The 72,089-nt window shown below is 37.3% G+C and overlaps 1 long non-coding RNA gene across 1 annotated transcript; it reads left to right on the plus strand.

The window, feature by feature from the left end:
• Nucleotides 1–3,109: 3,109 nt before the first annotated feature.
• Nucleotides 3,110–42,919, plus strand: LOC119620428 (uncharacterized). Its single transcript, XR_005236956.1, has 2 exons — nucleotides 3,110–3,192; nucleotides 42,430–42,919. It is a non-coding gene; the product is annotated as an uncharacterized lncRNA (long non-coding RNA).
• Nucleotides 42,920–72,089: the final 29,170 nt, after the last annotated feature.

The raw sequence follows: 72,089 nt of genomic DNA on the forward strand, positions 1-72,089 counted from the left end.
GAAAAGTTCCCTAATCCCCATCACAAGGCATGTGATGGGGTGTGGCTCACTTCTTCGGTGCCCCACTGCTAATATCCCTACGGGGAGCGTGCAAACAGGCAGCTCATAGGGGGAGCTGACCCCACAGCGGTATCTAGGGTTGAGTGCTCACAGCTCCCAAAGCCCCAGCGTGCGTGTGCTACAGTGCACTCTTTCAGTTTTGCTGTCTGCAGGTGGCATGTGTTAATCAGCTCTATTAGACCCTCTGCCTTATTAAAGGACAGAGGACTTTCTGTATCCCAGGTTCTTGCCTTAGTGTACTGGAAAAATCGGATCACATGTGGACCTAGAGAAGGAGTGCATGGTTTTATTGAATGACAGAAGAAGCTCTCAGCAGATGGATGGGAGGCCAGAAAGGGAATGGAGTGGGAAGGTGGTCTTCCCCTAGGGTGGGGCCACCCAGTGGCTGGGCTATCCTCCAACCACCCCTGGCCAAACTCCACGTCGTGTCACTGTAGATGGCCTGCCAGAGTCTGCTCATGTCTGTCGGTGCGTTCTTCTGCTGATGTGTTCCTCTCAACGTCCAGTCACTTGTGTCTGTGCCCATTAAGGTCCTGGGGTTTTTATAGGCACAGGATGGAGGCATGGCAGGCCAGGGCTGTCTTGGAAAATGCAACATGTAGGTACAAAAACAGGAGTGCCTGTCCTCACCTAGGACTGTGGGCACAGGCCCGAGGATGGGGTCCGTCACCAGGAACCCTGCCCTTCTCCCAGCACTTCCTAGTCCCTCTCCCGTATCATTTCCCTCTTGTGAAGAGGTACATCTAACTGCCGTTAAAATGTGGATGGCAGTTGGTCTTAGCTGCTTCCTGCTGACAGAGGCATTGTTTTGGATAAAATGGCATTCAGATTCCTCCCAGAGGTTAATCTCAGGGTTCCTCACAAAGGGGAGCCATCATCTGAGGCTCTGATTGCCCGACCATTTGAAGTTTGATGGCTTCTACGCATGAGAGAAGAAAAAATTTTTATAAGGTTAAGTATGCATGGTTTAAACATGGGTATTATACAAGGAAATAATTTAATGCCAAAGATTACAGAGATAAGAAGTGAAATACACTAACAAGAACATTATTGTTGCAAAACCCAGAGCTGTTTCACCCTAGTGAAAGAAATTAAACCTTGTGGCCGGGCACAGTGGCTCATGCCTATAATCCCAGCATTTTGGGAGGCTGAGGCGGGTGGATCATGAGGTCAGGGGATTGAGACCATCCTGGCTAACACAGTGAAACCCCATCTCTACTAAAAATACAAAAAATTAGCCAGTCATGGTGGCCGGAGCCTGTAGTCCCAGCTACTCGGGAGGCTGAGGCAGGAGAATGGCGTGAAACTGGGAGGCGGAGCTTGCAGCGAGCGGAGATCACACCACTGCACTCCAGCATGGGTGACAGAGAAAGACTCCGTCTCAATAATAATAATAATAATAATAATAATAATAATAATAATAATAAAATAAAAAATAAATAAATTAAACCTTGTATGGGAGCAGTTAAACTTTGGAAGAAAGATAACTGTTCTTGCCACATCTGTAGCAGTTAACAGGTGTACACTGGGAATTCTAGGATTTGTGGCCTTGCACAGTGGTCATTCAAGCTTTTGCCTCTTTCTTGTGCTTCCCTTTCTCTATTGTAAAAGATTGAGGTGGCCACTTTCAGGAGGTCTTCTAATGTGCTATCTGGTTCCAGGTCCCGGTTTTGTAGCTTCCTCCTTATGTCAGGAGCTGCCTGAGTAATACATTTATCCTATAGGATTAGTTTTCCTTGGACTGAATCAGGAGATAGAGAGGTGTGCATTACCAAAGCCTCTTTTAGCCTCTCCAGGAAGGCAGTGTGATTTTCATCAAATCCCTGGTCAATCATAGACAACTTAGTATAATTGAGAGCTTGGTCTTAGTCCTATGTAAGCCTTCCATTATGCACACTTCAAAGTGTCTCCTCTTCCAGTCACCTGTTAACTGCTACATCACTGGGTTCCCATTTAGGGTCATTCACTGGTACTGCTTCTCTTCCAGTTGGATACTATTTGCTCCCTTCTCTGATGCTATATGTGGTGCAAAGCTGATCACCAAATCTCTCTGCTGCTTGCAGAGTGGCCTGTTTCTCAGTGTCTGTTAGGTTCTAATTCAAAAGTAACATAACGTCTCTCCAGGACAGTTCAAATACTTGGGTGAAATTCTGGAAAGCCTCTATATAGCTATCAGGGTCATCCAAAAACTTGCCAACATCCCCCTTAATTTGCTTTAACTCCTGTAGGAAGAAGGGGACCTGTACCTTACTGGGTCCAAATTCACTGAGCATTTGTTGAAGGGGCAAGAGTGCGACTGGGGCTTATTCAGGGTGAGGATTTTTAGGAGGGGATGAGTGAGACACTGAAGCTGAATAGGGAGATTGAGGTGGACCCAGAAGAGCAGGGCTTGAGGGAGCTCCTTCCTCTGCTAGGAATGCCTCCAGAACTCTTTAATTCCCCAGGCTTACCCCTTGCAGTCTTTCCTGAGATGGCAAACAGGAGGGCTGGATCAATTCCACACTATCAGCAAAGGTCTGGATTGCCTTGCAAAGTATAGAAAGCCTGCACCTTTGGGGCCTCAGACCATCTGTCCTCACATCTACAGAAAAGTTCCAACTGCTGGATAATATTGAAATGAATGGTTCCTTCCTGAGGCCAATTCTGTCCTTGCTGTAAACCATAATTTGGTCAAACCTTTGTTCAGAGGGCTATGAATCATTTTTCCTACAGATTCCAAGGGTCAAAGCAGTCCCAGTAGTTCAGGATACACTCGAGAGGAATATTAGTGAGGGCTGGTGAGGAGGGCCAGTTGCCCATTCTGAAAGACAGGGAATAGAGGTGCCCCTCATTCCCTTCCTTCTTTTAGTGAAAACACAGGGTGTGAGAGAAAGCAAAGTAGGCGTTGTCCCTTCCCTTCCACCTCTTATCCCTGAGTCCTGGTGACCTTGACAGGTGCCGGTCATAGGTACCCATGACGTATGTGCCCACAAAGCAGGGAAAACCTAGATAATAGGAATTAACCACCATCACCTATGCCTCCATTTTTTCCTGCTGCTGACAACTTTTGGTTCCCTGGGCCTGTTTATGCCATGGGGTTTTTCTTTCCTGGGTCACAGCCTGAAGCTTCGAATCGAGTTTGGGACTGAAAAGGTATTTCAGAGGCTGTTTGTATCTGTTTAGAGTGTTTCAAATGAGCCTGGCCAAATGTGCAGTTATCAGCCAGAAGGGCTGTTCCTCCAACTTCCCTATGAGAAACAGAGTGCTGGGAGGGGTCAGTCCTCTCACACAAAAGGGAAAATGAGAAAAACAGTATAATGGGCAAAAAGGAAGGTCCTGGGAGAAGAATCCCTTGTTCAGTGCAAGTGGGCCACTTTACTCCTGCATCCTTCCCCAGTTCAGACCAGGTTGAATTCCTCCGCCAGGGTAGAAATGCTCTGTTGGCACAGTGGGCGAGAAGTGCCCTGTGGGTTCCTGGTCACCACCATGGTTTTCTCCTGCCCCCCAATCCCTTGTGGCTGTGCTCAGGCACCCGAGCTCGGAGGGGAGAGGGTAAGGGGAGCTGCCTTGAGCTGCGTGGGTCTGCAGCTGTTGGGGTGGAAGTGAAGATGGCACCTCTAGGAACAATTGGTCTGATTTGCACCTTTGATGGCTGAGCCAAACACTCATTTTACTTAGTAACATGGCGGCAGCCTGTAGCAAAACTTTAACATTATAAAAGAAGAGATAAGAGTTATTTCAAACCATGAGAGAGAGAAAATAGACGAAGTCTAGGTGTTTTGACCAGCTCCATTAGGGCAGTTTAAAACTCCATGAAGGTAAATAGAGCCTACCACTTGCACGAAAGAGAAAGAGATGGTAGGGTTTTGGAAAACAGACACATCTGACAGTTTTGCATTATGTAACAAGAATTGGAGAAAAGTATTTAGACATTTTATGGACTCACTAGTAAGTCTGTAGGGAATCTGAATCCCAAAGGAGTGTCAAAGAGTTTTAAACATGTGATCCTACTTGTTTGTGCTAAAGATGATGAGAAAAGTCAATCTGCAAGGTACTTGAAAAACAAAGATAACTAAGACTCTGAGTGGGAAAGCATCAGCATAATTTATTAAATACACATTCACCACTTTGGAAGACTGAAGTAGGAGGATCACTTCAGCCCAGGAGTTCAATACCAGCCTGGTCCCCATGGTGAAACCCTGCCTCTACAAAAAAATATACAAAAAAATTAGCCATGTGTGGTGGCAGGTGCTTATAGTCTCAGCTTCTTAGGGCAACAGAAGAGACCCTGTCTAAAAAGAAAGAAAAAAAAAACACACATTAACTTCTTATTTGCCTCATGCTTAATGTTATTTGCTTCATGCTTAATCAATAAAAATCTATAAAGCATGAGACATAGAATCTGGAACATGGTAGATATGTAAAAATGCTCATTGCCAGCCTATTCACCCAGGTGAGAGGCAGAAGATACCTCTCTCTTCTGTTTTCTTTATCTCCCTCTGTTCCTGTTTTCTGTGTATTTATGTGTACATAATAACATCCTTTCCAGAACTAGCACCACACTCACCTCTGCAAAGCCTTCCCTTGATCTTCAAGCCACCTTGTACTATTTAATACCGCAAGCATTTACATGGTTTGTACCTGATTGTATAGTTTGTACCAAGTAATTCTTCATGTCTAGGTATCTTATTGTGTCCAGAATTGGTTCCTTCCGGTGGGTTCTTGGTCTTGTTGACTTCAAGATTGAAGGTGCGGACTCTCATGGTGAGTGTTACAGTTCTTAAAGATGGTGTGTCCAGAGTTTGTTCTTTCAGATGTTCAGATGTGCCCGGAATTTCTTCCTTCTGGTGGGTTCATAGTCTTGCTGACTTCAGGAGTGAAGCCACAGACCTTCGCAGTGACTGTTAGGGCTCTTAAAGGTGGTGCATCCAGAATTGTTCATTCCTCCCAGTGGGTTTGTGGCCTCGCTGACTTTAGGAGTCAAGCGGCAGACCTTCACAGTGAGTGTTACAGCTCATAAAGGTGACACGGCTGGAGTTGTTTGTTCTTCCCAGTAGGTTCATGGTCTCACTGACTTCAGGAGTGAAGCCACAGACCTTTGTGGTCAATGTTACAGCTCATAGAGATAGTGAAGACCCAAAGAGTGAGCAGCAGCAAGATTTACTGCGAAGGGCAAAACAACAAAGCTTCCACAGTGTTGAACGGGACCCAAACGGGTTGCCTCTGCTGGCTTGGGTGACCAGTTTTTATTCCCTCATTTGGACCCACCCACGTCCTGCTGCTTGGTCCATTTTACAGAGCGCTGATTGGTCCATTTTACAGAGTGCTGACTGGTGCATTTACAAACCTTTAGCTAGACACAGAGCACTGATTGGTGTGTTTTTACAAAGTGCTAATTGGTGCATTTACAAAGCTTTAGTTAGACAGAAAAGTTCTCTAAGTCCCCACCGGACCCAGAAGCCCAGCCAGCTTCACCTTTCATTATCACCAAATGAACTTCTAAGTCTTTTGAATACAGAAACTATAGATTCATTGCATTCTATAATACCTACATTTAAACGGTTTATGTACTCATAAAGACACACATGCATACACACACAATGCTTACTCAAAGAATAGCATACTACCTGATTATACTGCCTCTGTAACTAAAGGACAGAGGTGATGGACTGAAGACAAGTTGTAGATGTGATCTCTGCTTTACTAGAGTAAATGTGGTAGTTTATTTACATAAAATACACATCAATAAACTGGGAAAATTACTTCCTGAAGATAGAAAAAGAGGAAATGGGTTCTAGCTATAAGAAAGAAGATTTTTTCAGTTTCCTGAGGGTAAAGTGCAGCTGATCTTTGAATAACATAGGTTTGAACTGCATGGGTCCACTTTTACATGGATTTTTTTTTTTCAACCAAAGTGGATCAAAAATGTATGTACTGGATCTATGTATGGGAAACCCACCTATAGGGAGGGCTGACTTTATATGTACATGGGTTCTACAGGACTGACTTTGGGACTTGAATATGTGTTGGTTTTGGCATATGTGGAGGTCCTGGACCAATCCCCAAGTATACAGAGAGATGACTATAATTATTATGTGATCTGAAATGACTACATCTTATATGAGTAGTTTGATGATTTACTCCATCAGTGTGGTCAATTTGATATACTAATCAAAATGATTACAAGCTAAAAATTTTGATGCAAAAATATTATATACTTTTATCAATGTCTTGAATGGAGATTTGTCAATACTTCAGTGGAGACACTCTCCTCTGTTGATTTCCATTGGTACTAGATTCTCAAATGACTCATTTGTAAGTCAGAAAAATTGAACGGCTTTAAAAGTTCTACCACAGTTTTAAGAATCTACAAAATTTTGTTTCTAGGCACACTATTTGATGTCCATCTCAAAATCAGACAGCATAAGGAACACTAACATGATGTAATTTTCTACATGTGCAAAAACATGTTAGATGAGAAAACATCTTTAAATGTGTTAAAATTTCTTTTTGAGATGCATCTTGTTTTTGAACAAAATTTCAGTATATGATTATAAAGTTCTAAATGCAGTATTTTAATCAAGTATAGGAGTAAATCATGGACTTCAGGGTAAAATGTTATTTCATCCAGTGCAAATAGAAAATAAACAACTCCCAACAGAGAAAACAAATACTGTAAATGTGAGGTAAAAACCAAGTCTCAATGCATTCAAAGAAAATAAGGAAAATTCATATTTCCCTTCTGCAGTCCCTCTTGACTGATGGTCCTTCACTCTTCTATGTTGAAAATCACCTCAAGAACCAAAAGAAATTGTGGTATCTTTTGAGATGAAGTATCACACATCCATTAAAATAATAACTATAATGACTATCAAAACATAAAATATCAATAAAAAATACAAAATCAAACACGTTAATAAATATGTAAATTTGTAAGTGAATTTTGTATTAGTTTAACAAAATTGTTTATGAAAAAATGTATATTTAAATAAAAGAACAATGAAAGTAAAAATTTATGTTAGAATGACATGCCTCTGGCTTTAGTTTTTACTTACATTTTTAAAAATACTTAAATATTGTCTCCTAATTGAAGTTGACATCTAAAAATATTAACTTTAAAATAAAACTGGTTTTCTAGAAATATGTCTCATTCAAGTCTACATTTAATATAATTTTTTTTCTTTTCAGAAAATTAAGTCAGTACCATCTTTAGACTTTTGACATATCTATTCTCTAAGATTTACAAAAGATGGTAGCTTTTTAATCACCCCAAAGAAGCTAGCTTTTAATTGCTAGTCCAATAGACTTCTCAGTTTTTGTTCATAAGTTTCCCTGTAAACATTGATATTACTGAACACACTAGAGTTTATTAAAGATTTATCTTCTCGGCCGGGCAAGGTGGCTCACGCCTGTAATCTCAACACTTTGGGCGGCCGAGGCGGGCGGATCACAAGGTCAGAAGTTGGAGACCAGCTTGACCAATATGGTGAACCTTGTCTCTACTAAAAATCCAAAAATTAGCCAGGCGTGGTGGCACATGCCTGTAATCCCAGCTACTAAGGAGGCTAAGGCAGGAGAATTGCTTGAACTGCTTGAACCCGGGAGGCAGAGGTTGCAGTGAGATGAGATCATGTCAGTGCACTCCAGCCTGGGCAACAGAGTGAGACTCTGTCTCAAAAAAAAAAAAAAAAAATTGATCTTACCTTGGTATCTTTCTCCATTGTTTCTTTACACCATTCCTTTTCTGCTTACCTAGTACACTAAACCTAAACCCGCTTCATGAATGGAAACAGACTTCAGAGATTCGTCCTCTTTCCTCAGATATTTTTTCTTTATTTAAACTCTTTACTTCAGCTATATATATTATATCGAATGTGAGGATATACAGCTTGAATTTCCAACCACACAATGTCACTCCTAGGTTCCAATGCTGAAATTCCAATTTTCTGCCAGATTGTTCTGCCTTACCATTCACTAGAAATCTGAATTAATATTGCCAAAAACCGGTTTACTATACTCCCCTCAAAACAATATTCTTACACCAACAACACATTTCTGTTACTTAAAGTACTATTCTATTTTTTTAACAAGTCTGAAATGTGGGAGTCATTATTCCACCTCTCTCTCCCTTATGCCCAAATCGTCGGTCAAATGTGACAACCTTTACAGTTGTCGCCAATCCTGACTATTTTTACCTCCACAATTGTAGTAAGATCGTTGTCACCTTCTCTCTAGGTAGGCAGTTTTCAAAATGGTCAGAATATCCTAAAAAGGGTAATATTTCAATAAATTAGGGCATTCATATTTCTATTTTTTTGTTTTGTTATATGGAATCTTGCTCTGTTGCCCAGGCTGGAGTGCAGTAGTGCAATCTCGGCTCACTGCAGCCTCTGCCTCTGGGGTCCAGTGATTCTGCTGCCTCAGCCTCCTGGGTAACTGGGATTACAGACACACGCCACCATGCTTGGCTAATTTTTGTTTGTTAGGTTTTTTTTTTAGTAGAAATGGGATTTTGCCATGTTGGCCCAGCTGGTCTCGAACTCTTGACCTGAAGTGATCTGCCCACCTTGGCCTCCCAAAGTGTTGGGATTACAGGCGTGAGCCACTGCTCCTGGCCAAATGTTTTATAATGTCCATAAGATAGATAGATGATAGATAGATAGATAGATAGATAGAGAGATAGACAGATAATTATAAATAATCCAATATGGCAGTGTGGTAGTGTGGGCTCCAAATTGGTGTCTTTTTTCTTTTTCTTTTTCTTTTTCTTTTTCTTTTTCTAGAAAAAAAATAAATAAATAAAACATCCTGCTGTCTCATTAAGACTGGAATGCAGTGGGGTGACCGTAGCTCATTGTAGCCTCAAACTCCTGGGCTCAAGTGATTCTCCTGCCTCAGCCTCTCAACTCACTGGGACTGCAGGCATGTGCCACTACACCCACCTAATCATTTAAATTTTTGTAGAGACAGAGTCTGACTATGTTACCCAGACTGTTCTTAAACTTCCGGCCTCAAGTGATCCTCCTGCCTCATCCTCCCAAAGTGCTGGGATTACAGGCATGAGCTACCGTGCCTGGTGTGCTTCAAATTTCTCTCATGAGAGATGCACAATCAAAAAGTTTTGGACACTCCTTCACTAGAATATTTCAACAGCCTCCTAAAGTAATTAGCTTTCTTATCTTCAGTTTCTCTCCCCTCCTTCATGTACACATAACTGCCAGCTAAAAGGTTCCCAGGAATAACAATGGTCACCTCACTGTCTGAACAAAGCTCTCTAAGGTCTTTTACTTGCCACTGCAGTGAAACTCACCTCAATAACATGACTCTGAAGGCAATCACAAGCCGACCAGCCCCTCCTCCAAACATGCGCACATGAAACGCACTATTTTTCCAGGCATGATTTTCACTTTTCATTTTCATAATCCCATCATCCCAACGAAATGTAACCATCTATCCTCATCTAAAACATACCAAGTGCCTCTATATAGTATATTTTGCCATAATAGTATATTTGTTTGACTTCTCTGTAGATCTTTGAGATAAGATCTGTGATAATAAACCCAATAAAAATCAGGTCCTCATGCAAAAGCCTCTCAAGTCATATCTATGGAAACTCGCTCCAGCAGCCACATGGTCATGGAAATCCACTCTGCTTTCCTCTCTTTAGGAACATTAAAGGAAATCCCATTTCTAACCCATAGAAACTCATCTCAGCTTCTCCCACTAATACCCAGTTCTCTTGTGCTCACCAGTGCTCTGGAGTTCCCTACATACCAAATCCCCAACAACCCTCTCTGCTTTAACTCCTGAAGCATGCCTTTTTCTCTCCCCATTCCTCATTGTTTCTCAGCTTCTTACCATGTAGCTTCTTTATGTAAACAAAGCTACATAATGGTAAGAACTTTTTCTTGTCTGATGTCCTTCAGCGCTTAGTCTGTAAAAAAATAGAACTTCTCTTAGAGGATGAGAGTCAGAAATGGAGGAAGATGTACCTAGTCTGGGTGGTGATTTGGAGATAATGGAGACAAGAACCCTTATACATTAGCATAAGTGATTTCCCTTCTCTACTGTCCCTCCTGATATACTTTCAGTTATGCAAACTTGTTCATTTCCTAATGTTGAAATCCTCTTCATTTTTAAGATATGATCATATTTCATTGGCTCTGTGATTTTCTATAACCAGAATTGATTTATTTCCTCCCAATGCCCATTGTCCTTGATCGCTAATACATTTATAACACACATAGTTTTTCATTACAGTTACCATCCTATCCAAATTTTCCTAAAGCATTGGTAACTCTTTAAGTCAGAGATTAAACCCTTATCTTTAAAACCACCATGGTATCTGTCCGAGAACATTGCAAACAACAGGTAAATGTTATCATACGAAAGAAACACCAAATGTTGTCATGACATTGTCTTCAGCAAAGAGTCTCTTGAACATAAACTGTTATATTTTCTTATTTGTCTTTTTCTTTTGGATGGGGTATTACTCAATGCTATGAGTAGTAGTATTTCGTAGTATTGGGCATAGTTTGCCGATTTAGAGGATATTCATCTAAATAAACATACACATTGCAATAATTATTGCAACAATACCTATGATTACTTCAAGTCTAGATAAAGAATGTTGTATCCTCAAATATACCACTTTAGTGAGGGGTGTTGATAATGGAAGAAGTTATGCATGTATGGGAGCAAGGGGTATATGGAAAATTTCTGTTCCTCACAATTTTACTATGAACACAATAGTGCATGGAAAAATGCCATCTAAACATGTTATGTTCTGACTTTAAAGATATTATTTGAAAGAGGTACAAACTTAAAAAGGCAGGGAATAGGTTCAGATTTTGTCATTATAATAGCATATTTGTTTGAGGTCCATATTTAACATTCAAAAGAAACAGTAATGAAACCAGTAAAACTGAGTTTTGCAAAAATTGCGTAAGATTCTTAAAAGTTATGATACAATGAGATAGTTATAAAAAAGAAATCTAACAGACTTTCCTTGCAGGGTTTCAGAACTGCATCAATCAAATCATTCATTTATTACAAAAATATTTATTGATTATTTAGTGCTTACCATGTCTTATATTGTAAGAACCTATAGTAAATTATAGGTGACTGACAAGTCAATTTTTCAAAAAAAATTAGAGTCAGTGAAACAGTTTAGTAATTTAAAGTAGACTAGGCCGGGCATGGTGGTTCACACGTGTAATCCCAGCTCTTTGGGAGGCCAAGGTGGGCGGATCACGAGGTCAGGAGTTCGAGACCAGCCTGGTCAACATGCTGAAACCCCATCTCTACTAAAAATACAAAAAATAACCGGGCATGGTGGCTCATGCCTATAATTCCAGCTACTCAGGAGACTGAGGCAGGAGAATTGCTTGAACCTGAGAGATAGAGGTTGCAGTGAGTCGAGATTGTGCCACTGCACTCCAGCCTGGGTGACAGAGCGAGACTCAATCTAAAAAAATAACACTACTAATAAAGTAGACTATAAACATATAATTATTCACTCACTCAAAAGTCACAATTTATTGAGTGTTGTGTGATAAGCAATTGGCTAGGCTAGATGCTGGTAATAAAAGATAAAGAGAACACAGACTAGATCCTAAAGGAACTCATAATCCTGTGCTACAAGAGATGTATTCACAATGTGCTAAGAAAACATAAAGAAACCCCTAACTAAGCCCAGAGATGACAGAGAATGCACTCAGGAGTTAACCTTTAAATGGTGCCATGATTGATAAGCAGTGCCTCTCTTGGTGTAGAAATAAAAGAAAGAAATTGCAGCCAGCCAGACGTAACTCAATGAGCTAAAGTCGAGACGAATGAGAAAGCATGACAGTTCTCCTGAACAAAAAGGCTGTTAACCTGGAACAGAGCAGAAACATAGGCGAATGGCAGAGAAAGAACTGTGAAGGGTCTTATAGCCACACAAGGAGTCTGGTCTTTAATAAATCCTGAATGAATGGAGTCCTTCATGCGTCTTAAGAAAATCAGTGGCATATTCACATTTATATTTTAGACAAATAAATAAAGATCAGGGAAATGTTTAGATATTAGAATCAGCTGAACTTAGTGACAAATAATATGGTATAAGGTAAAGATGACAGAGAAAGGGAAGATAAAGTGAAAATTCATTTCCAAGTGTCATACTTGGGTGACCAAGTGGTATATGGAGACAAAGAATGTGTCACAGTGAGATCGATAACATTTCTAATTTGTACTTGAATATTGTTTCCAAGTCTAAATCATACATATAGTCTTATCCTGAAGATTTACATATTGGCAAGTAAAGGAAAATTAAGGCCAACTCAAGACCATAGATATTTAAAGTGTATTCCCTGATTCATTATTTATATTGCATACTTGTATAAATTAATAAAAGGTTTCCTTTCTTAAACAAACCTGATACAATAAAATTGGGATTTATGTAAAGGACTAATGTTACTATTTCCTCTTTTAAAAAATGACATATTTGCCTCAACAAGAAATTTTCTTTTTATTTATTTTTTAATTAGACTTTAAGTTCTAGGGTATATGTGCATAATGTGCAGATTTGTTACATATGTATACATGTGCCATGTTGGTGTGCTGCACCCATTAACTTGTCATTTACATTAGGTATATTTCCTAATGCTATCCCTCCCCCTACCTCCACCCCACGACAGGCCCCGGTGCATGGTGTTCCCCACCCTGCGTCCAAATGTTCTCATTGTTCAATTCCCACCTATGACTGAGAACATGTGGTGTTTGGTTTTCTGTCCTTGTGATAGTTTGCTCAGAATGGTGGTTTCCAGCTTCATCCATGTCCCTACAAGGGACATGAACCCATCCTTTTTTATGGCTGCATAATATTCCATGGTGTATATGTGCCACATTTTCTTAATCCAGTCTATCATTGATGGACATTTGGGTTTGTTCTAAGTCTTTGCTATTGTGAATAGTGCTGCAATAAACATACGTGTGCATGTGTCTTTATAGCAGCATGATTTATAATCCTTTGGATATATATCCAGTAATGTGATGGCTGGGTCAAATGGTATTTCTGGTTCTCAATCCTTGAGGAATTGCCACACTGTCTTCCACAATGGTTGAACTAGTTTACAGTCCCACCAATAGTATAAAAGTGTTCCTGTTTCTCCACATCTTCAGCACCTGTTGTTTCCTGACTTTTTAGTGACTGCCATTCTAACTGGTGTGAGATGATATCTCATGGTGGTTTTGATTTGCATTTCTTTGATAGCCAGTGATGATGAGCATTTTTTCATGTGTCTGTTGGCTGTATAAATGTCTTCTTTTGAGAAGTGTCTGTCCATATACTTTGCCCACTTTTTGATGGGGTTGTTTGATTTTTTCTTGTAAATTTGTTTAAGTTATTTGTAGATTCTGGATGTTAGTCCTTTGTCAGATGGGTAGGTTACAAAAATTTTCTCCCATTCTGTAGGTTGCCTGTTCACTCTGATGGTAGTTTCTTTTGCTGTGCAGAAGTTGTTTAGTTTAATTAGATCCCATTTCTCAATTTTGGCTTTTGCTGCCATTGCTTTTGGTGTTTTAGACATGAAGTCCTTGCCCATGCCTATGTCCTGAATGGTATTGCCTAGGTTTTCTTCTAGGGTTTTTATGGTTTTAAGTCTGACATTTAAATCTTTAATCCATCGTGAATTAATTTTTGTATAAGGTGTAAGGAAAGGATCCAGTTTCAGCTTTCTACATATAGCTAGTCAGTTTTTCCAGCACCATTTATTAAATAGGGAATCCTGTCCCCATTTCCTCAACAAGAAATTTTCTTTAATGTTACCTTAGAGTGTTTTCTAATGATTTTAAAGTAAGACTACAAGTTAGTGAAAAAATAGATTAATATATATATATGTATTAATAAATAAGACAGTTGGTTTTCAGTTGGTTTTCAGCAGAATGGGGTACTGGCTGTTCATTACTCATGGCTGTTGTGATGAGTCAGTGGTCACACTGCATAATTGTAGATACCATGAATGTCACCACTACCTATTGCACAAACTAGGAAAGAGCTGAGGACAATTAATGTCACACTCGAATTTAACAGAAATCTCTAAAAGGATAAAATAGCACTCTGAAAATGAGTTAATAAATCGGAAAAAAAATACATAACCGTGTCTAAATATTTTTTCTATTTTTTTTTTTTTGAGACGGAGTCTCACTCTGTCGCCCAGGCTGGAGTGCAGTGGCCGGATCTCAGCTCACTGCAAGCTCCGCCTCCCGGGTTCATGCCATTCTCCTGCCTCAGCCTCCCGAGTAGCTGGGACTACAGGCGCCCACCACCTCACCCGGCTAGTTTTTTTTTTGTATTTTTTTAGTAGAGATGGGGTTTCACCATGTTAGCCAGGATGGTCTCGATCTCCTGACCTCGTGATCCGCCCGTCTCAGCCTCCCAAAGTGCTGGGATTACAGGCTTGAGCCACCGCGCCCGGCCTATTTTTTCTATTTAAAAAGAAAAAAATTGGGTTGTTTAAAAAATGCTCATCATCACTGGCCATCAGAGAAATGCAAATCAAAACCACAATGAGATACCATCTCACACCAGTTAGAATGGCGATCATTCAAAAGTCAGGAAACAACAGGTGCTGGAGAGGATGTGGAGAAATAGGAACACTTTTACACTGTTGGTGGGATTGTAAACTAGTTCAACCATTATGGAAAACAGTATGGCGATTCCTCAAGGATCTAGAACTAGATGTACCATATGACCCAGCCATCCCATTACTGGGTATATATCCAAAGGATTATAAATCATGCTGCTATAAAGACACATGCACATGTATGTTTATTGCGGCACTATTCACAATAGCAAAGACTTGGAATCAACCCAAATGTCCATCAGTGACAGACTGGATTAAGAAAATGTGGCACATATACACCATGGAATACTATGCAGCCATAAAAAAGGATGAGTTTGTGTCCTTTGTAGGGACATGGATGTAGCTGGAAACCATCATTCTTAGCAAACTATCACAAGAACAGAAAACCAAACACCGCATGTTCTCACTCATAGGTGGGAACTGAACAATGAGATCACTTGGACTTGGGAAGGGGAACATCACACACCGGGACCTATCATGGGGAGCAGGGAGGGGGGGAGGGATTGCACTGAGAGTTATACCTGATGTGAATGACGAGTTGATGGGTGCTGACGAGTTGATGGCTGCAGCACACCAACATGGCACAAGTATACATATGTAACAAACCTGCACGTTATGCACATGTACCCTAGAACTCAAAGTATAATAATAAAAAAGAAAGAATTATTATGCATTAGTTTATTAAAATGCCAGTAAATAGAATTGCACTGTCTTTCTTTTAAGTATTTGTCTGTATTTTGTACGCTTTGATAATTAATTTTATTCGGTTGTCAAGGTAATTATATAACTTGTCTTAATTTAAACTGCAACAACAAGCTAAGAAACAGTTATGGGGTTTCTGTAGAGAGTCTCTTTCTAAGTATCCAAAAGCCAGACTTTCATGCCTGCCTACGTAGCAGTAGTAAAAACTCAACAAGGCTTCTAGCTGCATGACAAATATAATTCCTGGAATTTTCCTTCTTAAGTATTCACATCATCACCATTTCATGTAACAAACATTTTGAATTCCTGTAAAGTCAAAGAGAATTCTTAAAGGAATAGCTACTACTCAAACAATTTTGACATGTAAACACCTACAGACTTTCATATCTAAAGATAAAAATCTAAAAGAGTGTGTCAAGAAGGGTTGCCTAAAAGCAAACCCTAAGACAAGGATTCTCATGAAAGTGATTTATAGTATTTAGGAAGTGGAGTGTGTGAAGTTGGATAGGGCAGGAAAGGATAAACAAGGATGTGGTCTTGGCTGGAGCTTCACTTCAGCCTGACCTCACTGGGCACTCAGGAGTATATATTAAACCTAGTTGGTTGTGCTTTGACACAAGGGACCAGTTCTTTGTACTGTCATATTATCGAATCACTGCTACTGCCCACTAAAGTGAGTGGAGGTAGAGGTGGGTGTTATATCCAGGCACACCCGCTCTCACTGGGCCAAAGGGATGAGTGCATTGGCCTAGTGAAAGCCAACTGGATGAGACAACAACAATATCTACTGCAGAGGTATGTTTTTTAAATATCTTGGAGAAAGAAATATCTTGCACAAGGTTCAAGTGAGCAGTGAATAAACACACGGATGACAGCAACACAGTGCAGAGAAGAGAAAGTAAATAGAGGCATGCCTTCTCCTTCAATTGCACATTGCTTTACTATGCTTCACCAACACTGCGTTTTTTACAAATTGAAGGTTTTTGGCTTCCTGAAGCTAGCAGGTCTATTGGGACATTTTTACAACACCATGAGCTAGCTTCATGTCTCTGTGTTACATTTTGGTAATTCTTACACTATTTAGCGTTTTCATTGTTATTATATACGTTAGGGTTATCTGTGATCAGTCATCATTGCTGTTACTATTGTAATTGTTTTGGGGCACCATGAACTGCAGTGCTACAAGACAGTGAAATTAATCATTAAATGTTGTGTGTGTTCCAACTGCTTCACTAGCTGGCTGCTCCCTCATCACACTCCCTCTCCCAGAGACTCCCTATTCCTTAAGAAAAAACAATGTCGAAATTAGGTCAATTAATAATCCCACAATGACCTCTAAATGTTTAAGTGAAAAGAAGTTACACATCTCTCACATTAAATTAAAAGCTGGAAATGATTAAACTTAGTGAGGAAGGTATATTGAAAGCCGAGATAGGCCAAATGATAGGCCTCTTGTGCCAAATAGTTAGCCAAGTTGTAAATGCAAAGGAAAAGTTCTTGAAGAAAATTAGAAGTGCTACTCCAGTGAACACACTAATGATAAGAAAGCGAAACAGCCATATTGTTAATATGGAGAAAATGTGAGTAACCTGGACAGAAGATTAAACCAACCACAACATTCCCTTAAGCCAAAGCCTAATCTAAAACAAGGACCTAACTTCAATTCTGTGATGGATGCCTAGGAGAGGTGAGAAGGCTTCAGAAGAAAAGTTGGAAGCCAGCACAGGTCAGTTAATGAGATTTAGGGAAAGAATCTCTGTAACATGGAAGTGCAAGGTGAAGCAAGTGCTGATGGAGAAGCTGAAGCAAGTTATCAAAAAAAAAAAAAAATCTAGGTAAGATTATTGAAGAAGGTGGCTACACTAAACAATAGATGTTCAGTATAGGTAAAACAGCCTTGTAAGGAAGACGATCCCATCTAGGACTTTTATAACTAGAGAACAGATGCCAATGACTAACTGAAAAGCATCAAAGGACAGACTAACTTTCTTGTTACAAGCTAATACAGCTGGTGACTTTAACTGAAGTCAGTGCTCATTTACCATTTAGAAAACCCGGGAGTCCTTATGAATGATGTTAAATCTATCTTTGCCTGTGCTCTATAAAACACGGTTTACTGAGTAAGTTAAGCCTGCTGTTGAGAACTACTGCTCAGAAAATAAAAGATTATTTCAAAACATTACTGTTCACTGACAATGCACCTTGTCACCCAGGAGTTCTGATGGAGATGTACAAGGGATTAATGTTATTTTCATACCCTCTAACACAGCATCCATTCTGCAGCCCATGATCTAGAAACAATTTCAATTTTTGAGTCTTATTTTTTAACAAGTATATTTCATAAGGCAATAACCAGCATATATAGTGATTCCTCTGATGGATCTTGGCAAAGTAACTTTAAAAAACCATCTGGAAAGGATTCACCATCCTAGACGCTTAAGAACATTCATTAAGAACTTTCATAATTCATGGGAAGAAGTATCAATATTAACAGGGATTTGGAAGAAGTTAATGCCAGCCTTTACGGATGACTTTGAGAGGTTCAAGACTTCAGTGGAGAAAGTCACTGCAGATGTGGTGGAAATAGCAAGAGAGCTAGAATGAGAAGTGAAGCCTGAAGATGTGACTGAATTGTGGCAATCTCATGATAGAAGTTGAACAGATGAGGAATTGCTTCTTATGCAGGAGGGAAAAAACTGATTTCTCCAGATGGAAACTACTGTTGAAGATACTGTGAACATTCTTGAAATGACAGTGAAGGATTTAGGATATTCCATAAACTTAATTGACAAAGCAGCAGCTGGTTTTCAGAGGATTAACTACAAATATTAAGGAAGTTCTATTGAAGATAAAATGCTTTCAAATAGCATTGCATGCTACAGAGAAATCTTTCATTAAAGAAAGAATCAATTGATGCAGCAAACTTCACTGTTGTCTTATTCTATGAAATTGCCACACCACCTCGATCTTCAGCAACCACCACCCTGACAGCAGCCATCAACAGGTAGGCAAGACCTCCCACCAATGAAAAGATTAAAGCTTTCTGAAGGCTCAGATGAATGTTAGCAATTTTTAGGAATAAAGTATTTTTTAATTAAGTTATATACATTTTTTAGCCATAATACCATGGCACACTTAATAGAATACAGCATAGTACAAACATAACTTTTATATACATGGGAAACCAAAAATTTCATCTGACTTGCTTTATTGCAATATTTGCTGTATTGCTATAGTCTGAAACTGAACCTGCAATATCTCTGAGGTATGCTTGTACTAAACCCAGATGTACACAAACCGCTAAAACTTGTTACACACAGAAGTATAATTTAATCATAAACTCCACTAAGGTTAATATAGTACTTATGCTTTAGGAAGCTGTGATCAGTAGAATTCTAGGATAGTCCCATGATCCCCACTCCCTAGTATTAAGCACTGTATAATCTGAGTCTGGGTGGGACTTGTGATTTGCTTCTAGCCAAACAAATATGGCAGAGCTGATAAGATGTCACTCCCAAGATTATGTTTTATTATGTAAGATTCCATCTTAGCCAACTGAAGATAGAGACTCTCCTGCTTGACATGAGGAAGCAAACACCCGTGCACGAACTGCCAAATGAGAGGCCACATGGATATGGCAAGTAACTGATTTGCCTTTGGGACTTGAGGACAGCTTTCAGCCAACACGCAGCAGAAGACCAGTGCCCTCAGTCATACGGCACAGGAAAATGAATTCTGCTCACAATTTGAATGTGCTTGAAAGCAGACTCTCCCTGATCAAGCCTATAAATAAGAACACAGCCCAGCTGAAACGCTTATTGCAGATCCTGAAACAGAGAACCCAGTGAAGCCATGCCTGCACTGACTCCTGATGTACAGAAACTGTGGATAATGAAGATATATTGTGTTTGCTGCTTAATTTTTGATAATGTGTTATGTAGCGATGGAGAACTAACACAGGTGGGTATTTAAAACCAAATATTCTATGCTCTCACTTAGAAATGGGAGCTAAGATGTGAGGACGTAAAGGCATAAGAATGATATAATGGACTCTGAGGACTTGGGAGGAAAGGTGGGAGGGGTGAGGCATAAAAAACTACACATTGGGTTCAGTGTATGCTACTCAGTTGAGGAGTCCACCAAAATCTCAGAAATCACTACTAAAGAACTCATCCATGTAATCAAACACCACCTGTTGTAGTTCTGTAAATGTTTGGTAGTTTTAAGCAGCGAAGTCATTGGTTCCCAGGGTTTTATTTTCTAGGATAATTTTGATTATGGCTTCAATCTTGTTACTTCTTATTGGCCAGTTTAAGTTCTGGATTTATTCATGCTTCAATCTTTGTAGGTGGTATGTGTCTAGAAATTTATCCATTTCTTCAAGATAGTTGACTAAAGATACTTTATACTATCTTCCTCCACTTAAAAGAACTAAAATGGCAAGTAGATAATCACACTTTGAAGATATCATCCAAGAGAAAACACTGGAGTTCAACAGAATATGAATAGCCAATACCTAAGCAAGGAAATAAAAAGAATCAAGGCAGTCTGCTCAGCCTGGTTCAGTTGGGAGCCAAGAAAGACTCCTCAACACAAGGAAAAGGTAAATGAAAGATTCTCAGTGGTCCACATTTTCACCATAGACTCCTGCAATTCTAGCCACAAGAGAGCCCTCTACCCTAACAGATTATGAAACTAATAGAGGGTGTGGCTGGGAGATTTTATTATGTCATTGCCCCAAGAAGGATGCTCACACTGAATCTCTCATATTTCTTGAGACCTAAGCTGCTCCAGCAAAATGCCATTTTATAACTCCACTTCCAACAGATGGTGCACTGTCCTGGAGCGCCACAATGCTGTTGCTGAGATGCAACAGAAGCACAGGCTGCTGCTCCTGGGGCTTAGGCAAAAGTGACCCCAGGTTATCCTATGCAGGGCAGAGACACGTCTGAAACACAGACTGCTGTTTTTAGAACTGAGATGTCAGTGAGACACTATTCTAAAGCCCTTTCCCCCAACAGACTATGCACTGTCTTGAATTCCAGCAATGCTGCAACTGAGGTGCAAGAGAAGAGCTGGCTATTAACTCCAGGGCTTAGGCATGAGAGACTGTGACTACCACACCCTCAGATGAGGTATAAGTGGTATGCATACTCCTCACCTGCCAGCCTACACTGCTGTCACTAAAGTAGGCACTGCTCTTTCCCAGGGAAGGGCACTGCACAGCTGCTATTTCCATCAACCTGAGAATTTCACTGGTGGCCCAGGGATTACCCCACTTCTGCCTACCACAGTGCACCTAGACACACCATAACATGCCTGAAGACAAGCCAACAAAGCCCAACTTTGCCCCTTCCCCCCTTATGCCAGTGTGCACAGTCCAGAAGCCAGGTGATTGCCCAGCCAAGTCAATCACTTTTGGTATCTGAACACTCCTCCTGAGAAACTGAGGTTGGGCCTACCCACCCAGCCACTACTACCGCAACAGTCATCTACCTGCACATGCTACCTGCAGGCCTGGAGACTGGCCACCCAAAACCCACTGTAGCCACTGCCAACAGCAGCACTGCTCAGAACCAAAAGGGTCATCCTGAAACTGCCACTTTGATCACCCACACCACACCATATGAACAGGGGCCCAACAATCCACTGACCTGTAAAGGTTATGGCTGCCACTACCAAGCATCAGAGTAAGCAACTTGGAGATTCAAGAATCAACCAACTTGGGTACAATAACACCAGTGTCTGTGTAAACCACCCTGAGCCCAAAAGACAGCTCACTGCTGCAACTACTGAAACCTGAAGACTGGCCTACCTAGCATCCTAATTCCCAACAAAACTTCAGCACAGCCTCCACTAATAACTGCACCCTAAGCAACTGAGGAAATCTCAGATACCACTGACACTTTTTACAGCCAAAGAAATCGAACAGAGACTACATTCGTGCACACAACAAAAATCAAAGGCAAAGTGACCTACCCAACCAACATCGCAGATAGATCTTCTGGAAAAAGTCCTCTCCTATGAAAGCAAATTCAAAATGTTGAAAGACGTGACTGATGTACCAGATACAATGGTAATCAGAAAAACAATTCAGGATATGATGAGAAATTTAACAAAGAGATAGATATCATAAAATAAAAACAAATGTAAATTCTGGAACTGAAGAATTCACTGAAGGAAATGTAAAATGCATTCAAAAGTTTCAACAATAGAATGGATCAAACAGAGAAAGAATCTCAAAACTTGAAGACAAATCTTTTGAAATAATCCAGTTAGACAACAGTAAGGAGGACAGGCATGGTGACTCATGCCTGTAATCCTAGCACTGTCGGAGTCTGAAGAGAAAGGATTGATTGAGCTCAGGGGTTGGAGGATAGCCTGGGAAAAATAGTAAGACTCTGTCTCTACAAAAAAAATTAAATTAGACAGGCATGGTGGCACATGACTGTAGTCCCAGATACTCAGAACGTTAAGGCAGGAGGATCACTTGAACCCAGTAAGTCAAGGCTACGGTGAGCAATGATCATGCCACTACACTTCAGCCTGGGTGACAGAGTGAGATTCTGTATCAGCAAAAAATAAAATAAAATTAATAAACAAATAAGAAATAAATAAGAAAAAAGAATGAATAAAACTTTTGTGATATATGAGACATCACAAAGTGACCAAATGTATGAATTATTGGTATCTCAGAAGGAAAAGAGAGCACAAAAGAATTAGAAAATCTATTTAATAAATTAATAGATGAAACTTCCCAAGTCTAGCAAGAGATTAAGACACCCAGATACAGAAGGTACGACAATCCCCAAACAGATACAATGTAAAAAGCCGCCACTTAACATTACAGTCAAAATATTTAAAGTTAGTAACAAAGAAAGAATTGTAAAAACAGAAAGAGAAAAATGTCATCTATAAAGGAACCTCCATTAGACTAACAGTAGATTTCTCAGCAGAAATCTTACAGGACAGGAGAAAACAGAATGACATATATACCGTGCTGAAAGAAAAAAAAAAAAAAACTGCTGATCAATTATACTACATCCAGCAAAGTTATCTTTCATAAGTGAAAGATAAAGTCTTTCCAGAAAAACAAATGCTCAGAAAATTCATCACCACTAGACCAGTTCTACAAGAAATGCACAAGAAGGACTTAAATCTGAAAGCTAAAGGATAACATTTGCCAGCATAAAAACACACACAAGTATAAAACTCAACAGTAAAGGAAACACAAAAATGAGAAAAAGAAAGAGACATAAATGATACAACTACAGGTCATTGTCAATACGCAATGACAAGTAATAAGAGAAAAAAACAAAAATATACAAAACAACCAAAACTAATTAACAGTATGACTGGGACAAAACCTCACATATTAATAATTACCTTAAATGTAAATGGATTATATTCTCCACTTAAAAGATATACTGGTTGAAAGGATAAGAAAACATAATCCAACAAATTCCACTATATGGTGCCTATAAGAAATGCACTTTCTCTGTAAACACATATATAAACTCAAAGTAAAAGGATGAAAAAGGGTATTTTATGCAAAAGAAAACCAAAGTGAGCAAGAGAAGCTATACTTATATGGAGCAAACTTTAAGCCAAAAACAGAAAAGAAAATTTAAAAAAAGTAAGGAAGGTCATTATATGATGATGAAGTGACAAATCCAGCAAAATAAAATAACAATTATAAATATATATGCAACAAACCCTGGAGCACTCAGATTCATAAGAAAATATTACTAGATCTAAATAGAGAGACAGACTCCAATACCCCCGCTCTCTGCATTACATAGAACATTTAGATACAAAATCAACAAGAAACATCGGATTAAAACTGGACTTCAGACCAAATGGACCTAATAGACATTTACAAAACATTTTATCCTACTGCAGAATATACATTATTCTCATCAGTATATGTAACATTATTCAAGATACATAATATGTTAGGCCACAAAACAAGTCTAAACAGGTATTTTTAAAAAATAGAAATCATATTAAATATCTTCTCAGATCACAATGCAATAAAACCAGAAATCAATACTAAGAGGGACACTGGAAACTATATGACTACATGGAAATTAAACAACATGATCCTGAGTGACCACTGGGTCATGAGGAATTTAAAATGGAAATCAAAAAAAATATTGAAACAAGTCAAAATAGAAACAAAACATATCAACACCTGTGAGATACAGTAAAAGCAGTAATACAAGAAGTTTTATGCAAGAATAAACACCTACATCCAAAGAACAGACAGATGTAAAATAAACAGTCTAACTTTGTCACTCAAAGAACTAAAAAAGCAAGAACATACCAAACCAAAAATTAGCAGAATAAAGAAATAATAAAAATCAGATTAAAATTATAAAAAATAAGGAATAAAATATCAATGAAACACTGTCAATACTATGTTGAATAGAAATGGTGAGGGAAGGCATCCTTGTCTTGTGTTGGTTTTCAAGGGAGAATGCCCTCCAGTGCAATGCTTTCAAGGAGCTTTTGCCCATTCAGTATAATGTTGGCTGTGGGTTTGTCATAGATGGCTCTTATTATTGTGAGTTATGTTCCTTCAATATCTATTTTATTGAGAGTTTCTAACATGAAAGGGTGTTGAATTTTATCAAAAGCCTTTTCTGTGTTTATTGAGATAATCATGTGGTTTTTTTCTTTAGTTCTGCTTATGTGATGAATCACATTTATTGATTTGCATGTATTGAACCAACCTTGCATCCCGAGGATGAAGACTACTTGATGATGGTGGATTAGATTTTTGATGTGCTGCTGGATTCAGTTTGCCAATATTTTGTTGAAGATTTTTTCATTGATGTTCATCAAGGATAATGGCCTGAAGTTTTCTTTTTTTGTTGTGTCTTTGTCAGATTTTGGTATATAGTAGATGTTGGCCTCATAGAATGAGTTGAGGAGTCCCTCCTTCTCAATGTTTTGGAATAGTTTCTGTAGGAATGCTACCATCCCTTCTTTGTATATCTTGTATAATTTGGCTGTGAATCCATTAGGTCCCAGGCTTTTTTTGATTGGTAGGCTATTTATTACTGATTCAATTTTGGAGCTTGTTATTGGTCTGTTCAGGGAGTCAATTTCTTCCTTGCTCAGTCTTGGGAGGGTGTATGTGTCCAGGAATTTAACCATCTCATCTAGGTTTTCTAGTTTATGTGTGTAGAGATGTTCAGAGTAGTTTCTGATAGTTGTTTTTATTTCTGTGTGGTTGGTAGTAACATTGTCTTTTTCATTTCTAATTGTGTTTATTTGACTCTTCTCTCTTTTCTTCTTTATTATCTAGCTACTGGCCTATCTGCTGTATTATTTTTTTCAAAAAACCAAGTCCTGTTTTGTTGATCTTTTGAATGGTTTTTCATGTCTCTATATCCTTCAGTTCTGCTAGCTTTGGGGTTAATTTGTTCATGCTTCTCTAATTATTTCAGTTGTGAAGTTAGGTTGTTAATTTAAGATCTTCCTAACATTTGATATGGGCATTTAGTGCTATAAATTTCCCTCTTCACAGAGAAGACACAAACAAATGGAAAAACATCCCAAGCTCATGGATAGGAAGAATCACTATGACTAAAATGACTATACTTCCCAAAGTTATTACAGATTCAATGCTATTCCTACCAAACGGCCAATGGCATCCTTCAAAGAACTAGAAAAAACTGTTTTAATATTCACACGGAACTATAAAAGAGCCCAAATAGCTGAAGCAATCCTAAGCAAAAAGAGAAAAGCTGAAAGCATCTTGTTACCTGACTTCAAACTATACTACAAGACTACTGTAACCAAAACCACAAGGTATTGGTGCAAAACAGGCACATAGACCAATGGAAAAGAATAGAGAGCCCAGAAATAAGGCCACACATCTACCATCTGATCTTTGACAAAGCTGACAAAAACAAGCAATGGGTAAAAGACTCCCTGTTCAATAAATGGTGCTGAGATAACTGGCTAACCGTATGTGGAAGACTGAAACTGAATCCCTTCCTTTCACCATGTACAAAAATCAACTCAAGATGGATTAAAGACATAAATGTAAAACCCAAAACTATAAAAACCCTGGAAGATAACCTAGGCATTACCATCCTGGACATAGAAACAGGCAAAGATTTTATGACAAAGACACCAAAATTAATCACAATAAAAACAAAAATCGACAAATGGGATCTAATTAAGCTTAAGAGCTTCTGCATAGCAAAAGAAACTATCAACAGAGTAAAGAGCCAACCCATAGAATGGGTGAAAATATTTGCAAACTACGCATCTGACAAAGGTCTAATATTCAACATCTATAAGGAACTTAAACAAATTTACGAGAGAAAAATAACCCCATTAAAATGTGGTCAAAGGACATGAACAGACAATTCTCAAAAGAAGACACACATGAGGACAACAAGCATATGAAAAAAAAGCTCTATATCACTGATCATTAGGGAAATGCAAATCAAAACCACAATGAGACACCATCTCACACCAGTAAGAATGAATATTAATAAAAAGCCAAAAAAATAACAGATGCCAGCAAGGTTGTGGAGAAAAGGGAACACTTATACATTGTTAGTAGGAGTGTAAATTAGTTGAACTATTGTGGAAAGCAGTATGGTGATTCTTCAAATACCTAAAAGCAGAACTACCATTTGACCCAGCAATCCTACTACTGGGTAAATATCGAGAGGAATATAAATCATTCTACCATAAAGATACATGCATGTGAATGTTCATTGCAGCACTTTCACAACAGCAAAGACATAGAATCACCTAAATGCCCATCAATGACAGATTAGATAAAGAAAATGTGGCATATATACACCATGGAATACTATGCAACCATAAAAAATGAGATCATGTCTTTTGTGGGAACGTGGATGGAGCTATCATCCTTAGCAAACTAACACAGGAACAGAAATCCAGATACCAACTGTTCTCACTTATAAATGGGACCTAAATTATAAGAGCTTATGAACACAAAGGAAACAACAGACACCAGGGTCTACTTGATCAGGGAGGGTGGGAGGAGGGACAGGAGCAGAGAAGATAATTGTTGGTACTGAGCTTAATACCTGGGTCATGAAATAATATGTACAACAAATCCCAAAACACATGTTCCCTATGTAACAAACCTTCACATGTTCCCCCAAACCTATTTTTTTTTTGAGATGGAGTTTCACTCTCGTCTTCCAGGCTGGAGTGCAATGGCACGTCCTCAGCTCACTGCAACCTCCACCTGTCAAGTTCAAGTGATTCTCCTGCTTCAGCTTCCCAAGTAGCAGGGATTACAGGCGTGTGCCACCATGCCTGGGCATTTTTTTTGTATTTTTGGTAGTGACAGGGTTTCACCATGTTGATAATTCTGTCTGGATATGACCTAATGAGGTGAGCCTTTTGAAAAAGATCTAGAAGTAAGAGCAGAAACTCTCTCCATTGATGTTTTGAAAAAGTAAGCTTTCAAGAATTAGACAACTACAAAGAAATTAATTCTGTCAAAAATGTGAAGAGCTTGTCAAAGAATCCACTCCTCGTCAAGTCCCTAGATGAGAACACAGCCTGTCCAACACCTTAATTTCAGCCTGTGAGTCCCTAAACAAAGAATATAATTAAGCCATGCTCTAACTTCTGACCTACAGAAACTGTAAAATAACAAACATATATTGTTTTAAATCACTAAATTTGCATTAATTTGTTATACAACAACTGAAAATGAATACATCAAGTAATCTGAAAGATGTGGAGAAACTGGGTCTCTCATCAGGGATGTAAACTGATACCACCATTTTGGAAAACAATTCATCAGTAACTACTATGCCAAACGTACACACGAATGCTTTGACTCCACAGCTTAATTCCAAAGTATATGTAAAGCTCAAACACATGTATATCCTTACCACAGAACATATACAACAATGTTCCTAAGAGTTTTGCTCACAAAGCCAATACTGAGACCTACCAATTATCTCTAATCTGCATAGGAGATATACAAATGTGTTATAGTAATCTACAGGAATGCTTTATAGCAATAAAAATAAAAGAATTTTAACTGCACATAACAATCAGTGAACAAGATGGATCTCATACATATAGCATAGAATGAAAAATACCTGACACGAAAGATTACACACTTTATTATTTAACTTATGTGAAGCTAAAGGGAAATCAGTTTCTGACATTATAAGCCCGATAGTGATGAGTCCTTATGGAAGTAGTCACTGGAAAAAACACAAAAGGGGCTTTTAAGGTTCCAAAAAATGTGAAATGTACTTTTTCTTAACCTGGATGATAGTTTACTTTTGAAAAATTTATGAATTTGTGCACTAGTGACTTGTGCACAATATATGTATATTATTCTTCAATAAAGGCTTACTTAAACATTAGTGTAATGATTCTCTTTACTTCTGTGTATCTCATAAACAGATGTCTGAATGTTTCATGAGGAATCTGTAGAGATATCAATTTCTGTGACTTATTTGTAAGGATTTTTCAGATTCTGAAGGAGAACATGAAGACAAATTTGGGGGTGGGTGTCAAGATCTCTAAATAGTATACAGTTTTAGTAACACCATCAAATTAAAAAGCAATCAAAAATTGTGTGTGTGGCTGGGTGCAGTGACTCACACCTGTAATCCCAGAACTTCGGGAGGCCAAGGCAGGCTGATCGCTTGAGGTCTGGAGTTTGAGGCCAGTCTGACCAACATGGCAAAACACCATCTCTACTAAAAATAAATTAGCCAGGCATGATGGCGCATGCCTGTAATCCCAGCTACGTGGGAAGCTAAGGCAGGATAATCTGTTGAACCCAGGAGGCAGAGGTTGCAGTGAGTTGATATTGCACCACTGCACTCTAGCCTGGATGACAGAGCAAGACTCCATCTCAAAAAAAAAAAATAAATTTTGTGTGTGTGTGTGTATATAAATTCCAAGTCAATAAGTAATAGATGTTCAAGAGAAAAAAAATAGAAAAATACCATAGAGGAGCAATTTATTAATGTAAATAAGCTCAAAACATAATTTCTGAAATAAGTAAATACCATTTCTAATCTGCCAATTGCAAAATTGGCTTAAATGAATATTAACCAGTGTTAATCAGACTGTGGGCAAACAGGCATGCTCCACCTTTACTGCTGGCAATGTAAATTATTCGACTTGTTTGAAGAACAGCTTGCGTGTCATTAACCTAGCAATTCAAATTCTGAAAATGTATAATATACTCAGAGACATATTTTAAGAAGCATATAATATATGCATATTACTGACATTAATAGTTGAAAATACTAGAAAATATCATGTTACCTTTTCAGTAGCTGATACAAACTTTCCTTTGTAGGGAGAGAGTCAACTTTGTTGAAAAGATGCAACTGAAATGAAAGAGTAGAGACATTTTTGTCATGTGAATATTCATTTGACCACACACAAGTTATTGAAAATATTATTTTTAAGCTTAATATCCAGAATATGTGTACTCCATTTAAATACTGGTAGAGAATTTATAAGCTACTAATATGCGTTATACAGAAAAGAAAAACATTTTCCTGAAAATCTCTTGGAAAGTTAAGAAGAGCGGACTTGAAACAAAATGATACAATAAAAATACTTTATTAATATCTTCAAAGAATTTTTCAGTTTCATTAATCTTGCTTTGTTTAGCTTAAGTTAATAATTGACCTAGTTTTAAACAATAACATTAAAAGCTTTGAAATTTTAAGACCCTCCTTTCTACCTACATCCCTACTCAGCAGGGAACAGAAAGTCTATGAAAATCTCTCCCATTGTTGTCACATTTGCAAATACATTTAAAAGCATTTTTACTATGCTGCAATAAAGTTGATATATAAAGGGTCTGCGAAAAGTTCGTGGAAAATGTGTGTTATTAAAAAAACAGGCTGGGTGCAGTGGCTCACACCTGTAAACCCAGCACTTTGGGAGGCCGAGGTGAGCAGATCGCGAGGTCAGGAGACGAGATCATCCTGGCTAATACGGTGAAACCCTATCTCTACTAAAAATACAAAAAATTAGCAGGGCATGGTGGCATGCTTCTGTAGTCCCAGCTACTCGGAGGGCTGAGGCAGGAGAATTGCTTGAACCTGGGAGGCGGAGGTTGTAGTGAGCCGAGATTGCACCACTGCACTCTAACCTGGGCAACAGAGTGAGATTCCATCTCAAAAACAAACAAACAAACAAACAAACAAAAACAAAAAAACAAAACAGGGACCAGGGGCCGTGGCTCATGCCTGCAATCCCAGCATTTTGGGAAACTGAGGTGGCCAGATCACCTGAGGTCGGGAGTTCGAGACCAGTCTGACCTACATGGACAAACCCCATCTCTACTAAAAATACAAAATTAGCCAGGCAAGGTGGTGCATGCCTATAATCCCAGCTATTCAGGAGGCAGGAGAATAGCTTGAACCTGGGAGGCAGAGGTTGTGGTGATCCGAGATCGTGCCATTGCACTCCAGCCTGGGCAACAATAGTGAAACTCCGTCTCAAAAAAAAAAAAAAAAAAAAAAATTAAAATCAAAAATTAAAAAGAAATCAGTGCATGAATTTCAATTTTCTGCACCAAAATAACTTGTTATAACAATCAAAAGCGATTGTTATCACATTTCTGAACAGGATCGAGTTTGAAGCACTAAGAAGGGAAAGACATCAGTGTGAAAACAGCCTCTATCAGGGCAACAGGAATTCTGCTAAAATTGAAGCAAGAACAAACAGCATATTGATGGTGAAGCTTAAGTGGAAGAATGGTGAAATCCCCAACACTTTACAAGAAGATTATTGGGACAATGCCTCCAAAGAAATCAGCAGTTTACAAATGAATAACTCATTTTTAGGAAGCAATGAGATAGTGTTGAAGAGGAAGACTGCAGCTACAGACCACCCACATCAATTTGTGAAGGGAAAAAAAAAAGAATTTTGGCTGTGCCCTAATTGAAGAGGACCAATGTTAACAGCAGGAACAATAGCCAGCACCACAGACATCTCAATTGGATCAGCTTACACAATTCTGACTAAAAAAAATTAAAGTTGCGTGAACTCCACTTGATGGGTGCCAAAATCTTTGCACCCAGACCAGCTGCAGACAAGACCAGAGTTTTCAATGGAAATTTTAAAGAAGTGAACACCCAATAGTGGGATTGCTGGGTCAAATGGTACTTCTATTTTTAGTTCTTTGAGATATCTCCAGACTGTTTTCCATAAGCGTTGAACTAATTTACATTCCCACCAATAGCATATAAGCATTCCCTTTTCTCTGCATCCACACCATCATGTGTTGTTTTTTTGGCTTTTAACAATAGCTGTTCTGAATGGTATAAAATGATATCTCAGTGAAGTTTTAATTTACATTGCTCTGATGATTAGTGATGGTGAGCATTTTTTCATGTGTTTGTTGGCTACTTATATCTCTTCTTTTAAGATGCCTATTCAATTCCTTGCCTAGTTTTTAATAGTGTTGTTTGTTTCTTGTTGAGTTGTTTGAGTTCCTCATAGATTCTGGATATTAATCCTTCATCAGAAGCATAATTTGCAAATATTTTCTCCCATTATGCTTGTTGTTTATTTACTCTGTTGATTATTTCTCTTGTTGTGAAGAAGCATTTTAGTTTAAATCCAATTTTCCATTTTTATATCGACTCAAAGGAAATCATTATATTAAAAAGACACTTACACTTATATGTTTATCACAGCACTATTCGCAATAGCAAAGTCATGGAACCAACCTAAGTGTCAATCAACAGATAAGTGAATAAAGAAAATGTGGTATATAAACACTATGGAATACTATGCAGCCATTAAAAAGGAGTGAAATCATGTTCTTTGCAGCAATAAGGATAGAGCTAGACTCCATTACCCTAAGTAAATTAACTCAGAAACAGAAAATCAAATTCCACTTGTCCTCAATTATAAGTGGGAGCTAAATAATGGATACACATGGACCTGAAGATGGAAGTAATAGACACTAGGACTCCAAAATAGGTGAGAGTATGGGGAGTGAAGACTGAAAAATTACACACTGAGTAAACTATTCAATATTTGGGTGATGGGTACAGTAGAAGCCCAATCTCCATTATAAAACAATATGTACCTGTAAAACATATACGCATGTACCCCCACTGAATTTAAATTAAAAAAAAATTAAACAAATGGGATCAAGATCCTGAAGTAGTTCTTTGAAGAACTGTAACAGTCGATGAAACACGGCTTTACCAATATGATCCTGAAGACAAAGGCACAATCAAGGCAATGACTAACAAGAGATGGAAGTGGTGCAGTCAAAGCAAAAGCAGACCAGTCAAAAACAAAGGTCATGGCAATAGTTTTCTGTGATGCTCAAGGCATTTTGTTTGTTGACTTTATGGGCGACCAAAGAACAGTAACATCTACTTGTTATAAGGGTTTGGAATTAGTCAAAGCTTTAGCAGAAAAATGCCCTAGAAAGCTTTGCCAGAGAGTCCCTCTCCATCACCACAATGCACATGCTCATTTGTCTCATCAAACAGGGGCAATTTTGAGAGAGTTTTAAGCGGAAATCATTAAGCATTCACCTTACAGTCCTGAGTTGGATCCTTCTGAGTTATTTTTGTTTTCTAATATGAAAACAATTTTTAATGGGCACCCATTTTCCTCTGTTAATAATGTAAAAAGGACTCCATTGACATGTAGAATTCCTAGGACCCTTGGCTCTTTAGGAATGGGGTAAATGACTGATATCATCACTACAAAAAGCATCTTGAACTTCATGGAGCTTATGTTGAGAAGTAAAGTTTTTTTTTTTATTTTTATCTTTTAATTTCAGTTTCCATGAATTTTTGAAGTCCTCTTGTATTTAAACACACACACACACAAACACACACATACACACACACACACATTGAGGCAGCTTCTGAAATACCTTTTATTTATTTATTTTTTTTTTTATTTTTTTTTTTTTTAAATTTATTTATTATTATTAAACTTCAAGTTGTAGGGTACATGTGCACAACGTGCAGGTTTGCTACATATGTATACTTGTGCCATGTTGGTGTGCTGCACCCATCAACTCGTCATTTACATCAGGTATAACTCCCAATGCAATCCCTCCCCCCTCCCCCCTCCCCATGATAGGCCCCGGTGTGTGATGTTCCCCTTCCCGAGTCCAAGTGATCTCATTGTTCAGTTCCCACCTACGAGTGAGAATATGCGGTGTTTGGTTTTCTGTTCTTGTGATAGTTTGCTAAGAATGATGGTTTCCAGCTACATCCATGTCCCTACAAAGGATACAAACTCATCCTTTTTTATGGCTGCATAGTATTCCATGGTGTATATGTGCCACATTTTCTTAATCCAATCTGTCACTGATGGACATTTGGGTTGATTCCAAGTCTTTGCTATTGTGAATAGTGCTGCAATAAACATACGTGTGCATGTGTCCTTATAGCAGCATAATTTATAATCCTTTGGGTATATACCCAGTAATGGGATGGCTGGGTCATATGGTACATCTAGTTCTAGATCCTTGAGGAATCGCCATACTGTTTTCCATAATGGTTGAACTAGTTTACACTCCCACCAACAGTGTAAAAGTGTTCCTATTTCTCCACATCCTCTCCAGCACCTGTTGTTTCCTGACTTTTGAATGATCGCCATTCTAACTGGTGTGAGATGGTATCTCATTGTGGTTTTGATTTGCATTTCTCTGATGGCCAGTGATGATGAGCATTTTTTCATGTGTCTGTTGGCTGTATGAATGTCTTCTTTTGAGAAATGTCTGTTCATATCCTTTGCCCACTTTTGGATGGGGTTGTTTGTTTTTTTCTTGTAAATTTGTTTGAGTTCTTTGTAGGTTCTGGATATTAGCCCTTTGTCAGATGAGTAGATTGCAAAAATTTTCTCCCATTCTGTAGGTTGCCTGCTCACTCTGATGGTAGTTTCTTTTGCTGTGCAGAAGCTCTTTAGTTTGATGAGATCCCATTTGTCAATTTTGGCTTTTGCTGCCGTTGCTTTTGGTGTTTTAGACATGAAGTCTTTGCCCATGCCTATGTCCTGAATGGTACTACCTAGGTTTTCCTCTAGGATTTTTATGGTATTAGGTCTAACATTTAAGTCTCTAATCCATCTTGAATTAATTTTCGTATAAGGAGTAAGGAAAGGATCCAGTTTCAGCTTTCTACTTATGGCTAGCCAGTTTTCCCAGCACCATTTATTAAATAGGGAATCCTTTCCCCATTTCTTGTTTCTCTCAGGTTTGTCAAAGATCAGATGGCTGTAGATGTGTGGTATTATTTCTGAGGACTCTGTTCTGTTCCATTGGTCTATATCTCTGTTTTGGTACCAGTACCATGCTGTTTTGGTTACTGTAGCCTTGTAGTATAGTTTGAAGTCAGGTAGCGTGATGCCTCCAGCTTTGTTCTTTTGACTTAGGATTGTCTTGGAGATGCGGGCTCTTTTTTGGTTCCATATGAACTTTAAAGCAGTTTTTTCCAATTCTGTGAAGAAGCTCATTGGTAGCTTGATGGGGATGGCATTGAATCTATAAATTACCTTGGGCAGTATGGCCATTTTCACGATATTGATTCTTCCTATCCATGAGCATGGTATATTCTTCCATTTGTTTGTGTCCTCTTTGATTTCACTGAGCAGTGGTTTGAAGTTCTCCTTGAAGAGGTCCTTTACATCCCTTGTAAGTTGGATTCCTAGGTATTTTATTCTCTTTGAAGCAATTGTGAATGGAAGTTCATTCCTGATTTGGCTCTCTGTTTGAATGTCACTGGTGTATAAGAATGCTTGCGATTTTTGCACATTGATTTTGTACCCTGAGACTTTGCTGAAGTTGCTGATCAGCTTAAGGAGATTTTGGGCTGAGACAATGGGGTTTTCTAAATATACAATCATGTTGTCTGCAAACAGGGACAATTTGACTTCTTCTTTTCCTAACTGAATCCCCTTGATTTCTTTCTGTTGCCTGATTGCCCTAGCCAGAACTTCCAACACTATGTTGAATAGGAGTGGTGAGAGAGGGCATCCCTGTCTTGTGCCAGTTTTCAAAGGGAATTTTTCCAGTTTTTGCCCATTCAGTATGATATTGGCTGTGGGTTTGTCATAAATGGCTCTTATTATTTTGAGGTACGTTCCATCAATACCGAATTTATTGAGCGTTTTTAGCATGAAGGGCTGTTGAATTTTGTCAAAAGCCTTTTCTGCATCTATTGAGATAATGATGTGGTTCTTGTCTTTGGTTCTGTTTATATGCTGGATTATGTTTATTGATTTGCGAATGTTGAACCAGCCTTGCATCCCAGGGATGAAGCCCACTTGATCATGGTGGATAAGCTTTTTGATGTGCTGCTGAATCCGGTTTGCCAGTATTTTATTGAGGATTTTTGCATCGATGTTCATCAGGGATATTGGTCTAAAATTCTCTTTTTTTGTTGTGTCTCTGCCAGGCTTTGGTATCAGGATGATGTTGGCCTCATAAAATGAGTTAGGGAGGATTCCCTCTTTTTCTATTGATTGGAATAGTTTCAGAAGGAATGGTACCAGCTCCTCCTTGTACCTCTGGTAGAATTCAGCTGTGAATCCATCTGGTCCTGGACTTTTTTTGGTTGGTAGGCTATTAATTATTGCCTCAATTTCAGAGCCTACTATTGGTCTATTCAGGGATTCAACTTCTTCCTGGTTTAGTCTTGGAAGAGTGTAAGTGTCCAGGAAATTATCCATTTCTTCTAGATTTTCCAGTTTATTTGCGTAGAGGTGTTTATAGTATTCTCTGATGGTAGTTTGTATTTCTGTGGGGTCGGTGGTGATATCCCCTTTATCATTTTTAATTGCGTCGATTTGATTCTTCTCTCTTTTCTTCTTTATTAGTCTTGCTAGTGGTCTGTCAATTTTGTTGATCTTTTCAAAAAACCAACTCCTGGATTCATTGATTTTTTGGAGGGTTTTTTGTGTCTCTATGTCCTTCAGTTCTGCTCTGATCTTAGTTATTTCTTGCCTTCTGCTAGCTTTCGAATGTGTTTGCTCTTGCTTCTCTAGTTCTTTTAATTGCGATGTTAGAGTGTCAATTTTAGATCTTTCCTGCTTTCTCTTGTGGACATTTAGTGCTATAAATTTCCCTCTACACACTGCTTTAAATGTGTCCCAGAGATTCTGGTATGTTGTATCTTTGTTCTCATTGGTTTCAAAGAACATCTTTATTTCTGCCTTCATTTCGTTATGTACCCAGTAGTCATTCAGGAGCAGGTTGTTCAGTTTCCATGTAGTTGAGCGGTTTTGATTGAGTTTCTTAGTCCTGAGTTCTAATTTGATTGCACTGTGGTCTGAGAGACAGTTTGTTATAATTTCTGTTCTTGTACATTTGCTGAGGAGTGCTTTACTTCCGATTACGTGGTCAATTTTGGAGTAAGTACGATGTGGTGCTGAGAAGAATGTATATTCTGTTGATTTGGGGTGGAGAGTTCTATAGATGTCTATTAGGTCTGCTTGCTGCAGAGATGAGTTCAATTCCTGGATATCCTTGTTAACTTTCTGTCTCGTTGATCTGTCTAATGTTGACAGTGGAGTGTTGAAGTCTCCCATTATTATTGTATGGGAGTCTAAGTCTCTTTGTAAGTCTCTAAGGACTTGCTTTATGAATCTGGGTGCTCCTGTATTGGGTACATATATATTTAGGATAGTTAGCTCTTCCTGTTGAATTGATCCCTTTACCATTATGTAATGGCCTTCTTTGTCTCTTTTGATCTTTGATGGTTTAAAGTCTGTTTTATCAGAGACTAGTATTGCAACCCCCGCTTTTTTGTGTTCTCCATTTGCTTGGTAAATCTTCCTCCATCCCTTTATTTTGAGCCTATGTATGTCTCTGCGTGTGAGATGGGTCTCCTGAATACAGCAGACTGATGGATCTTGACTCTTTATCCAGTTTGCCAGTCTGTGTCTTTTAATTGGAGCATTTAGTCCATTTACATTTAAGGTTAAGATTGTTATGTGTGAACTTGATCCTGCCATTATGATATTAACTGGTTATTTTGCTCGTTAGTTGATGCAGTTTCTTCCTAGCCTTGATGGTTTTTACATTTTGGCATGTTTTTGCAATGGCTGGTACCGGTTGTTCCTTTCCATGTTTAGTGCTTCCTTCAGGGTCTCTTGTAAGGCAGGCCTAGTGGTGACAAAATCTCTAAGCATTTGCTTATCTGTAAAGGATTTTATTTCTCCTTCACTTATGAAACTTAGTTTGGCTGGATATAAAATTCTGGGTTTAAAATTCTTTTCTTTAAGAATGTTGAATATTGGCCCCCACTCTCTTCTGGCTTGAAGAGTTTCTGCCGAGAGATCTGCTGTTAGTCTGATGGGCTTCCCTTTGTGAGTAACCCGACCTTTCTCTCTGGCTGCCCTTAAGATTTTTTCCTTCATTTCAACTTTGGTGAATCTGGCAATTATGTGTCTTGGAGTTGCTCTTCTCGAGGAGTATCTTTGTGGCGTTCTCTGTATTTCCTGGATTTGAATGTTGGCCTGCCCTACTAGGTTGGGGAAGTTCTCCTGGATGATATCCTGAAGAGTGTTTTCCAACTTGGTTCCATTTTCCCCCTCACTTTCAGGCACCCCAATCAGACGTAGATTTGGTCTTTTTACATAATCCCATACTTCTTGCAGGCTTTGTTCATTTCTTTTTCTTCTTTTTTCTTTTGGTTTCTCTTCTCGCTTCATTTCATTCATTTGATCCTCCATCGCTGACATTCTTTCTTCCAGTTGATCGAGACGGTTACTGAAGCTTGTGCATTTGTCACGTATTTCTCGTGCCATGGTTTTCGTCTCTTTCATTTCGTTTGTGAGCTTCTCTGCATTAATTACTCTAGCCATCAATTCTTCCACTTTTTTTTCAAGATTTTTAGTTTCTTTGCGCTGGGTACGTAATTCCTCCTTTAGCTCTGAGAAATTTGATGGACTGAAGCCTTCTTCTCTCATCTCGTCGAAGTCATTCTCCGTCCAGCTTTGATCCGTTGCTGGCGATGAGCTGCGCTCCTTTGCCGGGGGAGATGCACTCTTATTTTTTGAATTTCCAGCTTTTCTGCCCTGCTTTTTCCCCATCTTTGTGGTTTTATCTGCCTCTGGTCTTTGATGATGGTGATGTACTGATGGGGTTTTGGTGTTGGTGTCCTTCCTGTTTGATAGCTTTCCTTCTAACAGTCAGGATCCTCAGCTGTAGGTTGTAGCTGTAGGAGATTGCTTGAGGTCCACTCCAGACCCTGTTTGCCTGGGTATCAGCAGCAGAGGCTGCAGAAGATAGAATATTTCTGAACAGCGAGTGTACCTGTCTGATTCTTGCTTTGGAATCTTCCTCTCAGGGGTGTACTCCACCCTGTGAGGTGTGGGGTGTCAGACTGCCCCTAGTGGGGGATGTCTCCCAGTTAGGCTACTCAGGGGTCAGGGACCCACTTGAGCAGGGAGTCTGTCCCTTCTCAGATCTCAACCTCCGTGTTGGGAGATCCACTGCTCTCTTCAAAGCTGTCAGACAGAGTCGTTTGCGTCTGCAGAGCTGCTGCGTTTGTTATTATTTACTGTGCCCTGTCCCCAGAGGTGGAGTCTACAGAGACAGGCAGGTTTCCTTGAGCTGCTGTGAGCTCCACCCAGTTCGAGCTTCCCAGCAGCTTTGTTTACCTACTTAAGCCTCAGCAATGGCGGGCGCCCCTCCCCCAGCCTCGCTGCTGCCTTGCCGGTAGATCACAGACTGCTGTGCTAGCAATGAGGGAGGCTCCGTGGTGGGTGTGGGACACTCCCGGCCAGGTGTGGGATATGATCTCCTGGTGTGCCTGTCTGCTTAAAGCGCAGTATTGGGGTGGGAGTTACCCGATTTTCCAGGTGTTGTGTGTCTCAGTTCCCCTGGCTAGGAAAAGGGATTCCCTTCCCCCTTGCGCTTTCCAGGTGAGGCAATGCCTCGCCCTGCTTCAGCTCTCGCTGGTCGGGCTGCAGCAGCTGACCAGCACCGATCGTCTGGCACTCCCCAGTGAGATGAACCCAGTACCTCAGTTGAAAATGCAGAAATCGCCGGTCTTCTGTGTCGCTCGCGCTGGGAGTTGGAGACTGGAGCTGTTCCTATTCGGCCATCTTGCTCCGCCCCCGAAAATGTGGAATCTGAAATACCTTTTAAAAAACTGGTATAGGAAGATTATCCCTAGATGTAAAAGTAGAATATTTTCTGCGATTGTTAGAGGTTATATGTTAGATATGGTATCATTAATTTAAATTTTCCAAGTTGTGTATGACTTGAAACTATAAAATAAAGTTTAAAAAATGCATTCTCCTTAGTATTTCCTTGAAGATATATGTGTGAGGGAGTAATACGTGAATCACTATTGCTAAGGAGTAATGTTTTGATCTACTGAAAAATTCAACAAATTATTCATAGCTCCAGTTTGTCAGAAAGTAACTTAAGAGGACTATTGTTAAATAGAACTGTTCAATCTCTTCTTGTCTTCACTGCAGAAGACACACTTGTAGTGGCTGAGAAATAACTGAACAGATTGTCAGACACCATAAGTGATTTCTTCAAAGGATGAACTCTAAGGATAAATGCTTTCACCTTTCTCCTTCTAGGCCCCAGTTTCTTTATATACCAAATATACGTATAAAGTACTTTCATCACTTATTTACCAAAGATATTTTATTATTTATTCTATGAAATATTATTAAACACTCTATACTGTATGGTGTAATGAAAAGGCATAGGCTCCCTTAGAATAAAAGAATTTTCATGACAAACACAGTCAAGTTGAAAAAGAGAAATAGTCACTAAATCTATCTTATGCTAGTTTATAACTCTGACCAGAGACAAAGTAAAGATAGACAAATGGTCATGAAATCTTGTTAACAAATTAATCACTCTGACCCAGTATGAATTACCTTTCCTCCTAGGTTTTACCTTAACAGAGGATAGAGTGTTGAGTTCATAAATTTGATAAATGTTGTCTTGAAAGCAAATATCTGCCAAGATTTCAAGAAAATGTTATAAATGAAGTATATAAATAAGCAATACAAGTGTGCAAAAGTAGATGAAGATTAAAGATATGCATTTGTATTATGGATAATTTACACTAAAAATAGCTTGCTGGCAAGTGAAAAAGAACACAAACATAACTTCACTGTGTTTTAATTTTTCTCAAGAAAGGTAATGAGCTACAAAATGTCACCACAGTTCCACAGTGCCAATGTACTGAATTAATGAAAGCTGCTAGTTTGAAAGGGTAGTTATTTTACTAAGCAATTTGGAGAGCTCTATTTTTCATTCTCTTCCTCATTTTGAAATAAAACAAAATGAATTGATTGTTGTTCAGTACATTCTAGTTACAGCCTGTTATATTATTAATGACAGGAACACATTAAATCATTTCCTGATTGCATCAGAAGCTAGAAAGAAAAGGATAGATTGAGCTAACGTTATTTTTCAATATTGTAATGTTCTTGGCCCCTTGAGCCACATATTGGTATTAAGATGTGATTTAAGCTTTCCTCTTTAGTTACAAAAAAAAAGAAGAAAACAGAAGAGTCTAGACTTTATTAAACTTCTCTACATTCAACCTCTTTCAAAACAGTTTGAAATTGAAAAACATTTCTGTTGGTTAAAGATTTAGAACTCTTGACACTTTTTCCATTAAGTCTAGCTTTCTCCCTTGAAAATAAACATAGATATTTCTGAAATTAAGAATAAACATGTAATGCAGTCATGATTTGCTAAATATGACCGTTTTTGTTTTTGTCGTTGCTGGACAATGAACAATCACTAACCATTTACAAAACAGCATTAAATACCAATGTTTCAATCCCTATACAAGATATCATGAGAAAATATAAAGACAAAGATACAAAATATTAAAAATGTTTTAAATCGCAGAAGCTAGAAAGAAAATAAATAGCAGATGTGTGTTTTGTATACAGTACAACTCTTTTTATCTTTAGAAAATAATCGTAACAAAGCCAGCATTCTAATTTTTTTCACTTCTTCATATTTTAAATCTACTTTTAAGTTTCAACTTTCCAAAGACATTTATTTTGTACGTGAATATTTATATTGGTGAATCTAACTTCATTTATGAATACATTCAGTTAGCATTATGGAGATGCTTAGAAGGATGAAACTTAAGCTTTCTCTCTTTCTTTTTTTCCCCTCTGTTCTGTTTTAGTTACCTTTTTACTTTATTAATGTATAAAAATTTTAATTTTACTTAATCTGTCGGACAAGAGAGTAGCTTTGCACAAAAAGATCCTTTTCAGTAATTAAACTTAGTAGGAGTTGTAACCTGTATTACACGTCCCTGAGTTAACAAAGGGATGTTTGAAATGTCTACCAATATCTAAAGGGTTATCCTAAGGGAAAAAAAAAATGAATGGGTATAAGCTAGAGAGGCAGTTTTATACAACAAAAAACAAAAACAAAAACAAACAAACAAAAAAAACTTTCGAATAAATTAAGCCTTTCCATAATGAAATAGACTATTTTGAAAAACTTCTCATTGTTGAGTTTATTAAGCAAAGGCACATTTGAAATATTTTAGCAAAAGAGTCAAGGACATCAGAGGTATCCTTAGGGAAAGGCGAAGAGAGTTGAATGTCTTCTTTATCAACTCTAATTCTAATTCTAATCTTAACAGATTTATGGAAAAGGCTATTGAGTAGAATTTGGAACGAATAAAATAATCAAGGAAATGTATCTTCTATAAAAGCTTATAAGCAGCTAAACAAATGAGCAAAAGGCAATAGAAAAGTAGAGTCACAGGATAAACACCTTCCATCCTTTGAAGAGATATGTAGTGAAGAGAAACTTGATATAAAGAATTTATTAAGAAGTAGCCAGTAAAAAATATGCATCCAGCAGGGACTCAAGATTAGATGAATGTACCAAAAAGAGATAAAATCCTTGCCCTCAAAGAAATGAACATGATCCTGAACAGGCACAGAAATGCCAGCATTGTTGCAGTTATGGTTGAGATTAACATGTGTTAGCCAAGAGGTTACACGTGCTATAACTTTTTCTTTAGAGTGAGTGCAGTGGTCAGGGGTCAGTTTACTGACCTACCAACTCATGCTATCAATAACTCAGAAAGAAAACAGAGATCAAAACCTCATCTGTGTTTTCTTATGTGCAGTTGGTCATTATATCTACAATAGCTGGGAATTAGTTGTACTAACTGTGGCTGGAGAAAGCATGACAGTGACATCTTTCCCGGGACTAGTGTTCAGTCTTCCCTCCTCCAAGACAGTCTTCTCCCTTCTACGTTTAGAATTAAAACATGAACCCTTTACATAGCCCACCAAATAGGATGCTGTGTCTCTGAACACATCATTTGTCCGGGTTTTTGTTTGTTTGTTTGTTTTTTGTCTCACCTCTTGAGGTTCAACTCTTTGGAAGGATTTTTTAAAACATCTTATTAATGACATTAGGACTTAAAAAAGAGTTAACATGCTACTGCATGCTGCATTTCACACTGTATTATTGCATTTGCTAAGACCCCAAATTATAATAGTTATAACTACAAAACAAGAAAACCATATCTATACTATAGGGAGTTTATCAATATAGAATTTCAGGTCTTCTAAATGGTTTCTCATCAAATAGTAAACACAGCTAGCATGATAAGTAGTAGGAAAATCTTACTGTTGTTTGAGAACAAAGCAAGGTTTTTTTCACAACTATATGCAATATATTTAGTGTGAAAGGTTATCATAGAATATGGAAGAAAATTGTACTGACTGTTTTCCACTTTTCAGAGTAAAATCATCGACAGAAGCAAAATTCTTTATCTGCTGAAATCTTTATTGACGTACTTAATGGTGAAATAATATGTCAGGGTTTTACTTTAAAATACTTCAGGATCAAAAATAGATGGAAAATAGAGAAAGGTAAATGAAACAAAAATTATTCATGTTGGTGATTGTTTAAGCTGCATAATGACAACACATAAATTCATGATACTATTCTCTCCACTCTGTATGTCTGAATGATTCCATAATCAACAAATAAAAACAAAAAATAAATAAATAAAATATTAATATTAACCTCTTTTCTCTTTAATTCCCTCTCTTTTAGCTTACTCCTTGGAATTCTAAGGACAACTCCAGTTAACGCGAAAGTGAAAATAAAAACCCAGAAAACCTTTCGGACAGATTACAACAAAGAAAAAGTCTGATACTTCTTGTAGATTCATTTTCCAACCCAAAGATTAGGTAGCAAAGGAGATGTGGGAGAGAAAGAAACAAAATGGGGAAGAAATTGAGATGAGAGAGGACCATATGAAGGAGGTGAAGTCTTTAAAGTGGGAAGGAGGAAAATAACCTGAACTCGTAACTCCTCTTGAAAGTTCACTCTCTCTTCACTCCAGCTCTATTGACTCATTACCTGTAGCCCACTTGCTATTCAATAGTCTTTATCAAAGAGAGATCACATGGATACTTTTGTATGAGTGGTGTCACAAAAGGACATCTTGAGTCCCCAAATAAGGTGCAATATAGAAACCAGAAGTCCCATTCAGCCCAGTATTTATTCTCAAATGTCATAAATGCTGTGCACAAGAAACTTTGCACAACCGGAATGTTTTATTTCTTTCTTATGTAACCGAAAAGTAATTTGCTTTGAGAAAACATTGAAGCTTAACTGCAAATTTTAATGCAATGAGAAAAAGACACAGTTAAAGGACATTAGAAATTCAAGCGAGAGGCAATCATATTTCTCATTACATTCATTTTAAACAAGAGATTACTAAGTATTTTAAATTCCACAATTAGTATAAATACTAAAAGAAATTGCACATGTCATATTTTGAGAGCTGAAGAATCCCAGATACCATCTTATCTTCAGCCTGGTTTTTAGGTAGAACCACTTGTAGATTTGGCCATGTACTTATTTACCTTATTTTACTAAAATGGTTGAAATGTGCCTTTAATTAAAGAAAATCATGTTATAGGAATATACACTTATAAATAAGAATAAAAAGCAAAACTTCAGTGAAAATCCAGAGCTTGAATAAATAACATAGCAAACTCATATTTTTATGGTTACTTAATTTCCTAATTTATAGGAGAGGTGTTTTCATTTTAGCTTACTTTGAGGAAAAAAATCTGGATTAGGAAAAGTCAAGTATTTATTTTTGGGCACACTGAACTACAACATATAATAATAATAACTGACATTTATCAAAGATTTCCTATGTGTAAGATTTACTTACTTTATGTACATCATAATGCAATCATTATAACAACTCTGTGAATAGATGCTATTATAAACAGATATTTGCAGATGGCTAAGACTTAAAGTGATTTATAAACTTCTGAAGTCACAATACTAATAAGCAGTAGAGTTAGAATTACCAGGTTGTATAACTTTAGAGACATTACTCTATAGCATCTATCAGCTGTCAGTATAACTGTTATACATTTACAGCTACAGAACTGAACATACTTGCTTCCCTGGACTGATGAACAACTTAGTCAACCAATTCCTCATGATGGGAAAATTTATGCCTTCCTAGCCCAGTCCTTCAGGAGAAAAAGATAGTGGTTGAGGAATCAGCTAGGTTCAGAGGTAGTGACACTACGTAAGTGATTAGTATAAAGAAAGATCAATAGATTCGAAGTTAAAATTTAAAAGAAATTCAGTAGTAGAATTGTACTGGGGACTAACAGGCTAGCATTAAGAATAATTAACTGGATCAGGTAGAAATATGGTTTCCAATAAAGAAGGCACTCAGATGGTGCTTAGGTAAAAGGGATAGTGACACTGAAGTTCAAATGAGAAAAATCTCAGTGTATTGTTTATATAATTCTAGAGCTAAACCCTTGTTTAGTGGTAAGTTTGATTATCGAATTATTTGTTCCGCTCATCATGGTCATATATGCTTACATATAGTCTATGGAGAATTTAGTAAACACTGTGGTGTATTCCTTTAAGAAACCTTAATCCTTTCATCCAAAATTTGATTTTATACAAATAGACAGTTATTCAAATGCACTTATGTTGATGAAGACCAGGATTTAAATTCGTTGATATACTTTTAGTTACAAAAGATCTATGGTTCTTTAGATCGTTAGGATAACAGTGACAACACCTAGAAACAGTATTATCATGAGATAACACATATTCAGTGTGTGTGATCTCCAAGCTCAAATACTTTGACGCATATGTCAGTTCGAGTTCTCCAAGAAGCAGATGCCAAGATAGGATTCTATGTTGAAAAGATTTCTCATCTTCATAGTTGTGACTAGTTAATTTTTAGCTCTCTGCTAGGAAATGTCAGGTGCAATTGATATCAGCGATGAAGAGGCAAATCGGTCATTGACATTTTTAGGAAGAAAACTGCCATTTCCACACCCTATGATTGGTTAGGCTTTTCCAGTCATGAACTTAACAATAACTACAACAAAATTGTAGAGGAAAAGAAAACAAAAAGCAACATCCTTTTTAATCTATTTTGTAATGCGCTTTAATTTATCTGCTCAAGAAGAGAGATGGGACTTATGGTGCTGATTCTGAACAGGTGAGATACAAAAAGGGGTGTGAGCATTTGGATTTAGATAGGCTTGGGTTTGAATGCCAGCTCAACTGCCTTTGAATTATGTGACTGGAAAACTTCCTTTTTATTTTTCTTCACCAGAAGATGAGCATAAAATATTATCATATGGATCTGTCAAGAGGATAAAAATTAATTTATGTAAAATGGCCCTGGCACAGAATCCATGCTCAATAAACATCCTTACTGCTAAAGGATTATTAATCTTTTCAGAAAATAATCTCAATATTTTGGGAAATTATGAACAGGAAGATCCTTTAGAGACATTAAATCTTGGAAATTTCTCTCCAAAACACAAAAGGGGTAATCTGTATTATTAAACTGTACTAATTTTGTTCAGTATGAGCATTTTTATCTTAAAAGCAAAAACAACAAGTTTAAGGGTAAACTGGCATTCCTAAAATTCAGACTTGTGCTTTGCAAACAAGATGGTGAAAATGTGACCATCCTTTCCATTTTCTACTTAAAAAAAAAAAAAAAAAAAAAAAAAACGAAAAAAGAAAGGAAAACCATGTAGAGCAAGTTATGTGCAAAATAGCAGTAAGGCCGTTGGGCAGTAGTAACACTATCTTCCTGCAAATACTTGTTCCCACGCCAGTGTTTAGCCTCACATGGGGTCAGCTCTAAATGGAAAGCAATTCTGATGCTGCAACAGAATTCTTGAAAAATGAGTCTCAACTTGGAAATTATATTTGAAATGAGAAGGTAAATGTCATACTTTCAGTGTACACCTATTATTTTTATCTAATCCTGGGCAATGATACAACCAGAGATACCTGAATGCCAGAAGAATAGATAAGAATTTTATCTTTAAAAAAAAAAATGAGAGAGAATGATTACCTCCACTTGTTGGATTCAAAAGAAAAATTTAAGTTTATTACTCATCTTCATGCTGTATTATTCAACCTGATAATAGTAAAGTAGCATAAATCCCAAATACAAAACAACTAACTTATGCTTCTCAGCACACAGATCACATAATTCTGTGCTTGTACACCAGTGTAAAAACGTGTTCTGGGAAGATCAAATTTCCCAGCTAGTTGTCTAAAGGACATTAACCCTCCATTATTTATTAGGTCGATTATAAAAGAAAGTTCTGCATGGTCCCAAAAGAGAAAAAAAAAATTGTCATGGTTCCCAGGAAGAAAAAATAAAAAGCAAGGATTATCCTTGAAAGCAAAGAAGAGAATAGATTTTTTGTCTTTTTTTTTTTTTTTAAACCCAGTTGTCAGAAGAGTTGCCATGGGCACCATTAGGGGCCTAGGTTTAAATGTCAGATTTCTCTTCAACTACTCTCCTTTAAACATTCTTTTTTGTTGTTCTTGTCCTGATTTCTCCTCCAGATTTTTTTTTAATTCAACTAAATATCCTATTTGGCTCTACTATTCTTGAAGTATCCCTTTTTTCCTAAAAGTCCCCCAGACTTTTCCATTTAAGTAAACTATTACATTTTATGTTCTCTTATTGTTTCATTGCATCTCTATTCATATGGTATAACAGAAGTGAAAGCATTTAAATCATTCAGAGGACCCCATATACCATAGAGTAGTATTAGTCATTTTAAATAAAACAGAATTTAGCCAAGTCACGTCACTTTGTCGTTATGCGGAACACTGATGTATGGCATATAGTGTATTACATTATTTACTTGATAGAGGGTTTACATGTATGTGTGCGAAGGGATAATAAGAAAGTGCTCATGAGGAAGCAAATGAAAAAGATAAAACTCTGAGTCTTAGGAACAAACTCTGATATGTGCGAACCACAGTAAGTATTTGAATTGATATGCCTTATAAAACAAGTTTGAAAGAGTTTAAATCCAAGTGTAAGAAAACACTGGGAGAAAGTTAAGTTGCCTAATCTGGAAGGGGTAAAATGGCTTGACTCCTTTCTATGTTTCAGAAAAGGTGAGTTGGCAAGTTGATTTTGTTCCTAGGCTTTCATTGTCAAGAAAGCAAAACCAAACTCAATTGTCTGTCCTAGGCTTCTCCTCCTCCCTTCTCCTCTTCCTGGCTGCCTGCCCTCCTCCCATTTGAAAAGTTGGACATTTATGTTTGGAATACTTTTTGCTAGTGTTAACATGCAAATGAACATTACTGAATGTGGAAGCAGCTTCATGAATAGGAAAGGCAGGCTTGTGGGGGGATTTATATCTCTGTTGAAGCAATTGTGTCAGGGTCTCTGGTGAGCCCCCAGCATGTGTGCCATCATTTGCATAAATGAAGGCCAGCTTCCCATTGGAGGGAAAAGGAGAATGCTACATTTCTTTCAACTGAATGCTTGTGGGCTAATCACTACAGAAAAATGCATGTATTATGTGAGTAGATTTGAATAACCCTTCAGAAGAGGGGTGGTAGTAGAATGACTGAATAATCCATTTAACTTCACTCCAGACCAGCAATATGCCCCTTTACTTCCCACTTAAAAAGCTGAATGTCTTCAAATTAAAAGACTTTTAGGTTTAATTGCTAGAGTACAATTTAGTCTAGTAACGTAAGATCAAATAGTTCCACAACTTTCAGGGAAATGTTACACATTTGAGTAACTCTAGAGGAAAAGTAACAATGTACTTTTAAAATCCCACAGAACAGTGGTAAAAACACTATTGTCTTAATAGTAATAAAGTATTATTGCACTGTATATCAGAAAATAGTCTTTGCAATGCAAATAACATCAATGATATCTTAATTTATCCAAGCAGGAATAAATGTGGGAGCAACCCAAAAGAGAGAAAAGAATTCAAGAAAAAGAGGCCATTTTGAATTTCCGTTCCTGCTAAAAGGTTGGCCTGGCAGAATGCTTCTGTTTTTGATATCTGATTTTTTATTTTGCTTCAATAGGAGACAAGCTTCCCCTTAGATAAAAATGACTCAAATCTCAGTAAGCATATACCAAAGGTTATGCTATGAGTTCTATGTTGTAAGTAAAAGAGAAAAAGGGAGAAATAAGGCAAATGTAAATGCATGAAAGTAAGAAAATACTGAAATAAATACAAAATTGTTCTGCATAGATTACGAAAGCTGCCGGACTTCTGAGAAGAAGGGTGGCTACAAAAGGCTAAGTGGTTAAGTGGTCCAGAAAGACTTTAGGAAACAGTAGGATAAGGTGTGGATCCTAAAGGTGTGCTGTCCATGCAGTAGCTGCTAGCCACACTGGGCTGCTTACATTTAAATTTAAATTTAAATTTAATTAAAATAAAATAACATTTAAACATAACTTCTTCACTTGCCACATTTCAAATACTTGATAGTTACATATGACTATGCAGATATAGAATATTTACATCATTACATAAAGTCCTAAAGGATGAATGTAATTTGACATAGTAAAAACGTCAAGTTTGTGAGTTCCAGCAAGGAGATCATGAGTGAACACAGAACAGAAAAGAAAATGATACGACATTAAATTCTAAGGAAAAGACTAGATTGACAGAACTAGAAATGTTTATATTGGAAAATAGGGGGAAAAAATATAAGGAAGACCTAATCTAAAGACCTTTGAAACTTGGGTAGATGTAGTGAACAAGGAAACAACATGACAAAAGCTGTACTTAGAATGATTATTCTGACAGAGTGATTAGATCAGGGAAGGAAGAGTCTGAATATGAGATTTCTGCTAAAGCTGCCACAATAATCCCCCTGTGGCCATGATGACAGCCTGTACCAGGGGAGTGAGAGTGGGATGGGAGACCAAAAAATGGATACTAAAAAAGAAAAAAATCCTAAGGAATATCATTTTTAGAAATTAGGAGTGACAAAAATAAAAAACCAAAGAGAGAATAAATAATCACTTCAAGTTTGCTAACGTGAGTTTCTAGGCGAATTTCAGTTCTCCTAAACAAAAATAGAAATATGATAGTGGTTCTCAGTTGTTCACTCATTCTGTGTATCCCCCACATTTCACTTTCACACTCTCCAAGATGATGACTTGACACCTCCTCCTCTTGCCTCTTCATTCCTCTGCCTCTCTGCCTCCTCCACCATCAACTGATAATCTTGTCTCACGCTTTCTTGAGAAAATAAAAGCCGTCATGTAGGAACTCCATCTTCCCACACGCAGCCAGCTACTCTCTTCCCCAGCCAGCCTTTCTCCCTTTCTCCTAACTCAGTGAATAATGAAAGCCTTGTCCTATTCCATGCCAGCCCCTGCCCCTGTGCTATGGAGCACCCTTCTTAGATTTTGAAGGTCTTACACCCAAATGACCTCTACTGTCTGGTCAATCATTAATTTCTTTCTGTAGCTTCTTTTCCACCACACACAACCAATGTACTGGGTTGTGAAACTTAATCATTCTTTCCACCTCCATTGTCCATCAGTCAAATGTTGGATGAGATTGAACCCTACCTACACCTTCAGAGTGTAAGCAATTAAGGGCACATTATTTGCCTATATACGGCTATTGTTTGAGGGTGTGACAAGGACCAAAACCTCAGCCATTTTAGTTCATGAAATTCCTCTGGAAATTATGTTCAATATATGTGGCTCCGATCAGAGTAAATGTTGGGACTTTTGTTTTCCTCTCACTGTGAAATGTATGCTCTGAAGATTTAAAAGATCAGATACTATTGTTTTGTTATTATGATAAAAGTTGAAACTGAGTGCAAAAAAAAATATCAAAAACTGCAGAACTTAGAGCTGAAGAAAAATATAGTTGGAGCCCCCAATTCTGGACTTTTTCAGATACATGAACCATTCAATGTTCTTTATTGCTTAAGCCAACTTCAATTGTATGTTATAGCCAACAGTAAAATAACTGACACATTAAGTATCTTCACCCAAAGAATGTCCTCCTTTAGACCCTTGCTCCTGTCTAGCTACTCTAACCTTTCTCTGTTCCCTGTCACAACAAAACTACTTAAAAGGTTTAATTTGTCTAGTTTTTCTTGGACTTCTTATTCCTCCTTAACATCATCCTCTTGGGCTTCTCTTTCCAGTCTTCTATTGGACTATAGTTACCATCAACACCAGTTTCCTTCATGTTATACAACCAAAGATCACATATTTTATTTATTTCACTTGGTCTCTCAACAGCATTTAACAGTCAACAGTTTGAAAACACTATTTTATCTTGTCTTCAGTGGAGTTATACTCTTGTCTTTCCTCAAGTTCACATTATCAGAGTTCAGGTGCAAGAAATAGGAATCACTGTAGCACCTGAAAGATAAGGAGATGTAACACAAGGAATTATGTGCTGTCCGAATGATTAAAGAAGCTGGAGGAGTAGGCTCCCCATGAGTCCTGAGATTACTCCCAGAATATTTTAGATCTGCAAAAATCAGAATCTTGGATCATTAGAAAGTCATCCTGAATCCTTGTCTCTAGGAATACATGTGTTATCTGTAATCCAAAGATATCACCATCATTTACTTGGTTTCTAGAGCCAAAATTCCAGGAATCAATCTTGAGTTGTCTCTTTCCTTCATTCTCTCTAAATAATCAATTAACAAAGCAGTCAAATCCAACTCTAAAATAAATTTTGTGTCTACCACTGTCTGTTATTTGCATTACCACCTTCCTAGTACAAGTCTCCATAATTTGATCACATAGACTATAGACAGAGTCTCTAAACTTGTCTATCTGCATCAGCTGTTTCCTGCATTCTGCACATGGCATCCGGAATAATCATTTTGCAATCAAATTTAGATCATACAATTTTCTTGCTCAAAATTTGACGGTGGTTCTTAGTGGCACCTGGAATAGAATTCCAGGTTCTCATATACACTGAGAACTGGCCTCTGCTCACCTGCCCAACCTTCTCATAACTTTCTCCTCTTCCGCATTCCTCCACCCACACCAATCACTTCCTGCTTTTGGAATATACAAACTTGATCCCACATTAGGGCATTTGCACTCACCTTTCCTTCTTCTCACAAGATTCTTCTCTCAGACATTCACAGGACTGACTCGTTCTAATCATTTAGGTTTCAACAACTTCATAGAATGGTTTTCTCAGATTTCCAAATCTAACATAGCTTCTCCCACTCACTCTATCCCATTACCCTGTTTATTGTCTTCATAGCATACCAATCATTTAAAATTCTCTGGCCCATTTTCTATTAAGTTCCAAGAAAGTCATGATTTGTCTGTCATGCTTCTCACCTAGACTAGTACCTCATCTCTTCACCTAGTTGCTCCTTAGTCTTGAGATCTAGCAGGAACTACATAAATGTCTGTTGCATGACTAATTGTATTCTTAGTGAATAGCCACAAACCAACTGCTTAAAATCTCACATGTACATTTATTGATAGACAGCATAGAATAGTGAACAACAACAAAAAAAATATCATTTCTCTATAGGGATGGGATCCCTTTCTTGGATAGGCATGGAGGATAGCCACAATACAGAAAATTAAATTAGGCCTAGGAAAAGCTACCACTCAGCACTAAGATCAGGGAAGAAGTGAGGCAGTATCCTCCTTCTACATTTGCACAAAATGTTAGCAAACATTATACTGACTTCCAAATTTCACTGAAGATTGTAATTGTCTCACTTATAAGCCAACTCAATGACATATTGTAGGCCTACATAAAATAAACCCAGAGTTGATCTAGTCTCTAGTATCTAGTTTAATTCAGCCTTTCTAGTATCTTGGAAACAGTCATGAATTGGGCTGTGAAATTAACACTTAAATTCTTAATTTCTGAAAGGTCCCCTCTCTATACACTATATAAAGGGATAAAAATTATTCTAAGTAATTCTTTAAAAAAGTAATGTAAATTTGAAATGATATGTTTAGAAGAACAGGAAACCAAATGACTTTGCAAAGAGTTCTATATGTGGGATGTGTTAGAAAGAAAGAAGGTGATGTCTGTTTTTCTAAAATACCACCTTATTTGATAAGGAAGGACTGATTCCTAGTCTGAATTGATGACGTTTTAGAAAGTCCCCAAGTTTAAAAACTGGGTGGCAAGAAGAGGAATACTTCCAGGAACTTCACCATATTTGGAGAACATAAATATCTACTGCTGTGAGGAAACTTGAACTCTCCTGAATAATCGACCTTCAATCTTGGATTGATTATGCATCAGAGAAAATCCTGACTTAGGGTTAGCTGGCAGAAAACAGAATGCTTTCATGGGGAGGGTCCAACAGAATAATCCTTTTATTACCTAATTACATGTGTGCGCTTTGGTATTGTTCTACACAAATCCATGGTGTTAACGCACTTTGTTTTAATCACTAATATAATTGTTACCTATGTCATTTTATTTATAACATGACTATTATGATCATTAAAATCACTACTGCAAATTATTGTCTTCACTTTTCTCCAAACTAAATATAACTGATCATTCTTTTTTAAATTTTTAACTATCAATTTCCTTACTCTACAAGGAGGTTGGTGCTCTTAAACAGTTAAACTTTTCCCTCTTTTTCTCACCTTTACATATCTCCGTAGCTTAGTCTTTATCTCATTTGCTCTTGATTTCCATGCCATGCTTTTTCTGATTCAAAGTTTATTTTCTAAGGCTAAGCCCTACTTTTCCTAGTTTCTAAGTACTATATCTTCCCATATTTTCTTGAACCTCTTCCTTCTCTGAAATGCCCTATTTTTTAACCATATGTTTACAAATGGTCCAGGGATGACTGAAGGAAACTTTCAACCAAACTGATCTGTAAGGGCAACAAAGCACAGTCTGAATAGTCAGAAATCTGTAGAAGTTAGCTCAGGTTTCTGTATGCAACTCCTCAGATGATTGGCAAAATGTAAAGTGGCAACCTTCCACAAAGTAGACAGCACCCTCGAGTGAATATAAAAACACTTCTCATCATTGCCAATCTTTTTCTACAATTTAAGTATCACTTTTTTCATGTTTAAGCACAAATTTCTCAACACAACCACAGATCTCAACACTTTTTCTCTTACCAGTGAGCTAACAGCCCTCACATTATCACTTTTAGATACTCCAGGCTTCAAGATTTTTTCAATACCATTAAACAGAAAAGGTTTTTATACCCATAATAACTATTCTAGTTTATTATTAACCCTCTAATATATAATTTTTAATCCCTCACTTTACTAAAATTGCATACGTGCACCAATGAATTAAAAGTCAACAAATACCAAGACCTTTTGTCAGGCTTTAACTCGATTGACTCTCTGTAGCCACTGACATTGTTGCTGTTTTTATAAACTCTCCTGTATGAGTTTAATGATTCTACCTTCTTCCTCTACTTCTTCTCCTTCTCCTTCTACTTCTTCTTACAGTTTCTTACTCTGTTGTCCAGGCTACAGTGCAGTGGTGTGATCATAGCTCACTGTAGCCTTGAACTCCTGGGCTCAAGGGATTCTCAACCTTGGCTTCATTACCTCTGTACCTTTTTCACCCTTATATAAAAGTGGAAATGTCCCAAGAAAACATCCTTCAAACATTCGTGCTTACTGATTACACATTTCCAAGTCAAATGTGTTCCAGGGTTTCTTAAATCACATAAGTTTCTGAAATGACCTCTAAGCTCTAGATCTGATTTGGTATTGTTCTACACAAATCCATGGTGTCAATGGATTACTGTATTTAGAAGAACAGGAAACCAAATGAATTTGCAAAGAGTTCTGTATGTGAAATGTGTTAGAAAGAAAGAAGGTGATGTCCGTTTTTGTGTTTTCTGTACCCGTTGACTCTCTTCCCCATCACCTCAAATCTAAGTGCTCTCTTTTACTCAGGTGTGTGATGCTCTTTAAAAGCAAAGCCTTAGTAAGAAGATGATAATCACCTCTAAGTACCGAAGAATGGGTACATAGAGAAAAAAACTAGATGTCTCATGAAGTATCACAGAAAAGAGCCAGCACCAATAGGTTAGAAGGCTCAGAAAGGTAGATTTTTGAATTATTATATATAAAAATTTCTAAAACTTTTTTAGACTAATTTTTAGTTCAATCTAAAAATAAAATATTTTATATGAATTTTCAGAGTGTTCTGTGCGTATTAGCTACTTAAGTGTGTGTTGCTGTCAGAAAAATAATAAAATTCATGACTTCTTACATTGATAATTTGTTTCTAATAAAATGGGAATTACATGGTGCCAACAAGATTGATTAAATGATAGTACTTTTGCCTATATGTCATATATCAGACAAAATTATGCTTCAGATGAATTCATATTGGCATTCTCTTCCTTTGCCTTGAGGAAGCAACAATTTCTTAAACAGCACACTAAACAGCACTCATCATAAAGAAAAGAATGATAAATTGAACATCATTGAAACTGCAAACTTTTTAAAGAGAAATTCTGCTCATCAAAAACCCCATTAAGGGAATACAAAGATAAGTACATACTAAAAGAAGAAATTTGCAATACATAAATCTGACAAAGGACTCATATCCCAAATACACAGGTCAAAATTAAAAGGTTGATGTTTCTCTAAGACCTACCTGAGACCTTAAGGCCCTAAGAATATCCACAGGACATTTTCTTCAGGTGCTGAATTTAGGTCTCAGGTGGAGATTTTTCTGTTTAATGAAAGCTGGATAAGGACAAAGACCATTTTACTTCCAGGAATAAAGAGTATTATATGTTTAGTTTTAAATTCTAGTGAAATATTGTGTTACATTTGGTATATGTGTTTACTATTTTAGATGAGAAGATACTTAACAAGTGGAATATTTCCTTCATTTTTACTCTTTCTGTGACATAGTAGAACTTCAATGTAGTTTATTCAAAACATTTATTATCATTTCCCTTAGTAAGTGTTCTTTAACACAATTCAAGTATAAGATGCTCAGATGGAATACAGATAACCAGAACTATTAGTTTTGCCTGAATTGTTTTTTGATCTTCTTTCTTGGAATAGTACTTTTTATGATGGTTATTACTACTCTCTAACTCATGAATTGTCAGACTATTAGTGAAGCAGATATCCACTGCTTTGATAGTCTCCCTTTGACAGTCTCCCTATAAACTCCAAACTTTCTCTAATTGAAAAGAGGACTTTTAGATTAGTCTGTGGTTGATGGTCTGGTGCTGCAAACCTCAAACATTAAATGAACATCCATACAATTGTTGCTTACAACTTTGTCTTGGGAGGCCCGTGGTCGAACTCCTCTTTGTAAAACTAAAGCTCTCCTAATATTCACAGCACAATTAATGGTTTTCCTTACTTTTTCACAGAACAAGTAAGCTTTGTAAGTTAAGACTGTTCACTGTTACATGTAATAAGCCACAACAAGATAGCTACTATTGTTATCACTGTTTGATAGAGGAGGGATTGCACAGATCCCTAACAGCACACTAAGAATTGCACTTAACCAGGCACAGATTGGTTAAGTAAGTGCCCCACGTGGTAGGTGGTAAAGCCAGAATTTGAGCCTCCTCAGCCTATTGTCCTAGTTTTAATTGTTGCTGTTGTTGTTGTTGTTGTTGTTTTTTTCTATTGAGCTTTTCAGGGGTCTCACAAATATCACTTCTTTTTTGCTAAAGTTTTGAACTAATAAAGAATGAAGATAAAATAGTAAAGATAAATGGGAAATAAATTGCTGTAAAACCCTGTAATACTGAGTCCCACAATAATGTAAATTTCAACATATCGTGATAGGTGCTTGACTCCTTCCTTTGCCCAAACCTTGTTTTCAAACTGCAATGGTCTAATATTTGTACCTTTCCTAAGAATGCTGTTAGATGGCAACTATTATCACAAAATCAAAAATAAAGAGACTGTCAAGTAACTTGACCAAGGTCACATTCCCTATAGGAAGTGAAGCAGGATGAGGAAATTTGAGCACAGATAAATCTGTATTTGAAGCCCATGTTCCTTCCAGTTTGTATATTGCTTCTTTTAGCTCTGTACATAATGGATTATTGCTACTATAGAACAACGTATTCATATTTTGATAGGTATCATGGCTATATTTTGTGATTTACTTCTCATCTAGATGAAATTATTAATAAATTCTAACTATTATTTCCTTACATTGTAATTTTTACTTCAATTCAGCAAGCAGTGTTTAAAGTCAAGTTGTCAATATGTAATTGGGCTATTGGGGGATTCTTTGCAAAGTAATTTCTATGAATTATGTAATACGTGTAGAATTCTATGGTTACATTTACCAACTAATTCCTGATAAGTACTTTTATCAAATGTATTTCATTTTACTTTTTAAAAGTATTTTCCACCAGTTAGCAGATTTTACGTGCTTAATAAGATTAGCTTTATCAAAAGAGCAGAAATTAAGGCAAAATTTATCCTTGCCTTATTAAATGTGCCTAGAAATTCAGTCTAGAACTTAGAATAGTTTAGATTCAACTTTGAATAAAATGGTTGATATGCCTCAACAAAGGACTCCCTTAATTTTAATTTGCTTTTGAAATTAATATTCTAATGTACTAATTTAGAGACGCCAATAAAGGTAATAATGGCACAATTAATCTGATAACTTCAGAATAATTCCTGATAATATGTTTTCTCAGCCTGGAGAACTGAACTTATGAAACATTGGCAATTGCATTAAATTATTGTTTGAGAGTAACTTGTATAGCCACTATTTCTGATTTTTGTTTAACTGAAAGAACCATCACTTTTTCTTCTTATTTGAACAGCTCTGAATGAGTTTAATACTACAAATTACAGTATATAACATCACAAAATTATAAAACTATTGTAACTAAATAAATTGCATACATATACACACAATATCAAAATTCTAGTTTAATCCTGGAATGAAAACAACATAGTATACACTCCTTACTTCTCCTTGTTACACATTCTTTCTCCTACGTCCAACTCGGTGCCTCCAAGTTGTCCTGCAACTGTTCACCTAAAGTATGCCTTTACATTTATCAAGGTTTAAACATATCTGGTCCTGAAAAGTTGATTATAGCCAAGATTGAGAAACTAAAGAAATAAGTTAAATTGGATTTAGTAGATATTATGAAGTAGTAAGTCCTTAGAAAAATTGAATTTCCAAAATAGTATAGGTATTTTTATTTTTATTGTTTTATTTCAGAATTGGATTTTACATTGATTTATTTATTTACTTATTTATTGATTTTTATTATACCTTAAGTTTTAGGATACATGTGCGGAACATGCAGGTTTGTTACATAGGTATACACGTGCCATGTGGTTTGCTGCACCCATCAAACCATCATCTACATTAGGTATATCTCCTAATGCTATCCCTCCTCTAGCCCCTCACCCCTGACAGGCCCTGGTGTGTGATGTTCCCCTCCCTGTGTCTGTGTGTTCACACTGTTCAACTCCCACTTATGAGTGAGAACATGTGGTGTTTGATTTTCTGTTCCTGTGTTAGTTTGCTGAGAATGATGGTTTCCAGCTTCATCCATGTCCCTGCAAAGGACATGAACGCATCCTTTTCATCCTTTTTATGGCTGCATAGAATTCCATGGTGTATATGTGCCATATTTTCCTTATCCAGTCTATCATTGATGGGCATTTGGGTTGGTTTCAAGTCTTTGTTGTTGTGAATAATGCTGCAACAAACATACGTGTGCATGTGTCTTTATAGTAGAATGATTTATAAATCTTTGGGTATATACCCAGTAATGGGATTCATGGGTCAAACGGTATTTCTGGTTCTAGATCCTTGAGGTATCGCCACACTGTCTTCCATAATGGTTGAACTAATTTACATTCCTACCAATAGTGTAAAAGCATTCCTATTTCTCCACATCCTCTCCAGAGTCTGTAGTTTCCTGACTTTTTCATGATTGCCATTCATTCTAATTGGTGTGAGATGGTATCTCATTGTGGTTTTGATTTGCATTTCTCTAATGACTAGTTATGATGATTTTTTTTTCATGTTTGTTGGTCACATAAATGTCTTCTTTTGAGAAGTGTCTGTTCATATCTTTTGCTCACTTTTTGATGGAGCTGTTTGCTTTTTCCTTGTAAATTCAGTTAAGTTCCTTGTAGATTCTGGATATTTTTAGTTTATAACAACACATTAATAAGATAATTTCTCCCCCCTCCATTCTGTTTTAGAAATCATCCAAAATAATGAAAAAGATAAACAAAAATGCAAACTCCAATTTCAATGACACTAGAAGATTTCCACAAACTAAAACTACAAAATTTGATGAAGGGTTGTTGAAACCAGTAAAGTTCAACTAGGATACAGAAAAACTTGAGAGAGAATGCTAGAAAGCAGCTGAGACAAAGTTGCAGAACGTAACTCTCTAAACAAGGGAAACACTTGATATTCAAGATCAATAACATTTTGTTTGGAACAACAGGGACACAAGGAGGTGGAGGGAGACTACCTGTATCTAGTCTGTTATCTGATTTTAAGAAGCAGAGAAAATGGCACTGAACAAGGATCCAAATAATATAACCAATTTGCAGAACACCATCTGTCAGTTGGACAGGGAAGGAGAAAGACTGCATTAGGAGGTGTCTAAAGTGCCAATATCAGTGAGCTGGGGAAAAATACAAGTGAAAAGAACTCACCTGTGGATAACCATAGGTTATGGAGAAAATTCCTGCTACAGGGAATACAGCCCTGTTCCCATCTCCACATGCACATGTTGCAAGTAACTGATACGGAAAAACTTCACCTCATTCACAAGAATATATTAACTAGAAACAAACCAGAGAAGATACTGGAAAGATTTTTAAAACAGAGAACAGAAGAAACAGGGAGAAAATGCCAAAAAAAATGTACTTACTAACAAAATGTTACCATGTTACCAGTGAAAACTGGTGGTCTATGTTAGAGTCATACTTTAAATAAGCTTTAACGTTTGTTAAATTTAAATCTAATACCTAAAGACCTCAATGAAATAAGGACGCCTATCTTTTATGAAGAAAATTATTATTTTCTCTAAAAATTATTTCTGGCTGGGCACGCAGACTCATGCCTGTAATCCCAGCACTTTAGGAGGCTGAGGCGGGCAGATCACGAGGTCAGGAAATTGAGACAAACCTGGCTAACACGGTGAAACCCCGCCTCTACCAAAAACACAAAAAATTAGCCAGGTGTGGTGACGGGCGCCTATAGTCCCAGCTACTAGGGATGCTGAGGCAGGAGGATGGCTTGAACTCGGGAGGGGGAACTTGTAGTGAGCCGAGGTCGCGCCACTGCAAAAACTCCAGCCTGGGTGACAGAGCGAGATTCCATCTCAAAAAAAGAAAAAAACAAATCTGAATTATTTACAAAAATAATAGAGTATAAAATTTGAAAAAAGAAGTGAAAGAAAAAAAATACTCAACCTGAAAAAGGATATGCTTTTCACCTCTATTTTTAAGCTTCATTCTACAACTACCAGTCAGCAAATTCAGGGAAAGAAGCACACGAGACGTAAAAATTGAACAACAATAAGTAAACTTATTACTATTTGTAGATAATATTATTATTTGCTAGGAAAGGTTAATGAAATCAACTGAAAAACTGTTACAAATTTTTTGAGGAATTATTATGACACCTGAGTATGAAATTAATATCGAGAAATCAATAGTCTTCATAGAGTCAAACAACGAAATAGAAGCTAAAGGAAGAAAATGCCAAATATAACTACTATCAAAATGATAAAACACCTAGAAATGTACTTAAGAAATATGTGAGATCTGAATAAAATGGTAACTTTACAATATTACCAAGGGACACAGAAGATGAAAAACAATACCATTCTTGAATTAGAACCCTTGATATCATAAGGATATCCCTTATCTAAATTAACAAATAATCATAATATGACCCCAGTAATACCACTTTTAAAAAATAAAACCAGGCACTTCTAAAATTGTGTGTGTGTATGTGTGTGTGTGTTGCAAGAATAACCAAGATAAGGCTGGTTATAAGGGTTGGGGAGAGACTGGTTGTCCAGATATTAAAACCTTTTATAAAACTATAGTAATTAAAAATGTATATTTATGCACAATGAACAAAATTGGTCAATAAAAGAGAAATGACAAAATCTATAATTAGATCTAATGCATGCAGGAATTTAGTATAATAAAAATAGTGTTTCAAATACATATGGGTAATATGGATTATTTAATAAAGGAGTTCATATCACTTGCCAAATACATAGAAAAAATTAGGATGTTTTTCTAACTCATACTCTACACAAAGTCAATTCCAAATAGCTCAAAGACTTAAACATAAGCATACTCTAAAAGTACTAAAAGAAAGCATAAAAATATAATCTTAGAAAAGAGAAGTCTTTCTGGAGGATGTCGTAAAACTCAGAAACATAAAAGAAAAGATACTTTTAACTGCATAAAAATTTACATTTTCTGGAAATAATAATAATTTAAAAAAAGACAAATGGGAAACAGGAAAAAATTACAACTTATATCACCAACTTAAAGCTAATTTCTTTATATATAAGAACCTTACTAATCAATTAATGAAACTCAAACATAACTTATAAGAGTTGAAATTAATAACACTCTAAGAATAAGAATGTCATAATTTTTATCAAAATTATAAATTTCCAAACTCTTTCTTTCAGCAGTTCTACTAGGACTTTATAGCAGATTTGGTAACATATGAGGAAAATTGGATACAGAGAAGGATAGTTGTTATAACATTGTTTCCATTAGAAAAAGATTGACAAAAAATGCAAAGATCCATACTGAACTCCTATACTGAAGGTTGGTAAAACATTTAATGGCATATTCCTAAACTAGGCACTATGAAGACATTAAAAATAATGATTGTGTTACATATTTTTACCATGGAAAATCTCTAAGATACCCTAAGTGGAAAAAACAAGAAACAGAGCAGGTAGAACAATATGCATATATGTTACTATTACTGATTATATATTGGATATTCATTTATATATAACATCATATAATACCACTAGATATTACATATATTAAAGACATATTATGATACATAGCAATATATATGTACATATACATATACAATACGTCTAGAGTATTTACAAAACAACTGTTATTAGTGGTTGTCTTTGAAAGAAATACGTTGTACTATTTATATTACCTATTCTATAAATAACTAAAATACATTTGAAATAAAATTTAAATTTTTAATTAAACAAGCATCATTGAAAAAAAGAAAACAAGGTCTCTTCCCTTTAGCCTGTCTTTCTCAGTGTTCCTCTGCTCTTTTCTCTGTGTGAGAGTGAGTAGAGCAATGTGAAGCTGGTTGGGATGATGAATAGGCTCTCTTAGGCAGGAAGAGATCAGCTCCAGAAAAAAATAGAGCCATAAAATTTGAAATATTTTGTTTAGGGGTCTGCCAATCTGTACATTAAAGGAAAAAAAATGAAAGGTGTTCCAGACTCCAAGGCCAGGAGAAGATGCAGAAAAATGAAAAAAAAAAAAAAAAAAAAAAAAAAAAAGCTGGGAAATTTATGTTTGTCAGAGACTCTCTTTTAATTCCTCTGGTTCCTTAGGTTAACATTCTGTGCACATCAGCAAAGTTCCAAACCCAACTGCCATCATTTCTGAAAAGAGCAAAGAACGAGGCAGGCCTTTCATTCTGGACTCTCCAAATGCTGCAGGCATCTCTGTGGGGGTGACCACATATCTAACCATTCTCCTTTGCTACTGTAGGCCCACTTTACAATGTATTAAAATTACCAGCATTTAAATTAATACAAAGTGCTAGCTTCTAAAATTCCTGTCTTATTATGAATCAGTAATTAAAAATACAAAAGGTTTTATCTCTTATAAATGCTAGTAATCATGTTACCCTTACCACTCCTAAGCCAGGTAAGTCCAATAAAAATCTAAACATGTATTTGCAGAATTCTAATCACCTGTTTCCCTCCGCTCCATAGGGGAGTGGAACTGGGACAACAAACAGAGTTTTCATTACGACATAACAAATGTTTTGATGGGAATTGTTTAAGTTTGATTTTTCTCCAAAGCAGAGCCTAAGACAAGAATCTCAGTGCAGGTGTCATATATAGGAAGTGGTCTCAGGAAGCAGAAGTGAAGGACCATGAAACGTGACACAGGGATAGGAAGAAAGCTAATTAAGGCTGCGGTAACTAAGCTCGTTACCACTTAAAGCATCTGGATGTCAATCCCAAGTGAAATCCTCCGAGAAACTGTGTAGACCACATCTCTGATTTGTTCCTCTGACAGATGAGTGATTGAGAGATTTATCTGTCCATTCTGCTCCTTTATTGGTTAAGGTTGCCCAAAGGGCATTAACTCCTTGCACCTCCAAGCTGCCCAATTTTTGGGCTAAGTGAACTGTCCAGGGTTTCAGAAAATGCTAAGAAACACAGCAAGTGCTTGAGGTGCAAAGCCACCATTGTGCACAGGAACATCCCACCACAACTGCTTCTAAAGTCACAGGTGAGCCAAGCAGATGTGGTGCGTGGTACAAAACATGTCTGTTCCAGAGTTACAGAAATAGTTAAAGACTGCAGCTCAAATGAAACTAACTACATAAACACATTTACATCATACCATATGCTAGATCCCTGAAAGACTTAAGGGATTTCTAAAGTTTCTCATATTGCAGTTTGTCACAGATAACTAGCAAGATTTTAGTGCACAGGGCCTAGTGGTCATGCAGAATAAAGAAATAACCCCTTGTATTTTGGGACATATTTGCAAATTCAGATATTCATTATGAGGTTGATGGGGTCACCAGTCAAAATGCCTAAACTAAAATAACTTGATTTGGGAGTTTCCACTGAATAAAGTGAAACCAAAAATCAGTATTATTCTACAGCAAGTAACTTGTCCTATTCACGAAGTTCCTTAAGGTTAGTGTTTATCATAATGAGGCATTGATGGTGCGTAGTCCAAAATTCGTACTCACTTCCGACAATGGAGCTATCACTCCCAGCCAGCAGGAATTACGTTTCCCAATCCCCCTTTGCATCCACTTATCAGCATGGAATGTGTGTTTCTGAATTCATTGTCCCTAAGGTTCTTTGTCCCTCCAGAGTCTCTGCAGGCCTGGGGTAGGTGCATTCACCCGGTTTTCAGAGTGACAACTGTGATATTGTTGGGGGCCCGGGGGGGTGGTCAACTGCTGGAACTGCTTTATATAGAGACTTTCAAACAGTTCTTCTTTTTATTATGTATATATTTTTATTTCAATAGCTTTTGGGGTGCAAGTGGTTTTGGTTACATGGATGAATTACATAGTGGTGGTGAATTCTGAAATTGTAGTATATCCGTCACCCAAGTAGTACACATTGTACCCAGTATGTAGTTTTTAATCCTATACCCTCCTCTCTCTCTCCTCCTTCTAAGCCTCCAAAGGGCGTATATCAACTCTGCATGCTTTTGCCTACTCATAGCTTAGCTCCCACTTATAAGTGAGAATGTATGGTTTTTGTTTTTCCGTTCCTGAGTTAGTTCACTTTGCAGCTTCATTCAACTTGCTGCAAAAGACATTATTTCATTCTTTTTTATGACTGAATAGCATCCCATGGTGTGTGTGTGTGTGTGTTTATAGTGTGTATATATATACACACACGGTGTGTGTGTGTGTGTATATACACATATATATACACGGTGTGTGTGTGTGTATATATATACATGGTGTGTGTGTATATATATACATGGTGTGTATATATAGTGTGTATATATGCACACACACATATATGTATATATGTGTGTGTGTGTATATATATATATAACCATTTCAATCCAATAAGCAACAATGTTGGATAAATGTTAGAAAATCTCATTAACTACTGCGTGTGTGTGTGTGTGTGTGTGTGTGTGTGTGTGTGTGTATCATTTTCTTTATCCACTTGTCAGTAGACAGGCACTTAGGTTTGTTCCATGTTTTTGCAGTTGTGAACTGGGCTGTAATGAACATATATGTGCATGTGTCTTTTTCATATAATAACTTCTTTTCCTTTGGTAGATACCCAGGAGTGGGGTTGCTGGATCAAATGGTATATCTGCTGTTGGTTCTTTAGGGAATCTCCATACTGTTTTCCACAGAGGTTGCATTAATTTACATTCCCACCAGCAGTGTATGTGTCCCCATTCACCACATTCACACCAACATCTATTGCTTTTTTGATTTCTTGGTAATGGCCATTCTTGCAGGAATAAAGTGGTGTCTCACTGTGGTTTTAATTTGCATCTCCCTCATGATTAGTGAGGTTGAGCACTTTTTCATATATTTGTTGGACATTTGCATATCTTCTTTTGTGAAATGTCTATGTCCTTTGCCCACTTTTTGATGTGATTACTGTTTTTTTGTCTTTTTGTTTTTTACCTTGCTGATATGTTTCAGTTCCTTCCATAATAGATTCTGGATACCTGTCCTTTGTCAGATGCATAGTTTGCAAATATTTTCTCCTGTTCTGTGGGTTGTCTGTTTACTCTGATGATTATTTCTTTTGTCGTGCAGAAGCTTTTTAATGTTTTCAGTCCCATTGCCCCTCCTCCACCACCACCATCCCCTTTTGTAAAGGTTATTGCTGTTGTCAATTCCTGAGGATTTCTGGCATTGCCTAGTGGGAAACAAACACTTCTGACTATTTTTTTTAAGTAGGCTTGAACATATGCATTTATTTTCATCCCTTCAGATAAAGGGCAAGGTGACAGAGTAGATAAGGCAAAATCCAGAGGGTCCTGAGCACAGGAGCTTCTGTCCATGGAGTTAGGATGTTCACCCTTCCAGCACATGGACACATTCACCAACTCAGAAGCTCATCAAATCCCAATGTTTGAGAGTTTTTATAGAGCTAATTGCCAGCCCCCTAACTGCTCCCCTTCCCAAGGCCAGTGGTTGGGGCTGAAAGTTTCTCTACAAGCCAGTTTAGGTTTTAATTTTTCTGTCAGCTAAATTAACTACTGCTTAAGCATCTATTTTTGCTGCTTAAAATCTCTCCTCTTCTGTTCTTTTTTTTTTATGGTAGCTTCAACTAATCTAAAATTATTTTAATGTCATTTTACTGCAGAGTGAGTGGATGCAAATGCAGGCATTCCGTCATGTTTAACCCTTATTATCCAAAAAAAAATTACATGCCAACCATGTGCTGGGAATTTTAAAAAGTGAATATAACCTGCCCTGTTTCTTCCAGAGCTTCCTCACAGAAAACTAAATTTAAACTTACCTATATACTAGGTAAGACAGTCTTCCAAAAACTAGCTTACTCTTTCAAGCAAATAAGCAACAATGTTGGATAAATGTTAGAAAATCTCTCATGCCGTTTTGGGTTATTCCTGGGTAGCTCTGTTAACAGAAAACTAAAGCTGTATCTTGCCTATTAGTCTATTTTTTTGTATTTGCAAAGTTACTCAAGGTAGAACAACCAAGCCTTGGATGATTCATTGAGATGTCATTCCCGAAACTAATCACTTTCCAAAGTTATATTTCAACCACTTGAAAGAAAAGTCATTCATCGCCAAGACGGGGAGTCTTGGATGGAATTCCAGACATCTTTGAGGAGCCAAGTATCCAGAATGATCTAGTCTTCTCTCAGGAAGGAAAGGCTGTTAGAAAGAACTGACAAACAGCTGTGACAGCTTATATAGGTTATACAACACAGACAGAAACCAAAAAAATGAGGGCACAGGAAGGAAACCAATACAAGAAAATAGAGTGAATCATTTGTCAGTGGCATTCATTCATTTGATTGTTGTTCACATATAAATACATAAATATACATAAAGACGTTAGAAAGCAGCAAGGGCTGTAAGAATCAATTATATCACATTTTATGGCCTAAACACTGTGTGCTGGTAGCACCTCCAAAGAATATATCAATGCGCTACTATTGATTTGTGTAGCTTTGCCGCAATTTCCAAAAAGAAAAAAAAAAAATTCCCCAGGAAAAGGACTGCATGCAGACTATGTTTCTGTAGGTTGTGCTTTAGGTTCCCTCACCACTCAGACTGCTCTAAAGCAGCGTTAAACTCATAAGTGAGATTCAGTATGTGTCTGTCAACACAGTTTATATACACATTCTAGTGTGACAATGCAAACCGTATCCACTTTATAGAAAAATCATGGCAAAAATAATAAGTTGTAAAATATTGTTGATACTACCACATCCTGATTGTTGTCTTGTCTACTTCCACAAAAGCTTTCACTTTGATTGGGTGAGGAAAAAAAAAAAAAAAAAAAAAAAAAAAAAACCTAAACTGTTAAATATGGTAGTCTGTCATTTTATTGGAAAACTCCCTTCTCAGTCCTTGCCATAACTATATACACATTTCAGTTAGTGCAAGGGAGAGGAAGAAAGAGAAAAAGAAGGGATTCTGACAATAAAAGTGCCATTTATCCCAGCCAAAAGGATGCTGCCATTGTCCAGCCCATAGGGACAGTCTCTTTGTTTCAGTCGAAGATTTATTTGAAGTCACTGAACTTAGTGGGTGAGAGACCAGGGCCAAAACCAGGTAAAGTGAGAGAAAATTACTTGATCTTTTTTTCCTTTAAGCATCATTCATTTGCCAGGTAACCCAACCAGTAAGAAACAGAGCTAAGGAACTAGCCATGACATTGGACCAGGAAGAGGCAACATAGGAGCTTCAGATATCAACTAGGTTTTTTAACAAAACGTTTGGCCACCTATACTCTCACATCACTGAGAGTCATCCCTTACCTTAATATTACTGAATTAGAAAGTACTGTAAGCATTTCAACAATTTATTTTAACTTTTTGAAAAACAGATGAATTGCTTTACTTAATGTTCTCAACTTCACAGTAGGAAAAAAATTTCATTTCATCACAAGAATCATTCTGAGTGGGCAGGGAGAGGAAGATGCAAAAGGTCAAGAATACATCATTTCACTTCTCTGTGGCTGTCGCCATTGAGTCTCTGAGCCAAGTCATGAAAATTATGTGTAATTCCCAAAGTTTTTGGAAAGAGGATTTCTTTCCTTTCATTTTCTTCCTTATTTCCTTACTTTGAAGAATTGGATGGCAACATCTATGTTACTCTAAATTTGTTTTCCTGTCTTCTTTATCTCTCCCTTTCCTTTCTCTAAGTTCTAGTTCTCTGACTACAAACCTGCATAGATTTCTCCCTATTATGTAACCTGATAAAAAGAAAATTTTCACCTCTCAGGGTTTCTTTTCTCTCCTTATTCACACAAAGGTGTTGACAGCAGAGGTTGAGTGAGAAGGTAGAACGCCAGATTTTTTGTTTGTCCCTTGAATTGGGAGAGGAGAATGGTCAGTTCTAAAGTAGGTATTCATGTCCACTTCCAAGTAGATGTGAATGCAATAAAGAGGAGTAAGCAAAGTCAGCCTCAGAGGGGTGGAGGACCTCAAGGAGAAGACCAGCATTCACCATGGCACAGTATTAGCATGCCCATAGGGCAGCAATAGTTGAGAGAGGTGGCTACATAATTTTTCTAAAGAAATAATAATAACTCCCAATAGGTTGCAAGCAGTATGCAGAGATTTCATAAGTTGTCAAATGTCTCAGTATGGAGATTTAAAAGTATTGATGGAGTAGGAGGCCTTAGCAAAAGTTATTAAAGATAAAACTCTCAGAATAACCCAAACTTTACTTCTTGTACTCCCAAAAGAATAAAACTAACAGAAGCTCAAAGTATAAAAACACTCTTATCTTCCTACTTGGCATTATGGAAAGATGAATAGCCTCCCAAGCTGAGGAGCATTAGCAACTTCTCTTTGAAACTTTCTACTGTAACTATATTGAAAAATGTGTCTTCTGCAGCTATTGCAATATCTGACACATAAAGGTGCATCACCAGTGTTGGAGGGGAAAATAAAGAACAAAAGAAGATAAAAAGAAAAGAAGGAGAGACAAAGAAATGAAAGGAGGAAGGAAGGTATAAAAGTGGTAAGAAAAGATGGAAAGAGGGAATGAAGGAAACAGGGAAAGGGGGGTGGGAGAAAGAAAGGCAAGAATAAACAAACATATTCTTTTCTTGATATTTAGCAGCTGAATCACAGTGATATTGATTGACTTTTTCACTCCTATACAGTTAACAAGAAACTCTGAGGACTGTTAGAGAAATACACAAATATACAGTAGATTATCACCATTATAAATTCATATTTTCTGCCATCATTTGAGCCCTCATCACTATCATCCTTTTAATAGCTGTGGTCAATGTCACCTCTCACTTTCCCAATAGCTAGTTCGTACTTTGCCTTCTTTGCAGCTCACTTTTCACTCACAACAGAATTTAACAAGAAAATTGAAACCATAAACTTTTAATGTTCTGCCCTTCTACCTATAAATTAATTTGCATCCACATCATTGCTTGACTTAGAGGTCCAGAGGTTGAGGAGGTTCTCCCTCTACTCAAGTTCAACTGTTCTTCATATTCTCTTGATTTTGTCTCTTGCCATTTTCTGGAGCATTTCTTCTTTTGTCTTCCATCTCTCTTATGTATCTTTATTTTATTCCCTTGTTATTGTATTTTTCTCAATACTGAAACACGCTGACATACTCCTTATCCTAAAAAGGAGAATATCTTCCAAAATTCCATGTCATTTTACTGTGTCTGGTCATTTTTCTTCCTTTCTTAACAACCTTCTAAACAAATATCTTTTTTGAAGGTAGCTCCACTTTTTTACAACCCATTCCTCAAACATTTCAATGTGTTTTCTGTCCCCTACAATGTTATTGGGTTTCTAATGACTTTGCAAGCACCTCTATGACTTTGAATTTGAAGTTGCAATATACAACAAAGTTGTGTTTTAAAAGTATGATCTTACTAGCTCTACTGCATCTTGACATTGACTGTACACACTTTATAGAAAAATCATGGGAAAAATAATGAGTTGTAAAATATTGCTGATACCACCACATCCTGATTGTTGTCTTGTTTACCTCCACAAAAGCTTTCACTTTGATCAGGTGAAGGGAAAAAAATTAAATTGTTAAATACGGTAGTCTGTCATTTTATTGGAAAAATACCTTCTCAGTCCTTGCTGTAACTATATACACATTTCAGTTAGTGCAAGGGAGAGGAAGAAAGAGAAAAAGATGGGATTCTGACAATGAAAGTGACATTTATCCCAGCCAAAAGGATGCTACCGTTGTCCAGCCCACAGGGACAGTATGGTTGTCCCTTTTTGTAAGTCCTCCACCCTGTTTCTTCTCATTATGCTTCACATTCCAAGTTCTTTGAATGATTTGATGTCTGTGCCATTTTTTCCTCTTTTGTGAGATCTTCATCCTCTGCCTGTCATCTCATCATCTGTGTCTCTAGTTATTCCACCATCAGCCTGGTGCTCCTCATGAGTGACCTCATCCTCTACTTACATGCTAATGACCTCCAAATGTATGTCATTAATCTAGACTTTTCCCCATCTCTTCAGACTCTTCTATCCAACTTCTATTTAGAAATGTTCTCGATATTAATCTCCAAAACCCTCAGATTCGACACATCCAAAACCACACTCACCATCTTTATTAGTCAGGATCCCAACAGGTAATTGCTGAATAGAATTGAAATAGGATAATTCAAGGAGATTTACTTATAAGGACACTGTTTAAGAAGATATCAGGGTAGGGAAAGCACAAAAGACAGTTGAGTAACATAGGGTGCTCCATCACAGGCCAACAGAATGAGGAAAGAAAACGTTAATGAAATCTTGAAGGAGAAAACCTGTACAATTATGACAAAACATTGATGTCTATTTGGATTCATGCAAGTCAGTCTTATGGGATGAAAAAATGAATGAAGAGTACCTCTGGTGAGGCAAACAGTAGATATCGAGTGCAATGCATCCCTTGGCTTCTCAGCATTCACTTTCACCCTTTGTTGGGTGAAAGTGTAAAACATCAACTCAAGGAATTCAAAAAGCCCAACCTGCAGGGAATATCCATTCAGTTATTATTCCATGTGAATGCTACAATATTAGTCCAACTGATATTCTTCATATAGGGTAGTATGGAAAGAAAGATGAAAGAAACAGTTAAATAAGCAGAAACATAGCTGTTACAGTTCACAACTCTGTCGCTTGCCATGAGGACAAATCTGGTAATCCTAACCCTTTTTTCCAACACATATCCCATATTCCTCTTATCCTTTGCCAACACTGCACAAAATTGTTTGCCTCATAGAGTCACCCAAACCTTATCTCTGCAGTATCTGTGTCCATGGTGTTATAGATAGATAGATAGATAGATAGATAGATAGATAGATAGATAGATATAGATATACAGATTTTTTTTAGTTAACACAATTTTACAGTGACTGTAATATTTGGGCAAGGGAATATTAAGAGACTCTCTAGGGAATCCCCTGGATTCTAAAAGGAGTCTTTGTCTTGTTGTTTAGCAGTAAGCCAATTTGTCTTTAGTTATTAGGATTAATCACCCCAGCAGTTAGATAATTGGCATAGAGTCCAGAAAGGCCAGGGGACTCATCTTTCAGTTTGTTGGCATCATGACTGTTTTTTCTAGTGGAAGAAGCCCTACTCTGGGGACCAGGATCACCAAATCCACAAACTGAAGATGATGGGAAAAGGAGGCAAGAATTCTAGCAGAAATAAAGGATATGGGGAGAGAAAACCTACTCTCATCTCTCCACCGTGTTTGACACACCTGTATACACACTCTGAGAGAGACAGCACCATCTATTAGTTATTTGTTTAAGGCATATATCACATGCTGCACAACAGCTCCTCCAAACATCAGAAAGCATGTGTCTCAGATTTCTCCAAAATTGGATAAATTCTAACAGTTTATTTTATAATTCTTCCAAGCCAACTGTTTCTGCATGACAAGGGATGCGGTAAGACCAGTGAAATCCTTGGTAATGAGCCCATTGCCACATTTCCTCTGTAACCATGAATCACCTCTACTTAAAAGCATTGTAGTACAGGACATTATGGCATGAGTAAGGCATTCTGAAAGTATTGAATGGTGGTGCTAGGAGAAGCACTGTAGGCAGGAAAGACAAATCCATGTGTACAACTTTGTGTCTCATGTCAAAACCCAACAGCGAGCATCTACCACGTAGTAAGAACACAGCATGATTTGCCTCCTGGATGTCTACCAGCCTCTGACCTATTCCACCCTTTTGCTTTCACAATGGGCCTATGAATGGGATTGACACATTGGCAGGCATGGAGGCTAAACACGGACTCCTTCTCATCGAGGTTTATCGGGTTAGTGTCAGCGTTGGAAGTCTAACCTATCAAATTTCAACAGTCAGAGACTGGTGATAAAACTCAATATGGTTCTACAACTTGTGGAGATGAACCACACACTTGGAGGCTATGGATTATTTTTCACTCCTTCAGCTCTGAAGGCAGGCAGTGATTTGTCCTTACTGAGACTATGTGTGTTCTTGGTGTGGATTTACCTTTCTTTCTGCACTGAGTTGTTAAATAACACCATTATTCAAAGCCGCACTAAGGTCTGATTTACCAAACAGGATCCTGTAGCATATTGACCTGGATGAGAGGACCTACTTTATCATACAAGAGGTGTGACAATATGTACACGACTATGGAATCTACCAATCCTACTACATATTGCTTCACCTGGAAGTGTGTAGACTAATTGGACAATGGAATTGTGTCGTACACAATTTAAGGCATCAGTTTGGGGATGGCACTTTGTATATATTTGGGATACTCTCTTTGACATGCAGCATATACTTTGAAGCAATAACTGTTATACGATACTGTGCTGCTAATAGTGATAATATATGAGTCTGGAAATGAAGAGCTGGAAGTAGAATTGGCCTCTCTCAACATAATTCTACAGGACCCACTTAGGAACTTTGTGCTTTCTATGTGAAGGAATGCGTCTATCTGTTGATATAGTATGTACTTCACAAGACATAAAGCTACAGATATTCCTTTATTCTATATACCCACAAATTATTAAGAAGAAAAATGAGTTACTATATTGTTAGGGGTAATATCTGATTGTCATTATGAGATAAAGTGGCTGCTACATAATGAAGCTAGGGAAGAAAACGTTAAAACTAAGGGGACACCTTCGATCTTCTCTTAGCACTTCCATGCTCAATAAAAGCCAAGAATAGGCCATTGCAGCACCCACAGCCTTACACGGGCAGAGTAAACAAGGTTTACATAACTTAGGGGTGAAGATCTTAGTTACCTTACTGAACAAGAAAACCTAAATCCACAGAATTGCTAGCTGAGAGTAGTGAGATCTAAAATGAGTAATAGAAAAGGCATATAATAAAAGTCAAATATGGTTTTGGAACCCACTAGAGGAGCAGAGATAGTTTATTTCACTGTACTCTCTGTTTTGAGGCTTTAAAAAAAAAAGAAATTCAACTTGCTTGAAAAGTCAGTGAAAGAACAGAGAGAACTTACCATGGATATGAGTAGATCCGAGCTCTAAGGGTGGA

The sequence above is a fragment of the Chlorocebus sabaeus genome, chromosome 7 (assembly GCF_047675955.1).
Source record: "Chlorocebus sabaeus isolate Y175 chromosome 7, mChlSab1.0.hap1, whole genome shotgun sequence".
Lineage (NCBI taxonomy): Eukaryota > Metazoa > Chordata > Mammalia > Primates > Cercopithecidae > Chlorocebus > Chlorocebus sabaeus.